The sequence below is a fragment of the Pinus tabuliformis genome, chromosome 9 (assembly GCF_031772625.1).
Source record: "Pinus tabuliformis cultivar Carrire ecotype Pingquan chromosome 9, CPIR1, whole genome shotgun sequence".
Lineage (NCBI taxonomy): Eukaryota > Viridiplantae > Streptophyta > Pinopsida > Pinales > Pinaceae > Pinus > Pinus tabuliformis.
The window spans coordinates 346,942,515-347,014,603 of NC_142307.1; positions in this window are offsets into that span (position 1 = coordinate 346,942,515).

The window sequence follows — 72,089 nt, forward strand, 5'->3', positions numbered from 1 at the left end:
ATTATGATAATTAAGCCACTAGGTCCCCTCCATTAATTCCCTAACATCTTCTGCCACCGACTATCATTTGATCTCCCTTACATCATCTAATGCTCCTCGCTCATATTGCGTGGACCTTTTGGTCGAACATTAACCACGTGACATAAGTGTATTTGACTTTTTGCCAATGCTACGTGTCGTTTGATTTGTGGCATCGTGCAATCCTCTGCCAACACCACCAACCTCACATAAGAGGTGCGATCAATCCCACTTACTGCCTCCACTAGATGACAAAGTATCCCATCATTAGTTGACGCCAACTGTCTCTGTCCCCATTCACCCACCAAAAGTAATTGACTTTGTACATAAGAACAAAAGTGCTCATTCTTTTTTCTTTTTTCTGAGAAAAGAAACTTTTGTTCATGCACACACAAGGTATGTCTAGACCAGCAACTGACTTCCAACCACCAACTGCCATCAGTTTCTAAACTACGAGCCACTACAAACTATTATGCGCATCCAGCAAAGCTTTCACGACAGCCATTTTCCCCTTTAGTCCACCATAACCAGGTATTTACCAGATTCCTTTTTAGAAACCCTAATTTGTACTGAAATCTCACCAAATTACTCCAAAGCTCAAGTAATTTAGTACAATTAAGTTGTTTTCTAGTCCCAAGATTTTCTGAAGTGCCTGTTTTACCTAAAATCCTTGAAAACCCCAAATTTTTTCCTTGAATACATAAGAACCAAGGATGGAAGCTCCTGTCACCCTAAATGTCACACCAATCACTACTCCCCACAACGATTTGGACTAACTTCCCTTGGCTGATAAACATTTTTAAATTAAGGACCTTACTTTTGATGAAACCCCCTTGAAGCTGTACTGCAGGTGTCGGGACAATTATCTGAACAACGCTGATAAAATAGGTCTTTGGGAGTCAAATATCTCTAAGTATCAGTTCCCCATTGTCCATATTTTCCCAAATATTGTCCACCAATGCTATGCAAACTACAACCCCAATCTGAGAGCTGTAATGTCCCCTAACTAGGAAATTCTTTTCACCATTACAGCTAAGTCTATAAATGAAATGTTGCAATTACAGCTTGCCCAGAACGTCACTCCTCTTTCAATTTCTGATTTAATTGATAAATCTTCAAGGCTGTCTAGTTTCAAAATTAACCAAGTCTGTCAGACCTTCATGCAAGAAAAATACAGGCCAAAAGAACCCCCTCCTTATATGTCAAGCTTCTTTACAAATCTCGGCCAGGATATCATCACCATGATTTCTTGAATTTTGGGTTTTACTACTAGTGAGTATGTAGATGAGTTGAACTTAGCCTACATGTCTATTTTCAACCCTGGTCAACCTCCTACAGCAAAAATTTGACTATGCTACATTCATTGCTAATAAGATGCATGACCAATTCATGAGATTAGAGAATGAGAGCGTATTTAAATATTCTTTAGTCCTATATCATCTTTTCCTTTACTACCAAGCTAATAAATTCCCTTTCTCTCTACAAAAGCTTGACACCAGAGGGAACCCCAGGTCAGTCATCTTCTGGACTTCCAATTTTCACAATTTACCTTCTTCTCCCCATCCTTATACACATTTTATTAATCAATTTTTGCATCCAATAACTACTATGTTAATAGGAAGTCCTCCTCCTAGAATTAGTGATGACATTAAGAGAAATCTTCAGTTATCCAAGAAATACGATGTTGGGGACTAGTACTTGTACCAGAACCATACTAAGATCAATATTTATGGGTGTGAGTTGTCTCCCTTTAAACTGCTGAAATACCTCCCCATGATATTATTTTCCCTGGAATACTATAGGCAAATGATCAATTCTGATGAAATCCACTTTATTGAAGCTAAGAAGAAAGATCAGTTAAGGATAAAGGATCACCTAGGCCCATTAATTTGCAACAACATAAGAGCAGGGAAATAAGTAGAGGAAATCCTTGAGAGAATGAGACTGAAAAAGAGTTTCATCTTGCCTTATGATCCTCATAGCTTCATTTGTGACAGAAGGCAGAAGCATAAACTATCCCCCTACATCCATCGTAGTATTCCAGAGATAGAACAATATGAAAATCAAAATGAATGGGTGGAGGAAACACTTATAGAATAGGATAGTACTCAAGTTGAAGTAGAAAATGTTATGAAAGATTTGGAAAAGAGACTTGATCTGGATTCCTTTGAACATGTGCCTGAAGATTCTTCATAGAGGACAACACAATAGCACAATGCGCAAACTTCAAGACAACTAGAAACATCAGAACAACCAGAGACTTCAGCACAGGGAAAAGATTTAGGCTCACAAAGTATTTCTAAACAATTGACCCAAACTGATACAAACATGGGCAATCCTCCAATATTTTAGACTCCTCTTAATGAGGAAACAATTCAAAAAAGAAGTAGAAATGAGGTCAGCCCCTCTACAGTACATTGGATGAAGTATATGTAAAAAGGCAGAGATTGAACCGTCGATCTAAGGAGGAATATGAAGAAACAAGAAGTGACACAGTGCAAACAACATTAGTAGGGGAGACACCATCTACCTCCCAAACACAGGCATCAAGTAGACAACAAAGTGTAGAGGTGTCATCACTGAGAACAGCTTCAGAGAAAAGCCAGAATTTGAAAGAAAAGTACAAAGAAATTAAGGCTAGGAATGAGAAGCTCAAAGCTCAGACCTATTCCCATTATCTATAGATGGCACCTACAAATCAAATAAGATTGATGTCAGCTTTTGACATCAAAGAGGGAAAGATGCAAATTAGTTTTTTGAAACCAATGGTACAACAACCAAAGTCCATGGCTAATTATTTTAAAACAAATTTTGAAGTTCTTGCCAAAGACATCCACCCAATTGATCAGATTGAGCTCCATAAGCAAACGGGTGAGATGGTCTATTCAACTTTGACCAGTAAAGCCATCACTGCACATCAATTGGAGAATTCTCTAACTAATATGACAACACAACTACAATTGAAAAGAGCCTCTTCTCAGGTCGAGGACACAATGATAAAATCACTGGAAGGTCTAGTGATTGAGTTGGAACATGATCCCAAAGATGTTAAGCCAGCAGAACGATTGATAAAGAAAAAGAATGATGGCATTGCTGCACTTAGGAAATAGCTCAAACTCCCTCCCCTCGTACATCCACAAACAACATAAGTAATTTAGAAAAAAAATGAGGAAGAACTTATGGATTTAATCCTTAAGTTGAATGAACACTTAAAGGAAACAGAGTAAGAGCTAGAAAACGCTTTGAAGTCTAAACAGGGTGAGTCAACCACCATGCCTCAGAATATAATACCATGGTTTCTACAACATTTCCATCTACTATAGCAACATCTTTGGCACCCAACATTCCTCCAGCAACAACTTCCAGTAACAACAACATCAAGTACATAAGAAGCATCAGTAACTTCAACAAAGCAAACAGAGGACCTAATAAATTCCATAGAAGAAATGAAAATCTAAGAAACTAAAATAAAGAAATTAAAAGAAATGGTTAGCAGCTTGGAAAGAAACTATGAGTTATCACAGATCAGTTACACTTAAGAAGAAAGGAAAAACAGAAGGATGACAGAAAGAATCAGAACATTAGAAAATGATTTAATAATGGAAAAGGCTCTAAGGGATATTAGAGAAATTTTATGGACCAATATCATTGATTCTATCAATGATATTTGGTCATTTATTCAAATCATTTTTGAACAAACTGAGTTAGTGAAATTAGCTACAGAGGCTATAAAGAATACCAAAGAAGAATTGGGAGAAAAACTTGAAGAGGCAACCCAATTGATCCAATTTTTTAAACAACAAAAGCAAGCAACAGCTAGAACAATGGGATATTGAGGATTGAACTGGTACTATCCTACAAATTAAGAAATTTCTTACCGAAAAGAACTTAATTCTTAACCTGGAAAGAAGATGCCAAAGTATTTAGGAGGACATAGATGATTTTATGTTATAATATGGAATTCTAAGAGAAAAAGGCCTACCAAGTCCGATGGTCATAAACGATAAGCTAATGACTCATGAAGACTATGCTGAGAAACTGCACAAGCAAGCTAAAAGTCAAGAAAGCTTTTCCATAGTGAAAGCACTACCTACAGGAAAAGTGTTGTATGATGGTTTGGAAAACCTTTTTTACATTGAGCATGAAGTTAAACACCTATTTACTGTTCAGGCCAATTTTGAAAAATACACTGAGGCTCACGAAGTATGCAGGAATTTAATCAGGATAAAGATACCAAATGATAAATGGTGGAATAGTATGACCGATATCCTATAATTGCTATGGTAATTCTAGGGTAAACAAAAAATATTTACTGAGGTAAAGGCTGGTAAAGAGGTGACGTCTGGTAAATAGGTAAAGAGTATCAGTAGGGAAAAGTAAACAAAGATCTAGCACATAATCACCACAACAACAATAAGAGGCAAATCTGAGTTTCAACCTTCATCTCACGTATGAATAAAGGGACAACAACAATCAACTTTACATCTGTCTCTATATTTTTGTAAAATATATTTTGTATTTCCTAGAATAAGTCTCATATAGTTATGAGATATTTTTGATGTAATTTTTTTTTAAATACTTCTTCATTTGAAGTAATGTGTGGGGATTCTATAACATCTCTGTAAATATATGTTATCAAGTTCAGAAAGCTTTTGTACTCAAAGTTGGATTTTTGCTGGAAAAGGAATGAAGGTTGAGGACATTTCATCAGATTCTCATGCAGTATACTTGCAATAAGTGTTCTATCCTTGTGATTTTATGTATTTTCTATATGTTTCCATGTTTCATGCATCTAAAATCTAAATGGTAAAATAGTCAAAGTATATCATAATTAGCTTTATTGCTCTCTGCTATCATTAGTCTACCATTTATATTTTTTCTTCTAAACTATTTCGATAAAGGAATTCTTAACTGCTCATCTATCCCTGTAGTTTTTTCTATAATAAGTCCTTAGTATAGGATTCTTAATTTCCCTTTTCTAGTTGACCTTTCTTCCCTTCTTATTTCTTATCCTAACTTGAGGATTCTTGATTGCCCTCTATTTTTAAGAAGAACTATCATCCATTAAAGCCTAAAAGTTTGTTTTTACTCTGTTATCCTACCTATTGAACTCATACCTCAACAATTTGAATTAATCCAGTGAATCATCCCTGATTGACTCAATAGCCAAATGGCCTAAAGCCTAGTTTTCCCATTTGTTTCAGAACTCCACCAATCTCAAACAAAACAACCTCCCTGAACATTAATACTAGCCTAAAATATTTTCAAACATAGCTAAATCATAAAGAGAGAGCCCTCAATGGACTAGGTGGGCTAGCACCTAAGTCTAAAGGTTGGTTTGTAGTTACCTTGGATCCTTTCCTTCTTTTAACTAACTTATAAGGAAAATCTGAGTGATAAAACCCGGGACTATGAAAGAGTCTATAGGGTGACTGCGCGATAAGGGGGTTGTGCGCAAGGTCAGTATGTCACAGGGGTCACGTCACCACATAGGGGTCTATGCTGCCACACGGATAGGCTGGGAAGTGATCATTGATGTCACTATTCATGACGAGATATCCAATTTAAGACAAAAAGGAGCAGGCGACGGGAAATTAAGACATGGTGTCGGAACTAGATTTGTGATGATCTACCACCAAGAATGAATTAATGACTTAGAAATAGGGGGAATGGTTAAATTCAAATTCGAATGATGCTATAAAACTACCAAGGTGGGCCACGAGACAACAATTTTTTGTTTTGGATTAGAGCTATCACAGAGAGCCTATAGTGTTGAGTGCTAAGCAGTGTTTGAGCCTCCAAAGTCGTGAACAACTATATACAGCGCGAATAAGATGAAAACTACCAAGAGAGGTGTGGGATTTTTCAAAAGTATCACCAAAGAAGCCACATAGAGCCCTTCGGTGCAGGTGGAGGAGGCACCGGAAATTCCAAAATCACCCTGGACGCTGAGGCCCAAGACGGATCCACAGGCAACGAGACCAATCCACATGTCCTGGCGAAATCTGCAGTTTGGTAAACTATCTATGGAAGACAAGGGCAAGATGGTTAATCTTGAGATAGATGACGAGGAAGAGGATCTCCAGGCCTTCATAGAAGAGATTGAACCAGATGAAGAAATGGAGGATGAAATTCAGCCAGTGCGCGTTGCATCAAAATTGCTCAAATATGTCCCCCCGTGGAGATGGAAAGCAAAAGTTCCCAAAGATGTTGATGCCATCAAGTGTGCACTTGAAATCCCACTCCTAGATGGAATTCTATTTGATGGTTTAGTCCTGGTCCACGTGCCCACAATGAAATTTGAAAATTGGGACCTCGCAAATAGTGAAAAGTTCCCACATTTGGAGGCTAGCCAACTCATGGAACAAAGCAAGGAGGGGGTAGTTACGGTGCTACAACCATGGAAATGGCTGCACAGGGTGGAGGAGGCCAGGCTACTCCACCTACTATGGATTCCACACTTTCACCGGGCACCAATCACGATATTCGTCATTAGGCAACTACTTTGCCTGGTGCATGATAGGTACTTGTGGCTAGAGGAGATGATTCCCATCATGGCAGAGCTTATTCATAGGATTTCTAGGCTTCCCTGTACAAGAAGGGACCCCGTGAAAATAGTTGGCCAAAGCAGAGACTTGGCGCTGGCAGAAGCCATGAAAAAAAATACAAGTTGGAGAAAAAGTAGAGGGGCTATGTCATTAATAGCATTTAAGACAAAGGTCTTTAGATAGCCACCTAGCTACTAGCAGGAAAAGTGATGAGAAAATGCAGTGGCAATGAGGTACCAACAATGGTCATCGCACTGGCCAAAGAATGCGTAGAGGGGCTATAGCTCAACTGGGCACAGTTCCTCTACGAGGAGTTTCTAACAAATTGCAAGGAGGCCTACGAGTAGGGTCAGACCTTCCACTATGAATGGATTTTCCTATCCATCTTGTTGGTTGCAGGGGATTTTCCGGAGGATAGTTAGTTTCCTCCTCTTGACTAGGACTTGCCAGAGGCAGTGAAATACGAGTCGCTATTGGCAACAAGGGATGCCACACGGATCCGGGAGACCAAGATCTTCTGGATACTCATGGAGGCGAGTGTACGGATGTGGATCAAAAAAAGGCCATGCCTATCCACCATGGTATATGACAGTCTGTGGAGATTTGCAGACTTCAAGGCAGATATGCACAATGTGTATATCATGGTGCGGAAGGATCCAGAGTAGAAATGGATCAAACTCCCCTTCATCGCGATTGATGACGTTTTTCTCGTGGTGCTCCACTCATGGCAACTAGAATGGTGCGCCCCAAGTCTGGAAACACATGATGAGACAATGATTCAAAGACAGAAGGAGGCTACCAAGCTGCTAGCACAACAAAAGAGGAACGAATAGTCGCCAAGGAGGTAAGGGCTTCCCGTGAGGCAGGGAAGGCCGCCACAGAGTAGACCAAGGCTGTTGAAAAAGCAATAGAAATTGAGGCCACCCTGATGTAGGAAGAAAGAGCCTCAAACCTAACCACTGGAGAGGGGACTGATGACACGACGAAAGGAATGGACCTGAGCATGACATCAACAAAACTGAAATGGTCACACAGTACAGGACGAACAAGGACATAGAAGAAGACTAAGGTGTCCAAACTAGATGGGGAGCATATTACATTGACATAGGGTGATATATATGACATTAGTGGCATAGTTCACGAGGTCACCAAGGAAGCGCTCTAGGAAGAAATGACAGAGAAGCAGAATCAAGGAAAATTTTAAGGATGGAAAATTTTCTTGAAGTTTAAAACATTGGCGAATCTCACTAATCCCTAATATGCAAATTATAAATGCTGATTGATATATTTGTAAAATTAATCAAATTTATAATTATTTTATATATAGTCTCTCTATAATGTTGGCGATTTTTAAGGTAAAATAATTTTATATTCTAAAATTTGGGCGAATCGTCTTTTATAAAATTGGAAATTGGCGAATCTTTTTTGTGGAAAAATCATGGAAAATTAGCCCACTGGGCGAACATTAGCCCCTAAAATTTTCCATGAGCAGAATGTGTTGGGGGCCCTTAGGGCACAACTATAGGGACTCCAGGTGCAACCTCCACAAGAAGGAACAGGAGTCACCTATGGTGCACAGGTACATTGGTAACAGAGCAGCTATTATGGGCCAAAATGGCTAACACCATCATGCTGCTAGAAGGAGCACTAATAGCAGATAACACGAAGGACAGAGCTGTAGTGGGATGGATCAAGGGACTTGGCCTAAACTTGGCTGCCCTTCCGCGAGATATACTATACCAGCTACAGGACGAAGCGACAACAAAGCTCCATGTTAGGGAAGGATGCACAATGAAAATGCTAAGTGAACAGAAAATCAGCATCAAGAAACATAGCCTACAACACGATGAAGTGGTGGCATAGAACTAGCAGCTGGAGCAGATTGTAGAGGAAGCATGTCATCGTGCCCCATAGTTAGAAATTATGGTAGATCTACCAATAGGAGTGCAGATCCACAAACTGGGGAGTGGATTTCGTGAGGCAAAGGAGGAAGTAATGAGGATCCAGCTAGACCTCAACCTATAGATTACTAAAATGAAATTAAAGGTGCAGGCATCCATGCCTCTAGAATTTTGAGAACAATGTGCTAATGCTATCCAAAAAGAGCTAGAGGAAATAGGACAGGCAGTGCAGACCCGTACAGGTATGTTGGAAGAATCCTTCACGGTCCTCAGTTACTTACAGCAGGACCCCACCATATAGTGCCTGGAAACAGAGGTGTGGGAGCTTGAAGTATAGTATCATAGTGTGCGTGGAATGACACAGACAATTTTCCTAACCCAGTGGCTGTTGAAGCTACAACAGGCGAAGGCATTGAAGGAACATGTGGATGTCACACAACAGAAAGAGGCAGTACTTAAAGTGCACATCCAGCCTTGGATTGATGAGGCTTTCCACATCACTACTGATATCGAATGAAAGCTTGCACAAATGAAGGTGATGCATGCCTTAAGATATGGATTTTCCCCTGAAAGTGAGCATTCGACAAAAAGAGTAGAGTAGATCCAGCAGATGAAGAACAATGCATTGCAGACCTTCACATAGCACAAGCATAGTTGGAGCGGATTTGTGCAAATATTGCAACACCAGCAGTGACTCAGGATGAGTCACGATGATTGTGTTGGTGGTCTGTTGGGCAATGGATCCCCCCACAACATGTTTTTTGGGCTTAAAGCCCAAGTTTTTGTCAATGTAATGTAAAGGCTCAGCGAAGAACGAGCGCAGAGCATGAAAGTCTAGGATGAGTCATAGGGTTGTCTGCCCTAAGAATTGTAAAATAATTTAAAATTGAGTCGGCCTACCCATGGTCCATGGACCATGGGATTGTATAAATAGAGCGAGGCTCTAAGTGTAAAGATAGCTTAGTGGAGGAGAAAAAGAAGCAATAGATAGATACGAAGGCATTGTTAGAGGATAGAAGTGGATCTGAAGGTATTGGCTCGTAGTAGTAAGTAAAGGCTCTATAGATAAGTGTGAAGAGGCCTAGTAGAGTCCGTAGCTGAGTGTGTGGACCCCTACAGCTGAATGTGCAGGGAAAAGTTGAGTCTATATTGAACTAGACTTGAAAAGGATCACTAATAAAGCTAAGTTAATTCGGCATATTGTGCATCTGTTTTGTAGATCTACACTTGGATGTTTGGCACTATTGGTATCTGTTTATCTATATGCGTGCACTTGTATGTATGTTTATGTATGAAACCTTTCTAAGTGATTAACGAACAGAACCTAACTAAAGAAGATTTGGGTAATTAATATTGGTCGCTCTGTGGCTAGAATTGCATGAAGGTAGTCCCACAGGAAGTAGGGAGCTTGCTGGTGTGTGTAATATAGTAAACACGAAGGTTGAATCACGCACCTATCGCCCATATCAGACATCCCTAGGGTATGGAACCTTGGTTCTAGCACCCTCCCATACTAGTTCGAGTGAGACCTCAGTCCGCGCTCCACAGACCATTTCCGAAAGGGCCAGTAGTACTGGGATTTGCTTGGCTAAACTCACTACTGAACCCAGGTCAGGCCCCATGTAGCCAACAGGAACCTTCGACAGAAACCAAGGGGTAGCCCCAACCCTCAAAAGTAAGGGATGGAAAGAGACCAGTTGACAAGATGATAGGTGATAAGTAGCGAAAGAAGAGTGTAAGGGTTAGTGGGTTCCTAGAGCCTCCATCGACATCTAAGAATAACAAGGAGGAAACAAGGCAGGAAGAAGAAGACCAGGCTCAGTGAGATAGACCTCCCTCACTTGGTAAGAATGAGACACAATCCTTGTTGCTTAAAATTGGAACTTTAGAAAGAGAAAATGAAAAGTTAAGACAATAGTTAGTAGAGGACAAGGTAGAAGAAAGGGTCTTAGGGTTAGATAGCTTGGCTGAGGATGTAAATAGGGTCAGGAAGGAAAATATCTCAGGTTCTATGTGCATGGACCATGCTAAAGAACAAGTAGCAGCAGGGTATAGAGTTTGTGCAGTGAATTCCTTTTCAAGGGAAATATAAACTGAGTCCTGGGAAGCTAACGAAGAAGAATCCATTGAAGGCATTGATGTACGCAAGAACCAGTAGTTGAAACGAAGCATCCCATAGATAGTAACTTGTAAGTTGATACACAAGAACCAGCATTTGAAATGAAGCATCCCACAGAGAGTAACTTGGAAGCTGATACACATCAACCTTTGGATGAAATTGTTGTTACACAAGAACTAACAGTGGAAGCAAAAGCTAACCAAAAGGAAAAAGAAGAAGTTGATATACAATAACCTTTGGATGACACTTTTGTTACACAAGAACCAACAGTGGAAGCAGAATCTAACCAAAGGGAAAAAGAAGAAGCTGATACACAAGAACCTTTGGATGAAATTACTATTACACAAGACCAGCAGTGGAAGCAGAAGCTAACCAAGGGGAAAAGGAAGAAGTTGATACAAAAGAACCTATGGATGACATTGTTGTTACATGAGAATCAATAGTAGAAGCAAAAGCTAACCAAGGAGAAAAATAAAATTTTACACAAGAACCAGTAGCTCCACCCTCGGGAGGCTATTACACCTTTGTTGAGCATTGGAAAACATACGTATTTCCCATTTAGTTCTTTATCTTTTGCTTTGAATCATAACTCCTTTACATTCTAAGACGGTAATATGTTAAGGAATTATGATAGAATTAAGGAGATTTGTGATTGATATAAAATGACTAATTATTGTCTTTTTCTATACAGAAGTGAAGGATATAGAAAATCACTATTCGGGAGGAAATGACAAAGCAGAAGCAATTGTTGTCCCTTTGACAGGAAGCCATATCCAGACAAGGAGATCAAGATCGGAGCGCATGGACTAGGAAAAGGAAGAGAAAATGCGGCATCAGCGCAAGAAGACAAAACGATAAACTGGAGATCAAAGATATAGCGAATCCCTCAGGATCCTTTGATCCTGAGGGATCACTGCTTCAAGACTTATATGTATTCTTGATACTTCTTCCTGGCCATTATAAAAAGGGACAACACTGATAGCCCAGGGGGCGAATATTATTATCAATTTGTAGAACTTACTATTGTAATCTAAACTTTGATCATTGATTCTCGTTGTAGAACTTACTATTGTAATCTAAACTTTGATCTGATCTTAGATTAAATGCAGCAGTGCTTCCCTGGTGGCTAAGGGCCCAGCCCTAGTGGATCCACTTGCTTTTTGTATCATTATTTTAAAATTACAGTTGTGTGTGGTTTGATTTCCTTTGCATTTCCTTAATTTGTTTTATTCAGTAATCTTCTGCTTCTAAACATTTCATTGAATTTTTCTGTTATATCGAATCGTAATGGGATAGCAAGATTATTATTCATAACTTAAAATGTCATGTTGTTCATTATAAAACAATATTGCACTGTCTAATTCAATTTTTTCTGTTCATTTACAGTTCCAATTGTTGTTCATTTAACTATGGTTCACTTACAGTTGCGATTGCTATTGATTTAACTATGGCTCACTTACAATTTTGATTGGTATTCATTTGACTACTGTTCTAGTATAACTGCAATTGCCGTTCCTTTATACCTGTGGTTAATTTCTTGTATGCTAGAATAATATTTTTTATTCAATTACTCTATAGTTGTTGTGTATTTACACTTAACTAGGTTTGCTACTCCTTTATTAGTTGAGGATTACTGTTCAACTCATTGCGGTGAAGATTTTTGTTCAATTCATTTCTATAGATTAAGTTTTCTTGTTCGACCTTTTTAATAGATTTAGTTGTTGTTCCTTTTCTGCTGATCAAATTTTTATTTCCAGTATTTGCTTTGGTGTGGGTGGAAAAACCTACAACTGTAACATACATTGACTACCATTGTCTAAGTTCTCAGATTGGAGGTCTTGTCTGTGCTTGATTTCCATTTACATCAGTTTATAGGGGAAAGAGTTATCATTACTGCATCCTTGACTGATGATTGTTGTAGTTTCTTGAGTGAATGATTTAGTTATAGAGCATTTAAGTTTCTTTCCATTACAATTAGATTTTGTTTCTTTTGTAAGAACTATACTGTAAAAATTACTCTTGAACAAGTGACCACCTCAGACTGAGTACATTTTAAGACAAAAAATCATGCCTGGATTGATAATTAATGTAGGATAAATAGGGGTTAAAAATACACCATTTATCACTAAACATTTTGGCACTATTGCCGAGGAGAGTGTAGCCATTTGTTTCTTTGAAAAGAGAGTAGTGTAAGTATCTTCTAGGAGAGAGTTGGGTTTTAAAAACGGAAGGTAAGAACCTGTGTAAGAAGCATGTAATAACCCTACTCCCCCGCCTACTTTCCTGCAGATTTGTTCATTATTTTGGATAGAAATAAGTATTTTGTTTGTGTTCATGACTAAGCAGAAAAAGCCTGAAAATAATCCAAAACCACTACCCCAACCTGATAAAGCTAAGGGACTGGTGACCATTGGCTAATCAACAGAATCATCATCTGTAGCCTTTGCTGAGGTGCACAGCAAAACAGAGGAGCAATATTTTCAAGAAATTGAGAATTCTAGGCCAAAATTGTTACAGGAAGGGAACCTTAGTAATCTCGCGAAGGAAGAGGAGAAACAAGGGAAGCAGAAGAACCAAGATCTCCTCTTGGAATAGTTCACTAAGCAACCCAGATAAGGGAAGTGCTGTCAAAATCATCCAGAATAAAGCTGAAGAACCTGAAGAGATAAGATCCCCTCAGACATTAGTTCAATAAGGAACTCTCATCATCCCAAACAAAGGAAGTGTTTGTTAAGGCCATTCCTACTCCTTCTAATCAGCCTAGGAATAACTCCCTAGAAATCCCAGAAGGATATTGGCACATATTTGACCAAATGGCCCAGAACCAACAAACACCTCAAACCTCCATACTATAATATCCCATTGTAGATACTGCAGTTAATGCACCTATGAAAGCCATTCCTCTCCAGCATATTCCTACATTCCATGGCCTAACATCGGAAGATCTAGACACATTTTTGTTTGAGTTGAATGTGTTATGTCGGGGGTATGACTATACCAGCGATCCCCAAAAGCTAAAGTTATTTCCCTCCACATCAAAAGGACCAGCTTTACAATGGTTTATGGGGTTAGGTGGAGGTGTTATAAACAAATGGGATCAAATGAAAGGTGCTTTCTAAAGAAATATCAAGATTATTGTAAGTCTAGAGAATTAAAGGATGAAATATTTCAGATGGTAGCAAAACCTAATGAGACACTAAAAGAGTATGTTGAATGTTTTCAGTATAATCTTCAAAGATCTCCTTATGCATCATTACCCTTACCTGACAATGTATTAGAAATGACATTAATTAAAGGGATGAAGGAACAATGGGTTGAAACACTGAATATTATGGGAAAAGGTGACACATGTCAAGAAAATTTTGTTGAAATTATTGATTTGTGTATTAGGAGTTTGAGAGCCAGTACAAGGCTAAAACTAGTGGAATGTGACATGCTCACAAGGGACAATAAGATATTCGGTGGAGGAGTAACCTGCGTAGAAATCAGGAATTTACTGGATAATTTCAAAACTGATATATTGGGGACTCTGACGATGCAACTCAATATTATGCAAGCTAAACAGAAACAAGCAGAATCAGAGCAAAATCTGGCAATATTTTTCCCTAGATGTAGAAAGAAACACAACCATAAAGAGTGCCCACTGGATGTAGTTCAAGTTTGCACTATTCGTACAAAAGATCACTCCATAGAGAACTACCCCTCACACCCAGGTTTGAAAGCTGTGTATAAAGAAGTGGAATAAGAAGCAGAAGCAGTGTATGTACTTAATCAACATCATCAATGGTAGCCACAAAAACTAGGTATGTCCTCTGATCCATCTTCTTCTTTCCAACCTCCACAATATCATGCTCAACAATATAATACAATGTGGAAAAATCAGCCACCCTTCCCAAACTGGTCACAACAACTATTTCCTTCATCACCATGGCCAAATCAAACAAGCCAAACTAATTGGCCAAACTTTCCCTACTCCCCACTATGTTGGCAAAACAATGCATATCCAGCATAGTGGTCCCCTTCCACTTCGCAGAGTCAAGCCTGGTAGTCAAACTGGAAAAGACCAATGAATCAACCAGCTGGAATCATCTCTCTCCTTCAACCCACACTACCAATGCCATATACACTACAACAAAATCCCCAGTCCAACTTAAGACCGTAAGTCCTAGCCCAACCCAACCCAAACCCTAATAATAGATCGGTTCAATAAGTTCAAATAATTGAAACACCAGAACCCGAAACCAATGTAAGGGAGTGCAATGACCTTCAATTAAGGACTAGGCACATAATAGAAACTGAGGGAGATAAAAATGCTCAAGCTGAAAATCAGTTACCCATAGAACAACCGCTACAAGAAGAGGATGTGGTCATACAACAGACTCACGACCAAGCAACCATGTCTTCTCCCCCATTCCTAGAATGACTAATCATAGCATGCCCTATAGAACATCCTAACTTTGATCTTCTAGGACAACTAAGAAATTTGTGTATAAAAATCCCACTCCTCCAAGCTATCCAAGATATACCAATATATGCAAAAACCATCAAAGAGTTATGTATAAGGAAGCGAAAGAGGAGAATAACAACTAAACCAACCGTCCAAGTAGTTGGCACCCTATCTGATCTGTTATCAGGAAGAGAAGCACCTGTCAAATATGAAGACCCAGGGAATCCTATAGTGACGGTGCAAATCAATGGACAAACCTTTTCAAATGTCCTAGTTGATTTAGGGGCTGCAATTAATATTTTAACAACCATCACTTGTCAAAAACTTGGCATTACATCAGTAGAACCAACCTCCACCTTATTGGAACTAGCTGACCGATCAGTTGTTAGGCCAGAAGGTACACTACATGATGTAATGGTATCCGTATATTCCTAGGAATACCCTGCCTACTTTCTAATAATCAACCCTAAAAACCGACTCGATGGACACCCTTTAATCTTAGGTAGACCTTGTCTTACGACTATTGATGCTTACATTGGCCGCCGACAAGGTAGTATCACTATAACTAGAGGGAGTAATATCATGAATCTAGCTCTATACCCTCCAGCCCAGCTAAGTTTGACAATAATGAAAACTAAAAAACAACCTGTATCATACCTCACATAAAACATTAGGTCCATATTAACCATAGAAGATGCCCTTGATTTTAAAGACCAAACAAAAGATGACATTATTAACAACTTCATTAACCAATACGAATCCAGATCTCATGTACAATTTCGCATGATAGAGGCAGCATTTGACAATGAACTAGAAGAAGATCCCCTCAAACAAACTCATGATCAATCAATACCCACTACCTCTATTTCAAACAACAAAACTATAGAGATTGAGCCAGGAAAAACCTTGAACATTAACAGAAACCTGACTCTTGAACAAGAAGAAAAGCTGGTCCAACTATTGAGAAAATATAAGGAAGATTTTTCATGGGATTATCTGGACATGAAGGGAACTGATCCCCAGATGTGTATGTGCCACATTTATATAGAAAAGAATGCTAGGCCCATTCGCCAACCCCAACAGAGACTCAACCCTCACCTGAAAGATATTTTGAAAGCTGAATTACAAAAAGTTTAGGATGTAAACTTTATTTTGTTGGCATTATGATACATATGTTGTACTTGATGGCAACTCATCTCAAATGATAAATTATAGTGCAGCAAAGTTCATGCACTTTCATGAAGATAAAAGTTTCTTTCATGTAGAGAAAAGTCATGCACTTTCATGAAGATAAAAGTTTCTTTCATGTAGAGAAAAGTTCACGCACTTTCATGAAGATAAAAGTTTCTTTCATGTAAAGAAAGGTTCACGCACTTTCATGTAGATAAAAGTTTCTTTCATGTAGAGAAAAGTTTCTTTCATGTAGAGAAAAGTTCATGCACTTTCATGCAGAGAAAAGTTTCTTTCATATGGAGAAAAGTTCACGCACTTTCATGCAGAGAAAAATTCCTTTTATGAAGAGAAAAGTTCACGCACTTTCATGGTTGGCTCATGGTATTAGTCCAACAGTTTTTGATCCTATGGTTTTGGTCCGTGGTATTTCATCCAAAAGTGTTGACCCCAAGTATTGGGTTCATGGTATTGTGTTATTATGGTTTTGGACCGTGGTATTGTGAAAGGCCTAAGACTATAAAAGAGGAAGGAGATCATTTGGCAAGGAAATTAATTTGAATGAATTGAATATCTAATAAGTGCTAGATCTGAAATATTTGTGATTGGGGTTATGGTGCAGATATGGATCTGAATGAAGGAGGAACCTTAGCGCATAAAGAAGGATAAGCTCTATTGATGGGTCATAATATTTAAGCATGAATAATAGTATCTTTTTATGATTTTGATCTGTTATATGAGGCACATGCTTGATATATAAATCTGACAATCTAGGTTAATTAGTGTCTGAATATTTGAAAGAATGAATTATCCTTCATAGATTTGTATGCAGGTTCAGTGAAGTGAAAGAGCATATACACGTTGGTTCAGTGAATGAAAACAACGTATACGCAGGTTGGTCCAAACACAAGAGCGTATGCACATAGGTTTCAGGTTGTTGAAGTAGCATCTATCTTTTAAATTATGATCTAGCTGCCTCTGTTTATTGCTGCAGTATTCTGGGTTCAGAATTTGGTGTGTGGTTACTGTTACTATGTTTTGGGTATAGCTGTCAGAGAAGTGTTTACTTGATTCAGTGCTAATTGGGGAAAAGGAGATTGTTTGATGTAGATATACTTGATGATTGATTGATGTTCATGGATCCAGTCTGAAAATTTATGAAACGTGGTCCCTGGAAGAAGGAGAAGGTTGTAGCCTTCAGTAGGCCAGCACCTACATACTAGTATATTGGCTAGTACAAGAGCTAAGGGGGTTGTAGCTCCCTTCCAGGAAAAGTTGGAAAATGAGAGAGGGTTGTAGCTCTCTGCAGGTTGTAGCCTGCATACTGGTAAAGGACTGAACCAATACATTGTAAAAGGAAGTTTCTAATTAAAGAAAGATAGAGACGAAATGCAACAGGTGGTTTTCACCCACATTAGATTTCCACCTTATATCTTGTGTTCTTGTGTGTGACTGTCGTCTGTTTTGTTTTATTGGTCTGGTTACTATTTATTTCACTCAGATAGACAAATTAATAATCAACATCTGAAAGATAAAGTAAATCATAAGTTTGCATTGTATAAGCAGGTTTCCTTCTACATAGTTGCATATATACGTGGGTTTTACTAACTGAAGTAGCGTACATCCTCTGGTTTTTAAAAGGGAATATTTGGCTTGATAATACTGATTCACCCCCCCTCTCAGTATTATTTCCAACAATTGGTACAAGAGCAGTTCCTTCTGAAGAAGCTTGATTGCTTGGAAGAAGATCCATCATCATGAGCAACTACGAGAGAGATGCATCTTTTAGGCCACCGATTGATGGGACAAACTTTGTATATTGGAAGGTAAGAGTTATTGCGTATCTTCAATCTCTTGGTACAGAAGTCTGGGATATCATCGATACAGGGTACACTTTTCCATCGGCAACTCCTATAGATCTCGCTGAGAAGAATAAATATGAAACAAATGCAAAGGCAATCAATACCCTATTAGGATTTCTATCTCAATCAGAATTCATCAAGGTTATGCACTATAAATCCACAAAGGAAATATGGGACAAGATTGTTCTGAGCTATGAAGGAGATGAACAGGTAAAACGAGCAAAACTTCAAACCCTCAGAATTCAGTATGAAAATATCAGAATGCACAATGATGAAAGTGTGGCTAACTATTTCCTTCGTGTAGATGAGATTGTTAATTGTATGAAAAACTTGGGTGAAGAAATAAAGAGGCTCTTGTGGTTGAAAAAGTTCTAATATCTTTGTCCCCTAGGTTTGAATCTAAAGTTTCTGCAATAGAAGAAAAAGAGAATCTACGAAACCTTACCATGTCACAGTTGCATGGGATTCTAACTGCTTATGGAATGAGGAGAGGAGGACCATCAGACAGGAGAGAAGCTGCTTTCAAGGCTTCAGGCAAAGGAGACTACTATGAGTTAGGACACGTGTCAGAAGAAGAAGAAGAATCAAATTTTGTCAAGAATCTTCAACAGGGTGCTGGAAGATTCCGAGGTAAGTTACCTTTCAAATGCTTTGCTTGTGGAAGAGTCGGTCATTATGCTGCCAAGTGTCATCATAAGGATAAGATTGAAAAAGGGAAGGAACCTGTTAGATGGAACAAGAAACAGAATGCAACTAAGAAAATTTACTACACTCATGAAGACAGTGATGGCCTATCAAATAGTGACGAAGATGAACGAGGTAATGATTATAAACTTTTAATGGATTTTGAAGATGATGATTACATGGATGCTATAGATGTAGATGGTTTTTATGAAGAGATTTCTAGACTCAAAACATGTTTAGAAGAAAAATATATGATCATTGATACTCTGCAATTCCAACTTGATGAAAAAGAAAAATTTCTTGAGAAGTTAGAATGTGAAATTGTTGGCCTTAGAAAAGAAATTGAGAAAACAAAGGCTCTTAATCTTAAATTTGTTAAAGGATCTAAAACTCTGGATGAGATTATCAATGTACAATGTTCTCCACTAATCAAGACAGGTCTAGGGTATAATGGAGAAGCATCTCAAGCATCCACCTCAAAGAGTTATCTTGATGCAGCAAGGAGGAATGAGCAAAAGCCCAATGGAGATCACCAGGTAAAACAGGGACGAATTACATCAAGAATAAAAAAATACTACCAAGTAAATCGGGGGCAATCCATCTTAAGGGTGAACAAAAGCTGCAACCAGCCACAGGTAAAAACTTCTCAATTTGCTTCAAGAATGGATGACAATAGAAACTACAATCATTTGGCTGGTAGATTTGATAATCGCAGAAGTTTCTTCAATGGCCAATTTTTCTCTTGCCATAACTTTGGTTACAAAGTAGCTCAATGTGTTTCCTATAAAACAATCATGACTAGAGAAGATCAAAAACAAATAAGTATGGCTGGGATTAAGAAAAGGACCTATAACAACTTTTTGGCCCTTGAAAATGAAATTGAATTTTCTATCTGTAATAACTTCGGTCATGAAGATTCTGAATGCAGGAGCAGGTTTCGGCAGACAAAGGAACAAGCCTCAAGCACTAGAACATGGAGAATAAAGGAACCACAACCAGAAAGATGTGGGATAGCCTTTTATGCAGAAGGACAGGAAAATCTATGGTACATCGACAATGGATGTTCGAAGCATATGATAGGTGATAAAGAAAAACTTGAATCATATAGTGTTTTAGAAAAGGGAAAGAAAGTTTCTTTTGGAAATGATACCCCTGCAGTCATAAAAGGAAGAGGCATTTCTCAGTTGAAAGAAAAGGTCAAAGCTAGAAATGTTTTGTATGTTGATGGCTTGAAGCATAATCTACTGAGTGTCAGTCAGATGTGCGATCAAGGAACTGAGGTAATATTTCGATCAAATGGATGTAGTGTTCGTGATCTTGATACAGGAAAAACAGTGATCAAAGGTAGAAGAACTCCAAATAATTTATACATATTTGAAGAAGGACAACAATAATGCTATTTGAGCAAGGATGATGAACATTGGTTATGGCACCAGAGGTTGGGGCATCTAAGCTTTTCACAAATAAGGAAAGCATGCAAATACCAAGTAGTTCGTGGTCTTCTAGATATCAAAATTCCAGACAACACAATATGCAAATCATGCTATTTTGGTAAGCAAAACAGAACTAACTTCCCTGAGAAGGAAGGATTAGCTAGCAGGCCTCTTGAGCTAGTCCATACAGATGTATGTGGTTCATTTAGGACAAGGTCACCTCGAGGAGAAGAATACTTCATATTATTCATTAACGACTTCTCCAGGATGGTTTGGTTAGGACTTATGAAGCACAAAGATGAAGCATTCGAAAAATTCAAATCCTTCAAAGCCTTGGCTGAAAACGAATCAGATCAAAAAATTAAGTGCCTCAAGTCTGACAGAGGTGAGGAGTTTACCTCAAATGAATTTTTCGATTTCTATGAAGAACATGGAATAAGAAGGGAATTCTCTACAACTAGGACTCCTCAGCAAAATGGAGTGGTGGAAAGGATGAACATAATGGTCCAACAAATGGCTCGTGCTATGCTTGATGAGTCTAGAACTCCCGCAACCTTCTAGGGTGAAGCTTCATTTGCTATGGTTGTTATTCTCAGCAAAACAAATGTATGAGTGAACAACACTCAAACTCCTCATGAGCTCTGGTATGGTGAGACTCCTTCGGTAAAGCATTTCAAAATTTTTGGAAGAAAATGCTATGTTAAGAATAATGATGAACAGCTTGGCAAACTTGAACCTAGAGCAGATGAAGGCATTCTCCTTGGTTATTCTCCCCACAGCAAAGCATATAAGTGTTACAATAAAATAATTGGAAGAATTGTTGACAACATTGATGTAGTGGTTGATGAAAAAGGATACATTCCTAGGCAAGTAAATTATGAAAATATCGAAGAGGATGAATACTACTCTCCAAATCAGACTGATGATGTTGAAGAACCTCAAGAGGCACCAGAGCAACAGATAAGGATAGAAGAGAAGACTCCATCTAGGTATGTTCAGAAGAATAATCCAGAATCTCAATTTTTGGGGCAGAAAGAGGCGGGTATACAAACAAGAAGAACAATTGCATAAGCCTCAAGCTATTTGGCTTTGCTCTCCTCCACTGAGCCACAAAATGTAAAACATGCATGAAAAGATGAATGCTGGGTCAAGGCAACGGATGAAGAACTTGAGCAGATCGAAAAGAACAACACTTGGGAGTTGGTTCCTAGACCAAAAGAGAAGAATGTCATAGGGACAAAATGGATCTTTAAAAATAAGTTGAATGAAAATGGAGAAGTGATTAGAAACAAGGTGTTATAGACATTTTTGTTCCTTATAGCTATAAGCATGAAATGTCCATAAACCAAGGGATCCTACGTCCCTAAAAGTGTTGTTCCAGCTCCTAAAGAAACAAGGTCAACAAATTACAGCTCCTCCCAGAAGTTCTCCACCAGAAACTGCTCAAAAGTAGTCAAATCAAGATCATTTCAGATGCTCCACAAGCTAGCTACGTTGCAAAGCACCCAAATACACTGGCTAGGTGCGTTGCAACACACTTGAATGCACTACCAGGGTGCATTGAGCGGGAAATGACAAGTGGCAGAGTCATTCCGCGAGGTGGAGAGACAATGGAAGCTTCCAGAATCTTCTCCAATGACACTTGCCTCACTGAATTCGACCAGTGATGAGTTAGAGGCTCTTAGTCTCCAAGTGGAAGCAAGAACTGACAGAGAGAAGCCACTAATCAATTCATGAGCTGACTCATCCTCTTTGCATACATCTATATATGGATCCCTCACCAAGAGATCCAGAGGCTGGAATTTTGTACATTGCAGAGAATTGCTGTTGGTTTTGTGATATATATCAGAGTATTGAGTGATTTATGCTTTGTTGGGGGTGAAGAAGGGATTCTATGCTGGGAGGTTGATGCTGGATCAGGAATTATCGGTTGTAACTCCTCCTGGATCTTCTTGTTTTATCAATAAAACTATTTGAGTTTCTCCTACATGCTTGTATATCATTGATGTGTGTTATATTTGTATGTTTAGCTTAAATCTGATCCTAAGCTTTTTATGAACATAAATCCATGTCTTTGTGTAGTTTCTTTCTTCTGTGAACTTGCAGGAACTTGGTGACGCTGGGCAAGTGAGGGAACAGATAGTTGGAAGCTGTCAAAGAGAAGAGAGATTGGATCAAAGGACTAGCGCAAGACACAGGTTGGTTCATCATATTCATCTTGATTTATAGTTCATAAAGGAGAATACAAGAATAGTTTTCCCTGTTTGTTTCTGAGGTCTCTGTCACAACCCAGTGGGATAGGGTTGTTCTGAATAGACACTTTTCCCGAAAACAAAATGGCGACTCCACTGGGGATCGTGTCTAGTTAGTTTGTTCGTGTTTCTATTGTTGTTCATCTCATAAACTTAGGAGCAGCGAATCGAACTGCATTTGCCATTTACAAATGCAAAGTAGACATCTGCTACTCTAGTCCATTCACTGGATATGTTTATGATCTGAACAATTGATTCACAAATGATCTGATTACCCTGTGTGATAGCTCTTAAACCTCTTGTAAATCAACCCTCTGATTGTGCATTACTGATTGTTTTTACGCGGTCAAAAACCATAGATTAAACTGTAAACCTTGACCCAAAACCCGGAGAGAATTCTCGTTTCTGCTCCAGCGCAAGCTCTGTGAAGAGACTCTGCATTTCAGCGCAATTCCCAAGAGGGCTACCTGCGTTGCAATCCAGTTTCTCTGTGTAGCAGGTGCGTTGATCAGCTTAGCCCTGTCTAGTTGAGGTTCTTTTCTCACTTTTTCTAGTTTTGCCTCTGATTTTTGCAGTCTGTGATCAGTGTGTGTGTCTGTTTAAAAGCCCCTTTTCTTTGCCTTAATTCCACCTCAGTTGTATAAAAGAAACTGTATTTTTTTGTGTGTTTGTTACGTCATTTACAGTTTCCCATTGCAAAAGTAGACTAGTCATACTGTCATCCTTAGATTTAGATCTGTCGTAAGTGTCGATTTTGATCTTAGGAGAAAGTTCATTTGCTGTTGACAGTTGATTACACTTTTACTTTTGCCTTTGGCTTGAATTTTTGAATTTCTAGTGTCGAAACAAGTGTTTACTTCAAAATCATAAAGTGTCGTAATCGTCTCTACCTTTTGATTTCGAAAAGAAGCTTGTTTGTGTTTTTCACTTGACAGCGAATTCAAATTTGTACAACAACTTTCTTTTTAGGCATCAATATTAAGAAAGTGAAAAACAAATACATGCACATGTGCATTTTCATATTGACACTCTGTATGGTTTGATTTAGGAAAAGTGCATTTACAGTGTGCTCTTTTCTCTTTGAGAAAAGATTGTGTCTTTCTTTTCCCCTTGTAGCTAGGATTTTCATTGCTGAAAAGAGATAAAAGCTTGCTTATCATATTTAGATTGCATTTTAGGAATTACATCTACATGTCGTGGTCAACCCAAAAGGCAAACTTCATAAGAAAGATCAACCTAAAATAAATTAAATGAACTTAACAATGCTTTGTAACTTAACGCACAACATTTAGAGGTCTAGGCTAGAGACGTATTCCGGCGTCGTAAAGCCTGGTAACTATTGTCCTCACTGATGGTTGGGTGATTCCTCCACTTTGAGACGATAAGTGCCAGTACGGACTTGTGCTCCCACGTACCATCGAGTATATATTGGGAGACCCCTATAGGCATAAAACCTTTATCCATAGGAAGCCGTGTCGGTCGCCCTACTGATCGCAATGCACCGAACACAGCATTCGAGAAGATTGACTGCCATACCCTAAAAAGTATTCTGTAGTTTTGCGATTGGTTTGGTACTCCCTCTACCTAAACCTCCAGGGCAGTCCCTTTCGTTCCTTTTCAGACTCCTTAACGGAAAAGGTCCATCTGAGCACTTGTCACTTCAGGCTCATTAAAAATCGAAGGAGACTAGAGTCATCTTTTGTTTTTTCTCGACTCTTTAAAACTGAAAAAACAAGTTGTGTCAAAGCGTGTTAAAATTTATTTTAAACAAAATATTCATACCCTTTTCCTGTGTTGATCTTTAGGTTGGGAAAATGGAGCCTACCAACCAAGGAGTTCCCCTTGGTGGAAATCCTAGTCCCTTCTCCTCTTGGGGAGATGTTGGTGCGCCCCATATGGCCACATTGTCGCTTCCAGGACTGACAGTTGGCTTGCCAGTATGGCTCTTCTCAACCAATGTCGTTCAGAACACCACTATTCCTGAACAGTCGAATCAGCAATTAGACGGGTCCAGAGTTACCCACCAGCCTTCTGCTTCCTCTAATTCTTCCTCTCCTCCTTCCTCTTCGCTTGACGGGACTGGTAAAGCCAAAAGCCAAGTTCCTAAGGAGAAGAAGGAAAAGAAGAAGAAAGAGAAAAATAAGAAGGAGCCAAAGGCGAATGGGGGAAAACGAGCGTCGTCTAACAAAAATCCACACATAGCACCGACCAGGCCTAAATCACCATGTGTCATTTGTAGAGGAGACCACTTTCACAGAGATTGTCCTTGCATCCCCCAGATACTAAGGGACTGGTCTCCTCGTTTGCACAATCCGGTGTCATCAACCTCTGGAGATCATGTTGAAAGCACACCGTCAACTAGTGAAAGTGAAGCCCCAGAACAAAAAGGGAAAGCTAGATTGCCCTGTAGACTGTGCGAAGGCGACCATGCCCTCCACCGTTGTCCCTTCTTAGATGAGGCTAAAAGAGTTTTGGATAATCATCTAGTTTCACCGTTACGACTTCCTCCTGGATATAAAAAACTCTTGCCGAGTCCGTCATTAGTTTAGAACCCAGTTGGCCTACTTAGGTGGTCGGCGGAAGCACCTATCATTGAAGATAAACCAACTGAATCCATACCAGACGAAAGTCAAAAGGTCGAGGCGTCAGTTGACCCGGTCTTGCCTTCAGAGGTTTTATCTTCGGATGATACAGTCACTAAAAAGAACAAGGATGAAACCATCCAAATTCTCTTCATCAACACAGACTCCGACGAACACGGGGGCAATCCACCCATTCCTTTACCGCAGGAAGGAAGTTCGTCAGAGCCATACCCGACCGTCTACTCGGTCGCACCTCCAAGCAACCTAGTTGTATCCTTCGACTGGAATCAACTAGGCAGACCCCGTTTGCCAGCAAGCATACCATTCCGAATTATTGTTCAAATATATAGAATGGTCATGGCTGGTACCATCATAGATGAGGGGGCTTCTGTGAGTATCCTTTCCTCTATTGCTTGGAAAGCGCTTGGTTCGCCATCACTGTTGCCTGAAATGAGAAATCTGACAGGTTTTGATAAAGGAACCAGTCGACCTTTAGGGATCCTTCCCGATGTGCCCATAACATTGAGAGGGAAGACAGTTCGCATGAATTTCATGGTCGTTCAAGGACCCTTGGATTATAACCTACTCCTTGGACGAGACTATATTTATTGCATGGGAGCCATTGTCTCCTCATTCTTTAGAGTAATGTGTTTTCCACACGAAGGAAGAGTGGTCAAGCTCGTGGACCAGCTTTCATTTCCTGGATCACGCATAGCAAATAGTCATATACCATCCCTAAATGGTCTCTTCACGCAAGAAATGTTTTGATCCCCAGTCCGTCCTCCCGATGAGCGCGAGTAATTCAGAGGGATATGACTGAAACCCAAGGGTCATGCATCCTGGTCTGCTTCGGCAAGAAAACTTCGGGTATAGAGTAGGTTTCCGTGAGAGAATATGACTAGTCTGTACCCCGTCCGTGATTGGAAGAGGGGTTATTCTAGAATAAGATTCTTTCGTCAAAGTTATGTGAGTTGGTTGATCTCACCACTCACCTTTGTTTATCTCGGTAGACATCGCCGAAGAAGTGTTTTGTTTACGCCGTAAATAGAACAATCTTTGGGTAACCTGTAAGAGGTAGGCCTCTCCCGATAGAACAAATGTTTTGTCTGCAAATTGAGGGGTAACCTTGAAACCATATTTTATACCTCGGGGCATGCAAACCTTTTGGCATGCAAGTGAAAGAGCGATTATTTATCTGTTTTTTAGATTAGTCGTTTCCTAACTTGCATAAAGAAAGGATGTGGGGCAAAAATCTAAAAGTTGTCATTTTTATATGAGACATTCTTATCATATGACTGGATTAATCGAGCAGTTTTAGCGCATAGTTCAAGCTCGTTAAAAAATAAACATAAGATCGAGCAGTTTTAGCGCATAGTTCAAGCTCGTTAAAAAATAAACATAAGATCGAGCAAATGTTTCCACCCGCGTTTAAGCTCGTTAAAAAATCAACTATCCTCCGGTAAATAACCACCGTGAATGAAGCATTTTCAGCCATTAAAGCCTTGCTCGTGTTTGCACCATCACCTCCACTTTTCATTGGCCGATCATTCACCTCCATTTGATTGTTTACCCATTTTGAGGAACAGCTGCGAAGAGTGATTTCACTAGCCATCCTTGTGACACTGCCGTGATTGGAAAATTCCAAACCTTACCTAGAATCAGCTGCTACCCATTTTATCACTCGTTCCTCAAAAGACGAGTCTCCTTTAAGCTCTTCTCATCTGACTCGTAAAATATGAAAAGATTGGTGAGTTTCTTCCAGCTCGTTAAAGCAACAGGAAGTGCTATCCCTCCTCTAGATTTTAATATTTTTGGACCTGAGGGATTATTGCACAAAAAGATCGAGCGCTTGTTTTGTTCGGCTCGTTAAAACTATCGAAAATTCGTCCCTTCTGTATTGTTTTATACTTTTTCAGACTTAAGGGATTAGATGAAGAAAAAGGAATTCCGGAGTTACCTTTACGTACCTTTTCAAACTCTCTAAAAATGAAAAGGACCGAGTTATCTTTGTCGTTAGACTCGTTAAAAAGATTAATAGCGACAAACTTGTCTTTAGGCGAGAACGAGTTTCGCTAGGCTCGTTAAAACATAGCGATAGGTTTGCCCGAAGGGAAAATTATAGTACAAGCATATGTTACCCTCCTCAAGCTTGATAAAAATAAAGAGGTACTGGTCAGAAATGACTGGGGAAAAATTGGGAAGAAAACTCAAAGAAACTTTATTGGTAGCAAGTCGCTCTTGAACATGACACTTCCACTCCGTGCCAGAGTCGGGTTGGGTTGTTTCATTCACCGGTAACATCACCATGGTCACGCCATACCATCCACATTTGGGGTAAATGCTACCGATCCATCACATAAGTGTCGCCGACATGTTCAAGAGAAGTCATCCAGAGAAGTCACTCGTGTCCCATCCACTACCATACATTATACTTCATTCTTTCATGACCGCCACCCTGAACCGTGTATCACCAGATCGTTTTCACCTCCATCAAAATCATTTGCTCCGTTCTGTGTCATTGATGTGGGATTCATTAAGGCCCTCCTTTTGTCAGGCGGAAAGAGTCGATAGTGCGGACACAACCAACCTCCCTAGGAGCCTAAGACTCTCTAGTGACAAACAAGACAAACAAGAGCAATCCTTCTCTAAATATGCATTTACTATATAAGAAATCAAGTGTTTAGATCCTACCTGTAGTCCAACGCTGTTGTATCAGTCCAGCCTCGCTGATCCGGATGAGCTCCTCCTTCACTTCGAAACCTGCATTCACTAACAATCAAACGATTAAATAGCACTTGATAATCTCATAAAATAAAACATATTTAACACATAGACCAAGGAGTACATGAAACAACTCATAAATAACAAGTTATTGAGAAGAATGGACTCATTTGCATTAATAGGAAACAAAAGGAACAATTACAACCTGAGCCTTGGTGTTGTGCAAGTCCCTCCCAGGGTCCATCAAGAGTTCTCCTTTACTTTGACAAAGCTCACCCACTTCCAAATAGAACAAGCAAAGATGGCAATCTCTCCTCACAAGCTTCTAAATGGGAGTCCTAATTCCAGCAACATCTACCCTTAGAAATGTTTATCTTTCAACCTCCTCTCCCTTTGGCCCATGCCTGTATTTATAGTGCTCTATAGGAAGTTATTTAGGTCCACCATCAATGGGATAATCCCCTCTTTGGATGGGATAGCTCCCTTATTGATGGGATAAGTTCCTCTTTGGTAGGGGTACATGAACCATCTGGAGGTGCTCAATACACGTCGAACAACCTTCTAGAATGCTCTGGAAATGACCACAAGTAACTTTTTAAAGACGAAACTTGCGAATTTTGACCTTTACAGGGGTACGCACCTGCCCCTTTACATACAGAGCGTACAAGTACGCAACTTTTGTGAACATTAGGTGCGTATCCGCAGGTAAGGTTGAGAGAACCTGCGTACCCAGAGATAAATACATTTATAAAGACTTTCTCTCTTTTTGGAGTTTGACATGGAGAGCAGAGGCATAAGACTTGCCCAGGAGGATAACATGACTGTTGATAGAGCCATACCAACTGTAAATAGTCATGGTGACATTTTTTTGTGTAACAGATTGCCCCCTAAAGTGCGAAGCCTGTAGTAGATTAGGGTTTTGTATTATCTAGGAAGGGTGAAGCGCTTTATCATTTCAAGGATTATCTCGTGGAGAGCCTAGTCAGAACCTGCAATTTTCAACACAAAATACATGTATAAGATTATATCATCGCTGAGGTAGGCATTCCCATACTCAGATCAAAACTTTAACTAACAGACTAACTACTCTGATTGAGGAATGATCTTGTAGTACATCATAATCATAGACTTTTGTAGAGACAGTATGGGCGCAGCCATCTGTTTATGATTATTCTACTAGATAATGAATACAAAACTCCTCGCAGCCTGGATGGTGGAAACTAGATCCAGGGTCTTCATTTCTACTTCCCGAATTGGTACGATTCTAGCCATGCGAATAAATGAGTTGATGTCGAACATGGTAGAAACCACTTGATTACCAGTCGATGATGTAAACTGTTAACAAGTGTGAGAGAGACCACCAGCAATGTAAATGGTTCTCAAAGTACCCAGTACAATCAATGAGATGTGAATGAATGAGTTGATGTCGAACATTTCACGGAATCCTTCGATCGAAAGTCAATGATGTAAACTGACGTCAAAGGTGAGAAACCTGCCATTGATGCATGCAGACTTCAAGGTACTGACAATTTCTAAGTCATCTCTCTAGATAATGTGCTGATGTCGATAGAAAGCTACCTGTTGCGGGCAAGTCCACAGCCCGAAATCATTGTTCAAGTTGAAGAAATGTTTCTGTAAGGACTGACTCAGGGATGGTCAAATGGATGACAAATATTTTGCAGATGAAAGTTTTGCTTGCAGACCTCTTGAACACATAACGACACAACAGATGGCTTGGTGACGAATGACTCAAAGTTAATCCCTGGAACCCGGCTGAAGACTTTCAAAGTGGTTTGATCAATTGTGAGGTAAAGGATTTCCCAACCCAGGTGAATGAAAAGTGTCGTGTTCAAAAGTGGTAATAAGGTTTCTTCTGAGACAAAGGATAACAAATAGGCTCATTCTTCTCTCTTTTCCCCCACCATTTCTGGCAAGTACCTCTTTATTTTTAACAAGCTTGAGGAGGATAACATATGCTTGATTATAAGCTCATCCTTCGGATGAGTCCAACCTAGTTTTGATTCGAACCCTAGGAAGGAGTGGTTCGTTCCTATTTGTAATTGAACAGGTCCTTTACTGTGAAATTTTAACGAGCCCAGTATAGGAGAAACTCGGTGTTTTTCATTTTTAGAGAGTCTGAAAAACTTAAGAAGACTCCAGGTTGAACTTTTTCATAAATTTGTGTCCCCCAAGCCCGAAAAAGTATAAAATAATACATGGGAGAACCGCTTGATCTTGCGACCAAGGAGTACTTTCATGATTAGTGTCTCTGACCTAAAAAGTAAAAAGCGATCAAGGACATGTCGTTTTATTTCCGTATCGAGTTTGAAATGACAAAAACCCAACAATCTTTTCCTGATTTTACGGTCAGAAAAGGGCTATAAGGGGACCGTCTTTTAATTCCGTTTTAACGAGTGTAAAAGAAATGCTCGGCAATCTTTTCATGTTTTAGGAGTCAGAAAAGAGCTTAAAAGATGACTCTGACGTGAAAAATGATAATTTACCCTAAAGTCCCTTTGTCCTGCACAGAAACAACACATTACTCATACCTGTTTAAGATGGGCAAAAATACATCGAAAATGTCCTTCCATGGTGAAAAATAAACAAACTTAGCATTCATTCATCCAAAAAACCTATAAAAAGACTTTTTACCATGTCATTTTACCATTTTACTGTTGAGGTTGAGAAAAGGGATTTTGACAAGAAACTTCCCGTGGAGATTGCGGAGAATCCGACCGTCAGAATCGAACGCCGTTTCACCAGGTATTCTACAACACCCCTCTCTTGTTTTCCATCCGTTTAGAATTCATTTTTAAGCTTTTATTTGATTTTTTGGGGGTCTTGGGGTTTCAAGATGCGCACTTCGGGGTACACAGGTCATGCACTGCTGACCTGCGTACCCCGATATTTTCCCAATGGGAAAATGACGGGGTGTATGCACCCGGCCTTAAGGGAAGCTACGTCCGGGCGCTCTGTCCCTAAAGGTCGGGGTGCATACCCCGCAAAACACAAATTGAAACCCTCATACCTCCAAAATAAACCAAAATTTTTAAATTTTATGGATCTTAACTGATGTTTTATGATGTGCAGGGAGCACACCATGCTTGATTGGCGTGAAAGAGAGCACGAGGATGTTGATTTGGCCATGATAGGTCATCAACCTTCCATTGATGCATGAAAAGCATGCGGACTGTACAAATACTGGGCCATTCCTGGCATGAGGGGCCAAGTGCCGTTCCTTGAGTGGCTGGTCGAAAGGTGGAACATTCAGGAGCAATGTTTCTACATCGGAGAGCACCAGCTCGAGATAGAGCCCTCCGACATATATTTTCTCACTGGCTTGCCTAACAGGGGCGAGCAACTTTCTCTATTCGGGACTAGGCCGGGTGGCCAATCCCTTGCTAGTCTCCGACTAGAGTGGTGCAACAACCAAAACCATGAGAAGGGGATAGAAATCAAGTACATATCCCGACCTGAACTTATGGTGATAGCCTTTACTGTTACCAGACTTTGCGGCGCGACCACTTTGCACCAAGCCACCGGGTCCCAAATGCGAATGGCTATAGACTGCTTCCGAGGCACCATTTTCAACTGGTGTGATGCTGTGTTGGCTAATTTGAAGGGCCAACTAACCAGGGCAAAGAGAGGACAACTGAAGACCTTTGGATATGGGCCTTTAGTTGTGAGCTTTGCCCTAGAGAGAGTTCCAATGCTGGTCCCCCAACATCTTACAGTTCCAGTTGGGGCTCCTCGGGAGCCTAAGTTGACGAGATGGGTTGCGGTAATGGACCGGCATCCTGATGAGGGCGCAGTAGTTGTTCGATTTCCTGATGGTTACTTTCACTGGCTAGAGAGCCAGGTCTTTGCTATTCAGGACTTTACTTATGCCGGAATGGATTTTCGGAATGATCCGGACATGGTTCTTCCACAGGGAGAACAGTGGGACGACAGAGGTATTTCATTTTCCACGAGTTTTCAAATTATGTATTTTTTTTTGTTTTTATATATCGCCTCAAGACTGACAGCACAAATTTTCAAAATGCAGATGTAGGTCCACGGCGTCCAGCCAACCTCCGGGCTTTTGAGAGGAGAGTACCAGCTGTACCAGCACCAACCCCACAGGATGCGGCCGCAGAGACCTTAGCCGAGCTGGAACAGGATCTAGAGCGTCTGACGGCGGATATACCAGAGACCACAATAGATTATATTCCCATTCAACTTCAGCGCTATGTGGTTGCAGTCCCAGGACCTTTTAGGAGGTTCTTGTGTAGGGTAGCGCAGGCAGTGGTCTCGTATAGAGAGCACCACCAGTGATTGACTAGTCACTTTTGTAGACACATATGACATTTTGGCTTTTTGTACTTATCATTTTTGCCGATCATAAGGTGTTTTTCAACCTATGATCGAAGACGATGTATATTTTTGACACACTCCTATCTATATATATCATTATTACCGGCTTATCTTGTTTAACATATGTGATGAAATGTTTTTAAATTTACTTGTATGATTATCGTAAATGTCTGTCTAACATTCGAGAAGCAATTGCATCTGCTAATGTATTTAAAGACCTTGGAATATGCTGATATTTAATGTAATCAAATTCACGTTCCAAGAGACGCACTCTCAAAAACAACCTTAATAACACAGGATTTCTAATGGCATATACTCTATTAAGCTGTAATACAACGAGTTCAGAATCTAACCTCACTATCAAACGTCGAATTCCAAATGAAATAGATTCAGACAATAATTCAACCACTGCACTGTATTCTGCAATGTTGTTCGTCGTTTGACCGAGGCTCACCCCATGCATAGAAACTAACTCGTCAGAGGGTGAATAGATAACCCAAGCTGCGGAAGAGATATTCCGTGTACTACGACAAGCACCATCGGCAAATCCAATGTATGTTTGGAGAGGTGTCGACATCTGCAATATCAAGAGTAAAACCAGGATAAGCCAGAATAACGACGAAAAACACACTTTCTAAGCTAAGCACACTATCTAAACTAACAAACATACTAGCTAGAAAGAAAACCTAACCTAACTAAAAATCTCCACCCCCACCATTTAAGCATAATACCTCTTTAGGTAAAGTCCATTTCTGGGTTTGCCCAAAGAGTCCCCATCAAAATCTACCAGCTCATAAGCCCCTTTTGCTAGCTTTCGCTTTACAATGTAGGGTCCATGCCACATAGGAACGAATTTTCCAGCACCTAGCTTATTGTTAGCTTGATCATATAATAGCACTAGGTCTCCCTCCGCAAAACTCCGAGGGGTCACATTTCTATCATACTGAGCTTTCATTCGCTTCGCGTGAGTCTTGATTGCCAATGCAGCGTCACGTCGAGTCTCATCTAATTGAGCTAAGTATAATAAATGTTTCTCCTCTTTGGAAATGGCTGGGAGTAATTCGACAGCCATTTGAAGTGATGGGATTTCGCATTCAATGGGTAACATAGCTTCCAAGCCAGAAACTAGCTGGAAAGGAGTGAACCTTGTTGAAGTTTTCACTGAAGTTCGGTATGCCCATAGCGCTGAAAATAACATGTTGTGCCAATTCGACTGATGAATACCAATGATTCGTCGGATCATGATAACCAGAACTTTGTTGATAGACTCAACCAAACCGTTGGCTTGCGGATAATAAGGAGTAGAGCTATCATGGAGCAGACCAAGCTGGCTTGTAAGCTCAGTCATCATGATGTTTCGAAAATGGCTCCCATGGGCAGTGATGATTGCTTGTGGGACACCAAACTTCGTTATAATATGATTGAATACGAAAACTGCAGCTGTTTTGCCACTCGCGTCGAATGTAGGCATCGCCTCGGCCCATTTAGTAAAATAATCAACCGCGAGGATTATATACGCATGCCCCCCGGCCGAGTGAGGGTTACAAGTAATAAAATCGATACCCCATTTGACGAAAGGACCAACAGCAATTATAGGATGGAGAGGAGCAGGTGGTGCGCGCATCTTGCGATCAAACACTTGACAGTTGTGGCACTTCCGAACCGCAATGATACAATCTTTAAACATGGACGGCCAGAAATAGCCAGCGTGCAACACCTTCTGAGCTGTGGCATACCCAGACATATGACCGCCACATGCTCCAGAGTGACAATCATTCAAAACCCTCTCAGCCTCTTCGTGAGTTAAACAACGTCGAAAAACTAAGTCTGCCCCCCGGCGATAAAGTGTATCTCCAATAATTTTGTATTGCTGGGATTGAAACCGAATTTTTCGACGTTCCGACTTTGAAGCTTCAGGCCGAAAGGTTTGGGTTTGGAGATAGATGATTATATCTCCGTACCACGGATCTAAAGTACTGATAAGAAACAAAGATTCGTCCGCAATGGGCTCCTCTGCCACAGTTTCTGTGTCAGCACGTGGGAAATCACACATCAATTCCGCAAAAACTAAGGATTTCTTAGACTTGGACTTCTCAAACTCCAAGTCGAACTCTTGCAGGACAATGATCCATTTAGAGTACTTGCCCCCTAGCAGTTTTTTTGTCAAAATATAAATCATAGGGTTGCAATCCGAAATGACTGTAGTTTTACGGAGAAGAATGTAGTGACGAAAACGCTGGACAGCTTGAACGGCTGCTAGGGCCAATTTCTCCACATGCGAATATTTTAGCTCAGTGGGGTTCAATGTCCTACTAAGATAATATATCACATGTTCCACTCCGAATTCATATTCTTGAAATAACACCATTCCAATAGTGGAATGCGAAGCTGCGAGGTATAAGAAGTAGTCCTGGTTATAGTTGGGAGGATGCAACAACGGTGCATGGGTCAACGCATGTTTAAGTGCATCAAAAGATTGTTGGGCAATCTCGTCCCACAAGAATTGAGCGTTCTGTTTCAACAACCGTGTAAAACCTTTAGTGACCTCGGCGTAGTTTGGAATGAATCGGCGTAAAAAGTTCGCTTTCCCTTGCAAACTTTGGAGTTGGCGCAAACTCGAAGGAGGAGGCAATTTGATGATAGCTTCGACCTTCGAGGGATCGATGCGAATGTCGGCTTTTGAAACAACAAATCCCAGCAATCGACCCGTCTCTATACAGAATACACACTTGTGGGGATTCAACCGAATTCGATAATGCCTACACCTCATATAGATTGATCGTAAGTGGACAAGGTGATCAGCTCGATGTAAAGAATGAGCAGGCAAATCATCGAGGTACGGTTGCACAATGTGCTTGATGTCATGAAATGCGTAAGACATCGCCCGTTGAAAAGTGGCTCCGGCATTCTTAAGCCCAAAAGGTAAATTGCAATAAGCAAATGTCCCCCATGGACAAATGAATGCCGTTTTTGGTTGATCGGCAGGTAGAATATTGATTTGATTATAGCCCGAAAAACCATCCATAAAGGAAAACATTTCACTTCTGGCACAATCATCAATAATTTGATCGATATAAGGCGTAGGATAGTTGTCTTTTGGACATGCTCGATTTATATCCCTATAGTCGATACAAATTCTTATTGTTCCTTGTTTCTTGTTAACCGGAACAATATTCGATACCCAATCTGTTAACGGGATTGGATAAATGAAACCTGCTTTCAACAGCTTCTCGACTTCTACTTTAATCGCAACCGCTTTCCGAGGGTGAATATGACGCAACCGTTGCCGGATGGGTTTAGCGTCCGGGTAGGTCTTTATTTCATGAATAACAATGGCAGGATCGATTCCCGGCATTTCCTCGTAAGACCAGGCAAACACATCGCGGAATTCTTGGAATAGGGCCTTGTAAGTTTGGATTTCATCTTCTGTACATAAGGCACCTATATGAATGTTTTCCTCAATTCCGGGCTTTACTGAAATGTCAATGGGAATAGTGCGAGAAATATTCCCTAAGTTCAACTCCGAATCAGAATGTTTCGTTGGATTTTGAGCGTCTTTGACATATTCAGCGGTAAAGATAGATGAAAAGTCATTTTCAAAAGCATCATCCTCAGGTAAAAATGAATATCTATGATGAAGATCTTCCCATGGTAGATCGTCTACACTTAGGATTTCGCGAAGTTTCTCGTCAGATGACACGACTTCGGGAAACACTATCCGTTCTGAGGTTGATGTGAAAAGTGATTCTTCACTGACCACATTCATTTGGTCGATTTGGGTTGAATGCGAGTCGGTAAAAGACATGACGGCTTCATAAGCAATTTCATATGGACTCAAAGGCATAGCATCACCGAATGAGTCTATCTCAGATTCAGATGGGACAATCCAAGGATCATCGTAAATAAGTGTGTCTGATGTAATCATATGAATTGATGCAAATGAAGGGTCTGCGTTGATTGGAGGGAAAGGAAAAGTTCCCAGTAAACTGGAATCTTTAACTAAACCTACGCCAACGTCCCTATAAGGGATTGTCATCTTACCTACATGCTGGATACTCTCTGAAGAGGCTGGGTCGGATGAAAAGTATGTCAGCTGATCAATTTTCATGATCTTACCGTTATGTGGAAACTTTATTACTCTGAAGACCGATGAAACGACAACTTTCATAGCATATGACCAACTTCGACCCAAAAGAAGGTTGTAGTCTAGAGGGGCATCAACCACCTCCACATCCAGACTAACGGTTTTCCCTTCTACCCCTATAGGAAATTCCTGTAGAATACCAAACGGACGGAACCCACGGCCATCAAAGGCCTTAAGGATGGTCGGGGATTGGTTCAGCGAAGGAGAACCAAGCTATCTCCAACACTGAATTGACATAATACACGTAGAAGCTCCCTCATCAATCACAGTCCGATGAATAGGCCTGTTTTTGACTATCACTGGAATTTGGAAAGCCATTTGATGGGGTAGACGCGGTGTACTATTTTCTAGATCGAAGATTATCAGATTCGGGTCCTGAACATCAACAGCTCCGATAGCCGACAAAAGTAATTTTTGTTGTGCTGGGCATGATTGCAGCACTTCTAAAGCCGACATTGTTGAGGGTGAAATAGCTAAGTCCTCAACAATGTTGTAATTTTGGGCCGCTCTCGCATGTGGATTGAAAGCAGACCTTCGAAGTACACCCTTGGCGGGCGGTTTGATTACTAAGTCCGGGTTAGGTTTTTCGATCTGTAGTGGATCGGAACCAGGAGCTGAGGTTGATGGATTAGAATGAGAAGATTCTGCTTCCTTACCATCAACAGAATTCTTACTACCATAATCTTGCGACCGAGTCGCATTCCTCACATGAGACATCATCAAAATGGGTTCTTCACTGGCAGTCGAGGAAGAACCTATCATCTTACTCTCCTGCTTTGGAAATGGATCTTTTAACACAGCAGGAGTGGGAGAACCTTTGACTATTTTCACAACCTCGGCCCGATGAGGGCAATCTCTTGTAAAATGATCCTCTTCACAAATAAGACAAGGATATCAAGGTTTGTGCTTTTCGTCATTGGTTTCCAACTTTTCCGTTTTCTCCTTCGGAGCCTTGTCTGCTTTAGCCTTCTTCTTTCCTTTCTTCTTTCCACCGTTTTTTGTTTTGGCCGTAGATGACTCTACAGCGTGAATATCGGCGGAAAGTTCAGGAGAAGACTCTCCCATTGGGGAATCAGGCAAAGTGATTATAGGAGTAGTAGAAGTCTTGGAAGATTTCTTCTTGCTCTTTGTATTCACGATGCCAATCATACCATCAGCGGCATGAGATCCCGAAGGAGCAGCAGCGATTTGATTCGATTTTGGAAGATCTGGGATCTTCTCGTGTAACGTACCTGACTGAGTATAAACTAAGTCAAGGTACTGCACCTGAGCAATGACTTGCTCCTCAGTAACTACTCCGGCCTTAGCTACATCTTCAGTAATCTTCGGTAAAAATGATTTAACAAACCATTCAGCTAAGATTTGGTCCGGAATAAAAACTTTCACTAACCATCTTCGACGTCTCCACTCATGAATGTGATCAGAAATATACGTGGACGTCGATTGTTTTAGTGAAGTTAATAACTCTGTGCCATTATCGTATCTGACCGGCAACTGAAAGTGAGTTAAGAACGAGGTAGCTAACTGGCTAAGATTGTAAAAAGAGGCCCGTGGTAACTCAATGTACCACTTGGCCGCGAGACCAATGAGTGTACGCTGGAAAAGACGTAAGCGGATCGAATCATCCGAGATAGAATTTGAAGCACACCAGAGGTGGTAAGTCATCACATGATTGGACGGATCCTCTCCAGACTTACCTTCGAACTTGGGTATATCACTGGCCAACTTATTTGGCATTGGCGGCCAGAACGGAAGATATTGAATTGGATCGTTCGTTAGGCGCATCAAGTCTGGTAAATCCAAAGTTGCGATAAACGGTAATTGCCGGTTAGGATCTCTAAAACTCTGGGTCACAAGACCAGTCCCAGGATGATCCGAATGGAAAATGGCATCAACCCATGGTACTCATCAACCCATATTATTCATCGACCCATGGAATTGACTCGTGGTATTGTAACTGAAAAATACTATAAGTAACAAGTCACATTTTGTAAAAGGACAGATTGTCCGCCACAATGTAGCCTTTACAGTTATTATCGGTTTTAATAAAAAAGTTTCTTTGTGGTTTTGTTTATTGGGCATTCTCCTCTTTTTCTTCTAGCATTTCAAGTTTTCAGATCTTGGGGGTCTCTTCCCCAAGATCCATTTCAATCTTTCAGATCTTGGGGGTCTCTTCCCCAAGATCCATTTCAATCTTTCAGATCTTGGGGTTCTCTCCCCCCAAGATCCATTTCAATCTTTTAGATCTTGGGGGCCTCCTCCCAAGATCCGGATCAGTGGTATCAGAGCAGGTTATGATTCCATGGGAACGAGGGTTTGATGCATGTTTCAGTTTCAAATTTTGCAGCAATATTCAACAAACGTCAGGCATGTGCTACAACCTCCACAGAGCACTTTCTTGGGTCACGCAGGAAGAATTTTTCTTTTCTCATTTTTTTTTGGGCGACGACTTTGCAGATCAGATCTGTACATTTTGGTGCAAGATCTGTAAAATATAATTGCAGATCTGTATTCCTGGTGAAAAAATAGCTGATTTCAAAAAAACAATCGGTTGAATCGGAGTCCGGATGAAGAAGATATCGCTGATTTAAAAATCAGTGGGGTTGCAGACAATTTTCAGGGCAGCGATTTTGCGGCGCAGATCTAGATGTCCTGGTACAAGATCTGCAAAATCTAATTGCAGATCTGGATTCTTTGGGAAAAACTACCCAACTTCAAAAAAAAAATCAGTCGAATCGGAGTCCGGATGAGGGAGATATCGTTGATTTAAAATCAGCTCTTTTTTGCAGAAATTTTGGTGACGGCGGGAGAGTTGCAGCGCAGATCTGGAATTCTAGTGCCTGGATCAGGATTTCTATCATATGGGCAGATGCAAAATGGTCTTTCTGCTTCCAAAAACAGGTTATAATAAATATTCTGAGTTATATTGGCCGAGTTATGTCCATTTTAATTCTGGAGCAGCATTCGGAGTGGGTTTCCATTGGAGACGTGCCCTCCCACCCCACTTTAGTAGGCACCTGCTTCACATTCATTAGTTTCAACATAGCAGCAATCGGCTTGGGTTATTTGGAGATGTGCCCTCCCACCCCAGGCTATGTAGGCACCTGCTACTTCATCATCAACCAACATGATGGTTGTGGGTCATCCACAAACCCACACTTCATCGAAGTCCATTTGCTAGGCCGTACACTGTTAGTATCACAGTTGGTCACAAGCATTACAGGGTATCTCTATCCTCGGATCTTCGTTCTTCATGGTTATGGGTCATCCACAAACCCACAGTTCATCGAAGTCCATTTGCTATGCCACACATTGTCAGAATCACAGTTGGTCACAAGCATTATAGGGTATCTCTATCCTCGGATCTTCATTTATCAGGGTTTTGGGTTAACCACGTAAAACCCTTATCTTCAGTGGATCTTCATATTCAACAAAGGCTTTGCAGGAGGGAACTTTACGCAATGGGGACCATTGCTTCTTAAGGAGGGAGGAATGATCCGAATGGAAAATGGCATCAACCCATGGTACTCATCGACCCATATTATTCATCGACCCATGGAATTTACCCATGGTATTGTAAATGGCATCCGCCCGTGGTATTGTAAAATCCACCCATGGTATTCATTCACCCATGGAATTTACCCATGGTATTGTAAATGGCATCTGCATGTGGTATTGTAAAATCCACCCATGGTATTCATTCACCCATGGAATTGACTCGTGGTATTGTAACTGAAAAATACTATACGTAACAAGTCACATTTTGTAAAAGGACAGATTGTCCGCCACAGTGTAGCCTTTACAGTTATTATCGGTTTTAATAAAAAAGTTTCTTTGTGGTTTTGTTTATTGGGCATTCTCCTCTTTTTCAACACCGGGTGCCACACAAGTTTCAGGTGGGCGACAAAGTCTGGTTGCATTTGCAAAAGGAACGCCTTACTGGAGCCTATCGGAAATTGAGACCACTTCGATATGGTCCTTACACCATTACTAAGGCTATGGGAGACAATGCATTTGAGCTCAGCATTCCCCCATTCCTTGGCCTGCACCCAGTGTTCAATGTGGACCGCCTTCGGCCATACTTTCCACCATTGCTAGACACATTCGACATTGCAGAACAGCTCAAACCCACAGAATTAAATCCAGATTGCATGGAACAAGCTGCAACTGATCGGATCATGGACACACAGATCAAGAACACTCGCCAACAGCATATCCAACTGTATCGAGTTGTCAAAGCAGGCCAACTCCTTCAGCAGGGCAAGTGGCTCACCAGGGAACAAGTTCAGCAGAGGTTTCCTCATCTCATGGAGGAGCTCAACGCAATGGGGACCATTGCTTCCTAAGGGGGGAGGAATGATCCAGGTGGATATTGGTGGCCACCTGCTAGGTCCACCTGGACCCCCACCATTGTCTTTCTCAGCATTTTCAGTTTCCTTAATTGTAGCACAGTTTACTATTTTTAGCAGTTTTTCGGGTCCTGAACTTCCGGAGCCGTTTTGAGGCCCTAAATGACGTTTTTTTGGAATTCTAGGGCAATCGAGCCCTATGTTGCCTCCCAAAGTGGTAGTACTCGGATAGATCTTTCTAACGAGCTATCGTACGCGTCAAACGGAGATCGTATGCCAAAGTTACGACCCCGGGAAATTGATGTACCAATTTACCCAAACGGGGCCCACAATTTGGCGTTTCATCTTCTAGGGTTAGGTTTCGGTATGTGAAGGGTTTTCCATTGTTTCTCAACAATAAATAGGCCTTTGAGCCTCATTGTAATACAGTTCAGAACAGTTCAGAGGCATGTAGCCATCACATCTCTTCTCAGAGATAAGCTACCATCGCCCTAGCTAGTTTATTCCCATTTCTGTTTGTAAGCATATGTCAGTATTTTCCATTAATGAAATGAAGTATTATTTCCGCTGCATCTTTGTGTATATGGTTATCTCTGTAATTTGTTGTGTTCCTGCTTAAATCTGGATCACAGGAGGAGGATGTCCAGGATAACTAGGAACAAGAATCGCATTAGGGATATTATATCCTCCTGGAAAACCAGGATTAACCGGACCGTACTGGGGTTGTTGAGGCTGTTGATAAGTGTACCCAGGATACAGTTGATACTGGTAAACCAACTGTTGGATAGCTTGCCCATGTTGGTACTGTCCCTGGTATGGTTGTTGAACAAATTGAGGTTGAGTAGTGACAACCGTACTTATACCAGGCTGATCTATAGGCATCTGGACCGTGGTTTGAATCGTAGATCCAGACAACGGTAAAGATGTCTGAGGAGTGGTTGCAGAGACAGTAGAAACCGGAGCTGTCGATACTCCAGAAGTAAGTGCGGCAGATGTTGCGGCAGTTGCAACAGCCGTTTGAGATGGAGTACTAGGTGCAATTGGCGGCTGAGTAACTACCGAAGTTACAGAGGTTTGAACATTTGACTGGACAGGTTGTGGTTGCTGGGGTGGACTAGAAACTACGGGTTGTCCAGCTTGAGGTACCAACTGTATACTTGGTCACAACACCTGTTGACCCTGTGATGGATCCCACACTATCATTCCGGGGTATTGACCCATAACAGGTTGAGAATACTGAGATCCATAACCGGATTGAGGATAGGATTGATAACTGAAAGGCACAGTTCCCATACCCGGAACATATGACTGACCTTGAGGTGGTTGATAACCTTAACTCGAGTATTGACCTTGAGGTTGATAACCTTGGGGTAAATACTGATACTGGGGTTGACCTTAACCTTGAGGTAGATACCCTTGAGGTTGATACCCTTGGGGTTGATACCCTTGAGGTAAATATTGATACTGAGGTTGACCCTGGGGTACATATTGAGGCTGGGGTTGACCTTGAGGCATATATTGCACCATAGGTACATACTGACTTTGAGGCTGCCCCCCAGACACAATTTGTGTACCTTGAGGTTGCCCCCCAGGCGTTAACTGAGGCTGCCCCCCAGGCGGTAATTGGCCACCTTGAGGTTGAGAAACGGGAACTGAACCTGACATCATGTAAATGTCTCCTACACCCAACGGTACATTACCATTGTTTCCAGCTAATAACCCATGATCAATGGGTTGAGGAGATGCCCCCGCAAAGGTACCAGAAAGTGATTGATACCCGGTGGGAATAGAAGGACCGCCGTGTAAGAAAGATTCAGGAGTTTGAGTAAACACGGACGACTGACCAGACATATTTACAGGAGTATAAATACCTCCAAGTGGAAAAGGAGTACGAGGTGTAGAAAAACCTAACCCTGAGTTGTCTAAATAATTGGTTAACGAAAGGTACCAAGTAGTACTTCTAGGAGGACTGTAAAAGATAGATTCACGCTCCTTGAGCTCAATAGTAAGTTGATCTTCAAGGTTAGAGACACCTATTTCTTCCTCTGGAGCAAGTTCTTCAATAGAAATCAAACCAGTAGGAAGATTTTCGGTGATAACTCGTTCTACTCTTGGTGAATCTGGAACACTAGAAGTCGGAGTACCAGGTTCAGATATTTCAGGTTCTTCGCCTATATCACTAGTGGACGAAAAACTACCAGCAAGCTCAGAAACTGTAACAGCTTCGGGATTATAACCTGTCTCTAGACCTTGGTAATCTGGATGGACTACCAAGGAAGATTCTCCTTCTTCAGGTGAACCTACTCTACTGCCACTAGGAGGAGTTACAAGGACCTTCAAACCTTCTAGATTACTCGGGTCGTCTCGAGGAGGCTCACCCCGAAGTCTACGAGATCTCCTCAACAATTCGGCCACAGAAACAACTTCAGGAGACTGGCCCCGAAGTCTACGGGACTGTCTCGGTAATTCCGCCACAGCTAAAAACTTTTAACTACTACACACGAAAACAATGTAAAATCTCAAATCAAACCACCTAAAGTCGCTAAAGAACCAAAAAAATTTGAATCACACGCCTAAAGAATCTAGGGCGCCAAACCAAGCACAAACAGTAGCCTTCCAGACCGAAAACACTAGTTGGAGATGAAACCCAACATCGCCGGATTCAGTACAGAAGTGGCGGGTGGAATAGTTACCCCGGCAACCTGCTTAATGAATAGACCGGCACAAGTTCCTCCACTTTAACCGTCTCGAGTGAAGTGAACCCCCCGGAAAATCCAAGTGAGTCTAGCCGACGTCTGCTCCTGGTACAGTGGGATCTTCCCTCCACCGTCACCTCGATAGAATCCTAAAGATAATGGTCACTAAGGTTACCAACCGCAACAAATGCACCTGGGGGAACAGTCTACACTCCGACAGCATGCAAGGGCAGAGTATCAAGCTCAATCCCCTTGCCAGTTCCTGGACAATAATCCAAGGTTTACCGACAAGTGACCCCTGGCTCCTCGACAATGGTCAATCCGAGGTTTACCGTTTGTAATACGTGTGTGTGTGGCGTCGTTCCCAACGAGGGAGGATTGATCCCCTCACTGGTTCGGACACGAGCTCGTGCTTCTCCTTTAAGAGGAGCTTTCCCAGAGTACAAATGAGACAATTGGATTTATTCTATCACAAGATAAGCTACTTGTTTGGTTTTGTTGTCTTGGAGAGTTAATTACTCTCCTACTCCAAGACACTAGCCTGATCTAAATTGGTGTTTCAGAGCCCTAGTAAATAAAAGTTACTGTTACACAGTAATTTGTCACCATCCCTGTTACTCCTCTTGTCGTACCTTGGAGGACTCATTCCAGGAGTTATAAGAAGTGACAAGGGCTAAAAACACTTGTATTATGTTCCCCTGAGTATGTACTCCATGTTCCCTGAAAACACCTTCTGCAGATCATCCCCAAAAAGTGCTCTTTTTCCATTGGCGCAAGTCCACAGTATTCTACTCGCGCCAATGATGGAGATCCTCAAAAGAGGGCGCGACCATTGGCGCTTTGTCTTAGAGCAACAGTCGCGCCAACCAAATTTAGTCGTGCTTTTTGCCTTAATGCACGCCCGACTGTTGTTTCCTTCATTACATGGAGCTTTTCTGAGGATAAAAAATCAGTATTTTGTCGAGCTTTATCCATCTTTATGACTTTTGCTAATCCACAAAAGGTGTGCCGGTTCATCACATCCTCCTCCCTTCTTCATCTATATAATCTTGTCATTATGCATTGGACAAGTTAGTGTTGGTGTTAGTGTTATGCTAGTGATTTGGTGATTGAGTGATAGTAGTGATGATTATTAGTCATGGAGTGTTAGATGTTGAGTTCTTGGAGGAATGCTAGTGAGTGCTAGAGAGGTTATGCTGCCGGAGAGGAGATGCATTTCAAGACACATATAGTTATTCGCCCAGCCAGGAGAAGGGTCAACGTCAGAACAATGGTTGTAACTTTTCCTGTTTATTAATTGATGAGCGACTGCTATTATAGTTCCAATCTCATTATTTATCATGGTGATATGTTGATTTATTTCCTTTCTGACTGAAATATAGTTGTGCCTTGGTAGTTTTTATGTTGGTATCTGTCTCTTCCTTTGCATGTGCAGGTGTTCGTTTATGATCTGTTGGAGCAAGGGAGCGAGGATATCAAATCTGCTTCAATCATAGCGTTGGACTCCAGGTTAGTCTTCTTGATTCACCTTTGATGCATAATTAGGAACTTCCGTAGCAGCGTGGTTTGTTTGTGGCTAGTTCTGTGATAGGCTAGTGGGATCACCTCTGTCCGCAGAGGGGATTTACCTTACCAACAAATTGGCGACTCCGTTGGGCAATAACTCTTTGATTTCTGTCTTGCATGTTAATTTTCTTCTGCTTGCTTGAGTGCATGAGCTTCCTGAGTCAGTTTTGAGTTGATTCTTTATTGTTTGACCCATCTGAGCACTGTCAACCCGACCTGAGGTCGTATCATTTATCTTTTTGGTTGTAAAGCTTAATTGGCACGGTTATTTCTCTGACAGTCGCGCCAGTTGGCGCACGTTGCTCAAAAGAAACTCGCGCCAATTCTGCGGTAGCGCAAGTTGCAGGCTGACAGTCGCGCCAGCTCTGTAAATTTTGCCTGTGTGTGGGTGGAAAGCTCATTCAGTCTCTTTATATATCTCTTTCAGCCTCTGGAACTGTGTTGAACCTCTGCTTGACTGGTCTTAGCCTGTATCCCTCAGCTGTTTGCTTATTTCTAGTGACTTTGCATGTCTAGCCTTCTGTGGGAAGTTTCGGTCTCTTGATTATCCAGTCAGCTGGTTGATTGTGTTCTGCACTTATTCAATGATTTGTTAAAGCTTGATCTTCTATACTCTCAATACTTCACTTCTAGCTTCTTTGGATTTCACTAGTCTTTGTGTTTTTCTGTGCTTGCATGGTTCATTTTGTGTTTTAGAATTAGTTCTATTTCATTGACTGAACTTGGATTGTGCATATCTCTTAGAATTTGTTTACATGCATCATGCCATCTTAAAGGAAAGAAAAACAAAAAATCTCTTGCATCATAGTAGTTAGCATTTATTGTTATTTGTTGCTATTAAAAAGGAAAAGACAAAATTTCGTTTCTTGTTATTAGCTGCATTAGGATCTTTGTTGTTTGTTGAAGTGATCATTTCGTTTGTGAAAAAGATCTCAACCCTCCTGTAGATAGAATTCATCGAATCAAATGATTTAATTTCGGCATATAGTTTGCATGTAAGAAGTTTTCGAGATATCACATACGGTAGGACCAAAAAACTGAAACATAATCAAAGATAAACTTTAAAATGAACCCAATGAACATAAAAACGCATTGGAACATAACGCAAACACTCTAGAGGTCTAGGTTAGAGACATATTCCGGCGTCTTTAAACCTGGTAGTTTATCGTCGAGTGGTTGGGTGATTCCTCCACGGTGAAACGATAGATGCCAATACGGACTGTGCTCCCACGTACCGTCGAGTATATATTGGGAGACCCCTATAGGAATAAAGCCTTTATCCATAGGAAGCCGTGTCAGCCGCCCTACGATTCGCAATGCAGTGAACACAACATTCACGAAGATCGACCACCCATACCCTAAAAAGTATTATGTGGTTTTGTGAAAAGTTTGGCACACCCTCTACCTAGAATTCCAGAGCAGTCACTTTGGATCCTTTTCGGACTCCCTAAACGAAAAGGTTCCTGTGAGCGTCTTGTCACTTCGTGCTCATTAAATATTCGAAGGAGACTAGAGTCATCTTTTACCCTTTTCTCGACTCTTAAAAAATGAAAAGGTTAAGTTCAGTGTCTTAAAAATTATTGGCCACGATAATATTACCGAATTAGATTTTGTTTGCGTTAGCTTGAGTAGGGTTATTTCTCGTTCAATGGCAGCCTTTCCGGTGCCCACCGGCCAAGGTGTTCCTCCTGATGGGAACCCTCGCCCATTTCCTTCTCTCGGAAATGTTGGCGTCCAGTATATCACAACATTGTCTTTACCTGGGTTGACCATTGGTTTACCCGTATGGTTGTTTTCAAACTCGGTGGTCTCAAGTGTGATGACTCCTGTCCCACCACCACCTCCTCCACCCGGACAACACCATGTTGATTCTAAGGTGGACCCCTTCCCTTCTTTGCCTATTGTTGCGTCCTCATCTTCTACTTCGCCTGGTGAAACCTTGGATTTCACTAACCAGGTGACTAAGAAGAAGAAGAAGAAGACCAACAAGAAGAAGTCTTCTAAGGGAAAGGTCGTATCTACCACGAAACTATCAGAAATGGAATTACCTTCTGCTCCTCCGCGGAAGCTTCGGTCTCCTTGTCGATTATGCAAAGGGCACCATTTTCTTTCTGATTGTCCTGGCATTCCCAGGATCCTAGATATATGGTGCTGTGACCCGACTCGTCCCTTGCTGTCACAAATCGACGATACCTTACTAGCTGGTAACAGAAAAGGGAAGGTTCGTTTCCCTTGTCGACTTTGTGAAGGTAATCATCTCCTTCGCCTTTGTCCACTTATGGATGAAGCTTCCCGTCTTTTGGCAAGTCTGTCGGATCCCTTACCCCAACTACCCGCTGGATATCAGCGTCTTTTTACACCTGCAGAATGTCTCTCCATTAACCAAGTGATCAAACATGATTCCTCTTTGGTCCAGCTTTCTCTTCCTGAACCTACCTATGCTCCGCCTGCTCCAGACCAGTCCCTGGTCGGAACAAGTGATTTATGTTCATCATCTACGCACCACTTGATCATCAAAGATGAACTCCCTGAGTCCAAACTAACCGAAAGTCCACAGTTCCAGCTTACAAGTGACCCGGTCTTTCAAAAGGTCCAGCTTACAAGTGACCCGGTTTTGCCTACAGAAGTTCCATCTTTAACTGCTCTTACATCTGAATCCAAACCAGACAAAAGTCAAAAGGTCCGGCTTACAAGTGACCTGGTTTTGCTTTCATAACTTCCACCCCTAGATGATCCTACATCTGAATCCAAACTAGACAACAATCAAACGGTCTGGATTACAAGTGACCTGGTTTCGCCTTCAGAAGTTACCTCCTCAGATGATGTTATCACTGCCAAGAATGACGAACCCACCGTCCAAATTCTATTCATTGACATAGACGTTAATGAACAAGTGAGCATCCCTCTCATTTCTTCACACCAGGAAGAAAGTCCATTAGAGGCATATCCGGCTGTCTATCCAGTCCCACCTCCGAGTAACCTAGTTATTTCCTTTAATTGGGATCAACTAGTCAATCCTCGGTTACCAGCCTCCATACCATTTCGAATTATAGTTCAAGTCTATCGCATGGTTATGGCTGGTGCAATTATTGATGAAGGATCTCCTGTGAGTATCCTCTCTTCAACAGCTTGGGAAGCACTTGGTTCCCCACTGCTTCTGCCTGAGATGAGAAACCTTATAGGTTTCCATCGAGAAATCACTCGACCTTTAGGAATTCTTCCCAATGTCCCTATCACGTTAGAAGGGAAGACTATCCAAATGGGTCTCATGGTAGTCCAAGGTTTGTTAGATTACAATATACTCCTTGGACGAGACTATATTTATCGCATACGTGCTATTGTGTCCTCACTCTTCAGAGTGATGTGTTTTCCGCATGAAGGAAGAACGATCAAAGTCGTAGACCAACTTTCATTTCCCAGTTCACACTTCACATATAGCCATCTGCCATTCCTAAATGGTCTTATCTCCACAGGAAATGCCCCAGCACCCACCCCGTCATTCTGATGACGGCAGCTCACCCGGGCGCGTGACTGAAGCCCGGGGGGCTTGCATCCTCCAATCGAGTCTTTCCAAGTAAACCTTCATTCCATCCACTCCGTGAATGCCATGAAGCTTGGGGGGCATGTACCTCGATTGGTATAATCATGCTGGGGGCATGCAACAAAATTTTTTTTTAACAAGAAAAGTTCTCCATGGTTCAAGCTTGTGTAAAAATGAACCCATTTACATCCCGTGATTGCCTTTTATCTGCTAAAATTCTGTTAGATGAGCCTTGGTTGTTTCATTCCATCGCCACCATCTTTTTGGTTGATCATATGCTTTCACTTGGTTGTTTCTCCTTTCCTGAGGAACCGCAGCGATGAGTGGTCTTATTAGCCAGCCTCTTAACCTTTACGTGTTTTAAGATAGTTCCACCATTACCGGAACCAGTTGCTATCCCTTATACCACTCGTTCCTTCAGGACGAGTCGCCTTTACGCTCTTTTCTGACTCGTAAAATATGAAAAGATTGCCGAGTATTTTTCCCTTTTTGACTCGTTAAAGAAAATAAAAATGGAGGTCTGCTTTCAGCTCTTTTCTGACCATTTAAAGAGGAAAAGATTTCCGAGTCCCTCCTCTTGACTTGTTAAATGGTGATAAGGGGCGGTCATTTTAAGTTCTTTTTTTCGACCGTTAAAACATAAAAAGATTACCGAGTTTTTGTCATTTCAAACTCGTTAGTGGTTACGAAACGACGTGGTTTTGACCACTTTTTTACTTTTTCAGGTCAAAGTCACTAATCATGAAAAGAACTCCTTGATCGTAATGATCGGGCGGTTCTCTCGGGTATTATTTTATACTTTTTCGGGCCCGAGAGACACAACTTTACGAAAAAGGACATCCCTGGAGTTTCCTTTTCTGCTGTCTTTCCAAACTCTCTAAACATGAAAAGACGCCGAGTTCTTCCTTTGTCAGACTCGTTAAAACTTAATGACATCGGATTTTGTCACAACACAAGCATATGATATCCCCATCAAGCTTGTTAAAAATAACTGGGGTACTCGCCAGAAATGGCGGGGGGGGAAGAGAAAATTTTTGAACCATAATTATTACCGTAACGACAGTATGTCGCTCTTGAACATGGCACTTTTTGCTTTCGTGTCCGGGGTAGGGATATTTCATCTCATATCTTTCACTTGATTCCATGGACTTGGGTACCCTATTTGACCTCTCATTCACTCATTGCCTCGTCATCATGACCTTTGATACATTGATGTCAAATACTGCCAATTCCGTTAATGTGCCGTCGATATGTTCAAGAGAAGTTGACCTCTGCAAAACAACCTCCCTCTGATAGTTCGCACAATCTTGATTCACGACATTATCTCTCTGTCTCGTGTCAATGATGTGGGAAACATTATGGCCCACCTTCGATCAAGGTCACTCCCTGTCGACTTCAGCTCATTATCCAGGAAGTTGACCTAGAGACTCCCTTCCGGTGCCTTGGAGCTTGCATGCCTCAATGGCAGGTTCTTCGTGTTCGACGTGAGGTTTTCATCATTGGCCTCCGATCGAATGATTCTACGGGTGTTCGAATTCAGACCATTGATTCACACGCCGTAGATTGTACCTATAGTACCTTGAGGTCCATTGTCATTATTGGTGGTACCTCTCGCGTCTGTTAACAGTTTCCACTATTGACTGGTAATCAGACGATGTTCATGCATGTTCGACTTCAGCTCATATATTTACATGCTTGAACTTGTACTCTTGTTCGGGTCGAGATGGAGCGCAAGACCCTGGATTGTGTCTGTTGTAATCCAGGCGTGATTCTTGATACTTGACTCATTTACTGGATGGCTGCGACCATACCTGAGTCAATTCATTGATCCTAACCAGATGGTTGCGTCCATACTATGGATCCAGATTATTTATGTACTCTCTTATGGATGGCTGCGACCATACCAAGTACATCATGTCATTGAACTATCAGTCATGTTTATTAATACAACTCCTCGGCGGCAGTAACTATATGTGCTCTTATATGTGCTCTTATGTGTGTTCTTGTAAAGCATTTCACCCCTCTCCACCTCTCGGACTTCATGCTTTAGGGGGCATCTGTTACACAGTAATTTGTCACCATCCTTGTTACTCCTCTTGTCGTACCTTGGAGGACTCATTCCGGGAGTTATAAGAAGTGACAAGGGCTAAAAACACTTGCATTATGTTCCCTGAAGACACCTTCTACAGATCATCCCTAAAAAGTGCTCTTTCTCCATTGGCGCAAGTCCACAGTATTCTACCCGTGCCAATGATGGAGATCCTCAAAAGAGGGCGCGACCATTGGCGCTTTGTCTTAGAGCAACAGTCGCGCCAACCAAATTTAGTCGTGCTTTTTGCCTTAATGCATGCCCGACTGTTGTTTCCTTCATTACATGGAGCTTTTCTGAGGATAAAAAATCAGTCTTTTGTCGAGCTTTATCCATCTTTATGGCTTTTGCTAATCCACAAAAGGTGTCCCGGTTCATCGCATCCTCCTCCCTTCTTCATCTATATAAGCTTGTCATTATGCATTGGACAAGTTAGTGTTGGTGTTAGTGTTATGCTAGTGATTTGGTGATTGAGTGATAGTAGTGATGATTATTAGTCATGGAGTGTTAGATGTTGAGTTCTTGGAGGAATGCTAGTGAGTGCTAGAGAGGTTATGCTGCCGGAGAGGAGATGCATGTCAAGACACATATAGTTATTCTCCCAGCCAGGAGAAGGGTCGACGTCAGAACAATGGTTGTAACGTTTCCTGTTTATTAATTGATGAGCGACTGCTATTATAGTTCCAATCTCATTATCTATCATGGTGATATGTTGATTTATTTCCTTTCTGACTGAAATATAGTTGTGCCTTGGTAGTTTTTATGTTGGTATCTGTCTCTTCCTTTGCATGTGCAGGTGTTCGTTTATGATTTGTTGGAGCAAGGGAGCGAGGATATCAACTCTGCTTCAATCATAGCGTTGGACTCCAGGTTAGTCTTCTTGATTCACCTTTGATGCATAACTAGGAACTTGCGTAGCAGCGTGGTTTGTTTATGGCTAGTTCTGTGATAGGCTAGTGGGATCGCCTCTATCCGCAGAGGGGATTTACCTTACCAACAGTTACTACGTTGATTTTACTTTAAGCATTAATTTTATGGTTTTTCTTAAAGACAAAAGGTAGTGGAAATGAAACCAATGGTGTGTAGACTCGACTCAAACCACTACAAAGATGCACCTAAGATGATTTACGCTACTTTCCTCTTTCAATGAAACTCCTAACTAAGAGAGTTGGAAAATGCAAATTTTATAGAAAACAACTTTCTTAGTAAAGACAATCAAAGAAACAATTCTCTTTATCTTTCCAAGCATACAAACATGACCACTCCTTACGTGCACGAAAAAATTCTTTTTCTTTCAAAATACCTCAAAGCTACTTGAAACAAAACTTTTCAAAGGAGATGTTTTTGTATTTTCTCTTATTTAATAAAGCATATAAATCTATTTTAACGAAAATCAATCTCAAAATTTATAAAATCTATGAAAAGTTGACTCACAAGCAAATCAAAAAGAAATTTACTCTAAAGCAAACCTAACGAGGCAAAAGCCTACAAAGATGATTCTAGGTTGTTTTACTTGACCACAATCAAGCCAAGGACCAGCTAATGCAGAATCAAAAGACCAGTCAAAACAAAACTCAAATCTTTTTGTTCTTTTTGTAAAATGGAATTCAATACTCAATCAACAAGCACTTCGAAATTTGCCGAAGAGACAACTCAAAGGTAAGTTGCTCTCACAGGTAGACTTTATGACAGGTCCGACTCCTAAGAAGGCTGACAAAACCAGAGAGATCTAAGGCTTGACAACTTCTACCGTCAAAGTCACTACAGGACCTACTCAAAAATCAAACCCTAGGGCTCAAACTTCTATGAAATCCACTAAAACACTCAATGCTATCGAAACAAGTTCAGGTGAAGATCTTTGACAAGAGACTAATGGATCTGGGCAGTAAAAACTAAGAAAAACCAAATCTAAGAGGAAAAAATGTAAAAAATGGAAATTTCTTAATTTTTAGCAGGGTACGCAGGCAACCTGTTAAGACAGGTGCGGGCCCGCTCTGTGCGCACAGCAACAGTGCGTACCTGTACGCACTGTGCAACACTCAGAGGGTGCGTACTACTGGAAAAACCAAGAAAAACTAAATTCAATCTAATCCTAAGCTAACCCACACAAATACAAAGTACAGAGCCAAAAACCAGAAAATAAATGACTTTTCTCAGATCAAAGTTGCATACAAAGGAAAAAACTTTCACATCAATGGATTCCCCAGTGGAGTCGCCATTTTGTCAGGCGGAAAGAGTCGATAGTGCGGACACAACCAACCTCCCTAGGAGCCTAAGACTCTCTAGTGACAAACAAGACAAACAAGGGCAATCCTTCTCTAAACATGCATTTACTATATAAGAAATCAAGTGTTTAGATCCTACCTGTAGTCCAACGTTGTTGTAGCAGTCCAGCCTCGCTGATCCGGATGAGCTCCTCCTTCACTTTGAAACCTGCATTCACTAACAATCAAACGATTAAATAGCACTTGATAATCTCATAAAATAAAACATATTTAACACATAGACCAAGGAGTACATGAAACAACTCATAAATAACAAGTTATTGAGAAGAATGGACTCATTTGCATTAATAGGAAACAAAAGGAACAATTACAACCTGAGCCTTGGTGTTGTGCAAGTCCCTCCCAGGGTCCATCAAGAGTTCTCCTTTACTTTGACAAAGCTCACCCACTTCCAAATAGAACAAGCAAAGATGGCAATCTCTCCTCACAAGCTTCTAAATGGGAGTCCTAATTCCAGCAGCATCTATCCTTAGAAATGCTTAGCTTTCAACCTCCTCTCCCTTTGGCCCATGCCTGTATTTATAGTGCTCTAAAGGAAGTTATTCAGGTCCACCATCAATGGAATAATCCCCTCTTTGGATGGGATATCTCCCTTATTGATGGGATAAGTTCCTCTTTGGTAGGGGTACATGAACCATCTGGAGGTGCTCAATACACGTCGAACAACCTTCTAGAATGCTCTAGAAATGACCACAAGTAACTTTTTAAAGTTGAAACTTGCGCATTTTGACCTTTACAGGGGTACGCACCTACCCCTTTACATAAAGAGCGTAAAAGTACGCAACTTTTGTGAACATTAGGTGCGTATCCGCAGGTAAGGTTGAGAGAACCTGCGTACCCAGAGATAAATACATTTATAAAGACTTTCTCTCTTTTTGGAGTTTGACATGGAGAGCAGAGGCATAAGACTTGCCCAGGAGGATAGCATGACTGTTGATAGAGCCATACCAACTGTAAATAGTCATGGTGACATTTTTTAGTGTAACACCTTTGACGGATCGCTTCTTGTCGACATCAGCCCATTATCCAAGAAGTTGATCTAGGAACACCCCTTCGGTACTTTGAAGCTTGCATGCCTCAATGGCAAGTTTCTCACTTCCGGCGACAGGTATACATCAATGACCTTCGACCGAAAGATTTTGCGTGGTGTTCGACGCCAAGTCCTTTATTCACACCACGTGAATTGTACTGCAGTACCTTGAGGGTCATTATCATTATCGATGATTCCTCTCGCGCTTGTTAACAGTTTACATCATTGACTGGTAATCAAGCGATGGCTTTCCATGTTCGACATCAAAACATTTCTCACATGGATCGACTTGTACTTAGAGTGAAGATCGGACGAGATTGAAGACCCCGGATCTAGTTTCATCCATCCAGGATGTGATATATATTCAGGAAAAATAAAGACATTGAAATGTACAGCATTGCAGCACAGATAATCATCCTACCAAAAGGATGATGACTTCATCAGAATCATCAGTCTACCATCAGACGATTGTCTGTCCTATGTACATGAAAATGAATTTATAAAGTTGAGCATGGGAATGCCCACCTCATCTAGATCATGAAAACAGTATGAAGATAATGTATTGTATTGTATCTTATTACAGGTCTCCCCCCCAGCATTAGAAGAACTTCGAATCCTCCTAATAAAGCATTTCACCCGATAAACGACCTCATACTTTAGGGGGCAACTGTTATAGACATTTTTGTGCCTTACAGCTATAAGCATGAAATGTCCATAAACCAAGGGATCCTAAGTCCCTAAAAGTGTTGTTCCATCTCCTAAAGAAACAAGGTCAACAAATTACAGCTCCTCCCAGAAGTTCTCCACCAGAAACTGCTCAAAAGTAGTCAAATCAAGATCATTTCAGATGCTCCACTAGCTAGCTGCGTCGCAAAGCACCCAAATACACTGGCTAGGTGCGTTGCAACACACTTGAATGCACTACCAGGGTGCGTTGAGTGGGAAATGACAAGTGGTAGAGTCATTCCGTGAGGTGGAGAGACAATGGAAGCTTCCAGAATCTTCTCCAATGACACTTGCCTCACTGAATTCGACTAGTGATGAGTTAGAGGCTCTCAGTCTCCAAGTGGAAGCAAGAACTGACAGAGAGAAGCCACTAATTAATTCATGAGCTGACTCATCCTCTTTGCATACATCTATATATGGATCCCTCACCAAGAGATCCAGAGGCTAGAATTTTGTACATTGCAGAGAATTGTTGTTGGTTTTGTGATAGATATCAGAGTATTGGGTGATTTATGATTTGTTGGAGGTGAAGAAGGGATTCTATGCTGGGAGGTTGATGCTGGATCAGGAATTATCGGTTGTAACTCCTCCTGGATCTTCTTGTTTTATCAATAAAACTATTTGAGTTTCTCCTACATGCTTGTATATCATTGATGTGTGTTATATTTGTATGTTTAGCTTAAATCTGATCCTAAGCTTTTTATGAACATAAATCCATGTCTTTGTGTAGTTTCTTTCTTCTGTGAACTTGCAGGAACTTGGTGACGTTGGGCAAGTGAGGGAACAAATAGTTGGAAGCTGTCAAAGAGAAGAGAGATTGGATCAAAGGACTAGCGCAAGACACAGGTTGGTTCATCCTATTCATCTTCATTTATAGTTCATAAAGGAGAATACAAGAATAGTTTTCCCTGTTTGTTTCTGAGGTCTATGTCACAACCCAGTGGGATAGGGTCATTCTGAATAGAAACTTTTCCCGAAAACACAAGGCCAGACTCGTTTGTAAAGGTTATGCTCAATAATAAGGAATAGACTTTGAAGAAACTTTTGCTCCCGTTCCTTGCTCTCTCAAGCTTTCAAAGTTCAAAGTATTTCAAATGGACTTGAAATCAACCTTTCTGAATGGAGACTTAGAAGAAGAAGTGTACATTGAGCAACTAGATGGTTTCATTCTTGGGAATGATCCAAATCTTGTATGCAGACTGAAAAAGGCTCTCTATGGTCTTAAATAGGCTCCAAGGGCTTGGTACTACCGTTTGGACAAATATCTTCATCAACAAGGATTCTCAAAAGGATCAGCAGATAGCAATCTTTATATAAAAATTGAAAATGAAAAATTGCTAATACTTGTTGTGTATGTAGATGATATTATCTTCGGCAGCAATGAATAAGCTATGAGTCAAAGCTTTGCCTTGATGATGCAGAAAGAGTTCGAAATGTCTTTGCTTGGAGAACTGGCATACTTTCTTGGATTGCAAATTCAACAAAATTAAGGCGGTATCTTTTTGTCTCAAACCAAGTATCTCAAGCAGATCTTGAAGAAATATGGCATGGAAGATTCAAAACCAGTGTGTACCCCTATGGTTACAGGATGCAGCCTCAGTGCAAATGATGAATCTGCAGCAGTGCATCAACCAACCTATAGATCCATGATTGGAAGTCTTCTTTATTTGACAGGTACTCGACCAGATATCATGCATGCAGTGGGAATAGTTGGAAGATTTTAGGCAAATCCTAAAGAAACCCATCTTCAGGCAGTAAAGAGAATTTTCAAGTATCTTCAAGGAACTCAAAACTATGGCTTATGGTATTGCAGAGATACATATCTCACTCTACATGCTTATACAGATGTAGATTGGGCTGGAAGCGTGGATGACAGAAAGAGCACAAGTGGTGGAGCATTCTTTATGGGTTCCAGATTAGTATCTTGGTTCAGCAAGAAACAGAGTTCGATTGCTTTATCTACAACTGAAGTGGAATATGTGGCTGCTGCATTTTGTTGCACTCAACTTCTTTGGATGATGCAAACCTTGCAGGACTTTCAAATCACTTGTACACCACCTATCTCCATCTTATGTGATAATACAAGTGCAATCAGCATTTCAAAGAAACCAGTCATTCATTCAAAAACAAGCACATACCAATCAAGTATCACTTTCTCTGGGAACAAGTGTTGGAACAAAAGGTCAAGTTGGAGTATGTTCCTTCTAAGGAACAAGTTGCTGATATTCTCACCAAACCACTGCCTAGGGAGACATTTGAATACCTCAGACAGAAGCTGGGTGTAGTTGATGCATCATCTTTCTGTTAAATCTTGTTTGTTTCAGAGAAAATGGGGGTACGCGAGTTGCCTAAGGAGGATCCGTGTACATAAGCAGGTTTGTGCAGAGATAGTCGCGTATATGGAGGTTTGATGGATATTAGTAGGGACAAGCTCTGGTTGAAGATAATCTAGTATGGGTCTGACAGAGACCTTCTAGCACAGATTCAGGGGGAGCAGATAAACTTCTAATAATGCATTGTTGGCATTATCTAAGAAGCTTTTGGTTCTAGTTCACAACTGTTGTTGGATTCAGGTGGACCAAATGCAGAGGGAAAACAGAAGGAAATCATGGTTGCTGATCTAAATGGTGATTGACAGATGCTACTACTATCAGTTATTGTGACTTTCATAAGCCTTGCTCTAGATATTTCGTCTCTATGTCATGTATCTCTTTTATGGTGTCAAGGTCACGTAACAGCCTATTTTTGGTTCACCACTATGCTTGGGATGAAGATGTAATGTATTTGGTTGTCACGTAATTTTCTGATGTATACCCACTTGGTTGGTTGTATGATCCCCACTTGGTTGGGTGATGGATGTATGTATTGAGTCCTTTGGTGATAGGAAGGTCTTTTATGATGTATAAGTCATCGTTCTTCTTATAAAACATCTTTTTGCAGACCTTGCTTATAGTCAAGAGGAACATGAACAACACACTTCAGCAGAGCAGCGACTTCATCATGTACTCAGAGGAAGCATGGACAAAGTGGTACACCTTGGCATATACAAAGGGGGAGTTCATTCAGAGATTTCAGCAGGTACTCGGGGGGAGTATGGGCAGCGGAAAGTATATGTTGTACTTGATGGCAACTCATCTCAGATGATAAATTATAGTGCAGCAAAGTTCACGCACTTTCATGAAGATAAAAGTTTCTTTCATGTAGAGAAACGTTCATGCGCTTTCATGAAGATAAAAGGTTCTTTCATGTAAGGAAAAGTTCACGCACTTTCATGAAGATAAAAGGTTCTTTCATGTAAGGAAAATTTCACGCACTTTCATGCAGAGAAAATTTTGTTTCATGTAGAGAAACGTTCATGCACTTTCATGCAGAGAAACGTTTCTTTCATATAGAGAAAAGTTCACACACTTTCATGCAGAGAAAAGTTCCTTTCATGAAGAGAAAAGTTCATTCACTTTCATGGTTGGCTCATGGTATTAGTCTGACAGTTTTTGATCCTATGGTTTTGGTTCGTGGTATTGCATCCAAAAGTGTTGACCCCAAGCATTGGGTTCATGGTATTGTGTTATTATGGTTTTGGACTGTGGTATTGTGAAAGGCCTAAGATTATAAAAGAGGAAGGAGATCATTTGGCAAGGCAATTAATCTGAATGAATTGAATATCTAATAAGTGCTAGATTTGAAATATTTGTGATTAGGGTCATGGTGCAGATCTGGATCTGAATGAAGGAGGAACCTTAGTGCATAAAGAAGGATAAGTTCTATTGATTGGTCATAATCTTTAAGCTTGAATAATAGTATCTTTGTATGATTTTGATCTGTTATATGAGACGCGTGCTTGATCTATAAATCTGACAATCTGGGTTAATTAGTGTCTAAATATTTGAAAGAATGAATTATCCTTTATAGATCTGTATGCAAGTTCAGTGAAGTGAAAGAGTATATACACGTTGGTTCAGTGAATGAAAACGGCGTATACCCAGGTTGTTCCAAACAGAGGAGCGTATGCATGCAGGTTTTAGGTTGTTGAAGTAGCTTATATCTTTTAATTTATGATCTAGCTGCCTCTGTTTATTGATGTAGTATTCTGGGTTCAAAATTTGGTGTGTGGTTACTGTTACTGTGTTCTGGGTATAGCTGTCAGAGAAGTGTTTACTTGATTCAGTGCTAATTGGGGAAAAGGAGATTGTTTGATGCAGATATACTTGAAGATTGATTGATGTTGATGGATCCATTCTGAAAATTTATGAAACATGGTCCCTGGAAGAAAGTGAAGGTTGTAGCCTTTAGTAGGCTAGCACCTACATACTAGTATCTTGGCTAGTACAAGAGCTAAGGGGGTTGTAGCTCCTTTCCAGGAAAAGCTGGAAAACGAGAGAGGGTTGTAGCTCTCTGGAGGTTGTAGCCAGCGTACTGGTAAAGGACTGCACCAGTACATTGTAAAAGGAAGTTTCTAATTAAAGAAAGATAGAGACGAATTGCAGCAGGTGGTTTTCACCCACATTGGGTTTCCACCATATATCTTGTGTTCTTGTGTGTGACTGTCTTCTGTTCTGTTTTACTGGTCTGGTTTTTATTTCACTCAGATACACAGATTAATAATCAACATCTGAAAGATAAAGTAAATCATAAGTTTGCATTGTATACGCGGGTTTCCTTCTACATAGTTGCGTATATACGCCGGTTTTACTAACTGAAGTAGCGTATATCCTCTGATTTTTAAAAGGGAATATTTGGCTTGATAATACTGATTCACCCCCCCTCTCAGTATTATTTCCAACATATTTATCCAATCTCCGATAGTAAGTGGGTCTCTCCACTAGTAGCGGTGCCAAAGAAGAATGGAAAATGGAGTATTTGTGTAGACTATAGAGAATTAAACAAAGAAATCTAGAAAGACCACTTTCCCCTTCCATTCGTTGATCAGGTATTAGACACATTAGCAGGAAAGAAATTATTTTCTTTCTTGGATGGCTTCAGTGGATACAATCAGATTTAGATTGCCCCTAAAGACCAGGACAAAACTACTTTTACCTATCCTCCGGGAACATTTGCTTACAAAGTCCTACCTTTTGGCCTATGCAATGTCCCTGCCACATTTCAGAGGGTCATCCTCAGCATCTTTTTAGATTTAATAAATGAAGGGCTCGAAGTATACATGGATGATTTCACACCATATGGAGATGATTTTGAGATAGCATTAGACACATTGGAAAAGGTGTTGCAACGATGTATTGTCATTAAGCTCTGCTTGAGCCATGACAAGTGCTATATGATGATGACCAAAGGGCTCATCCTAGGTCATTATATCTCAGCAACTGGAATACAAGTAGATCTAGCCAAAATTCAAATAATTTTGTTAATACCTACTCCTACCACACAGATAGAGGTACATAGTTTTCTAGGATTTTCTAATTATTATAGGAGATTCATAGAACATTTTTCTCAAATAAATGTACCTCTATATGCATTGACAGGGAATGTTGATTTTATTTGGACAGATAAATGTGACCATGCTTTTGAGGATCTGAAAAATCTTGTGTCAACAACCCCAGTGCTCAGAGGCCCAGATTGGTATCTGTCGTTTCAAATTTCATCAGATGCTTTAGACACAACTATTGGAGCAGTCCTTGGGTAGGAAGAAGACAAAAAACCATATGCAATCTATTATATTAGCAAGAATTTTTCTCCTACTGAGCTAAACTATACCGTAATTGAAAAAGAGTTTTAGCTGTAATACATGCTGTAAATAAATTTAGGCATCATATCACTGGATATTATGTTGTTTTATATATAGATCACTCTGCCATAAAATACTTAGCAAATACCCTTGTTACAAATGGTAGAGTAGCAAGATGGTTGATTTTATTGCAGGAATTTGAGATCACAATAAAAGATCGACCTGGGAAAGAGAATCCTATAGCTGATTTTCTGTCACGAAAGTCGAAGCCAGTGGACGCAGTAGCAGTCGAAGACCAATTCCCAGACGAACATTTATTTGCTGTTACTATGAAGACACCCTGGTATGTCGATGTTGCAAATTATTTAGCAGTAGGCAAATTACCAAAGCATCTAATCCCTAATGAACGAAAATAGATTGTGCAATGTAGTACCTGATTTTCTTGGATTGGGAGCTACCTATTTCATACAGGGGTAGATATGCACATCATAAGATGCGTCCGTGAAGATGAAATATTTGACACTCTGAAAGCTTGTCATGACAGACCGTGTGGCAGAGACTTTGCAAATCGCAGGACTGGTCATAAGATTTTTCAAATAGGTTATTATTGGCCCACTATATTTAAATATGCTAAGAAAATTGTTCAAGCCTGTGACAGTTTCCAAAGAGCAAGATGCACTGGATAATCTGACGAAATGCCTTTAAACCCACAATTAGTAATAGAACCATTTGAGCATTGGGTGCTCGATTTTGTTGATCCTATCAACCCATGATCAAATCAGAAAACATATATTCTAGTAGCAGCAGAGTATGTTAACAAATGGGTTGAAATAGAGGCACTTCCAAAAGCTACAGAGGACTCTATGATTCATTTCCTGTTCCAAATATTTGTGCGATATGGCCTCTCGAGGGACATAATCACAGAAGGAGGACCACAGTTTGTACGTAATAAAATCACTACAACATTAAAAAATTATCACATTCAGCACAAAATTACCACTCTGTATCACCCACAGGTAAATGGCCAAGTAGAGAGCACGAATAAGGTGATAGAGGCAATATTGACAAAAACCATCGCATCACATAGGCATGATTGGGCTTCAATATTGCCCGAAGCCTTGTGGGCATATCGAACAGTGTGGAGAAACACCACCAGTTATTCACCATATCAGTTAATATTTGGAAAATAACCCATCTTTCCAATAGAGTTCGAAATACAAACATTAAGAACAACACAGGAGATCAATTTGAATTTAAATGAGGCTCAGACTAACAGATTATAGCAAATTAACTAGCTAGATGAAATTAGGCTCTCAGCTCTTCAACACACTGCATTAATTCAACACCAGAGAGCAAAATGGCACGACGCCCCGATAAAAAGGAAAATCCTCCATGAAGGAGATTGGGCACTCCTATATGACTCCAAGTTTTAGGATTTTCCAGGAAAACTTCAAACTCAATGGCTTGGACCGTATGAAATACAAAAAGTGAATGACAATGGCACTATTACTTTGACTACTATTGACGGATTTGGACATACCTTTAAAGCAAATGATCACCGAGTGCGACTGTACCATAAACCGCTTACTCGGGAATCCTTTTACCAGCAGCTCTGGGAAGATTATGATATGTAGATTCTTGTTGAGGAAAATAATCCTTCCTCGGCATTGGTTCACTAAATAATTCCTTTGTTCTTAAATTTTGTACATAAATTTTTCTTTTCTGCTTGTATAAACTACTTTCTGTACAATTTTTTTGCATTTCTGCATTTTTTTTTTATGTTGTTCCTTTCCGAAGGAACAATAATTTTTCATTTTGGTATTCCTTTCTGCAGGAACAACATTTCCACATTTTTATTGTTTGTTTATGAAGGAACAACACTTTCACATTTTGTTGTTCCTTTCCAAAGGAACAACACTTTCACATTTTCTTATTCCTTTCCGAAGGAACAACATTTCCGCATTTTTTTTTTTCCTTTCACAAGGAACAACACTTTCACATTTTGTTGTTCCTTTATGAAGGAATGACATTTCTGAATTTTTTTTGTTCATTTCCAAAAGAACAACACTTTCGCATTCTGATATTCCTTTTCAAAGGAACAACATTTCCGCATTTTTGCTGTTCCTTTCCAAAGGAACAACACTTTCACATTTTGTTGTTCCTTTCCAAAGGAACAACATTCTCACATTTTTTTCGTTCCTATCTAAAGGAACAAAATTCTCACATTTTTTTTCGTTCCTATCTAAAGAAACAACACTTCTGCCAGATTTTTTTTCCATTCCTTTTAAAGGAACAACCCTCCTTCACATTTTTTTCTTTTTGTCGTTCTTTCTGAAGGAACAACAGTTTCGATTTCGAATGATCTTAGGTTGTTCCACAAAAGGATCGGTATTTTATTTCCTGCTTGCTTTATTTGTTGTTCCGTTTGATGTTCCTCTTAAAGGAACCATGATTTTGTATGCAAATGTTATTTTTGATGTCCCTCTTAAGGAATAACAATTGTTCCATTTAAGGAACAACACTTTTTGAGCGAATTTTTTTCGTGTGTGTGTGTGTTACATCATTTAGAGGATTTTTTGTGAATGATGGTTCACTGTTTATGATCTCCTTAAGGCACAGGTATACATTTATGCAAGAACACAAAAACTAGAGGATATTGAAACCGCAAACCAAATAAAAATTGTTATTTTTATAGAAACTCCTTTGTATCGATAAGAAAAAAGAGGAAAGGACACAACTATTTATATCACTTTGTCGTCTTTATTTTCACTAAAACCAATTTGATTGATTATTTTTATCATGTTGGTTATTTTTTAATCTTAATAATTCTTTTGATCATTATTATTGAATAGGAATAAGGGCATATTTTCCTCTATTGAGATGTTCAGACTTCATCCAACGTCCCTACTCTTAAGGAGTGTTGAGCCATCCTTTGTATATAAATAGGAAAGTGCTATATAAAAGAAAAGAAAAAAGAAAGAGAAAAATATATATTTATATGATTACTAACATGATTTTTCAAATGAAAGATAGGGGGTCTCATCAAGAGCCAACCTGCCATGATCATAAGGAAGCAATGAAGTGGCATTCCCACTATGGCCACCACACTAGAAATATGATTCAAGAGGCATATCAGAAAAATAAACAAGTCCTTGGAATAGGAGGTCTCATCACGAGATGGCCTGCCCAAATTTCACTCCTTCCCGGTGAATGGCATTGTGATTCATGTGTTTACCAAGCCAGCACAATGGCCTCCATTCTAACATCACGCAACACTTTCCTAGGCATAGATAAAGGATTATGGTTCCAAGGGTGAAACAAGCAACTCTGTCAAGGTTATGGACACCTGTGGGCAGCAAAGCTCTGCTGATGGTATTGAAGTCATAATTTTCATACACCAATAGTCATTATAAACCCTTTTCTTATATCTTTATCTTTATTTCAAATGAGATGATGTTATATAACCATTTCGAACCTCTTACACATGAAAAATCATTTATAAATCAATCATAATGGTTAAAGTGGATAATGACTACATAAGCATTTTTATTCACCTCAACTGTTCTCTCCTCTATTTTTCACATCATTTTATAGAATTTCCATATCTATTCTTGATTTCCATCATAAGCCTTGATTTCAGTAATCCGCTGCTTTTTGTAATCATGTCATGGATATATATGTTGTTCCTTTATTTTACTATATGACTGTAGTCTGGCATGTTGCTCCTTTATTTGCCGGTCGAGGATGACCTATCACATTTTAGGGGGGCACGGGTGACCTCCATAATGCACTGGCATACGTGTCAAATCCTTATTTGGAGGTAATATGACTCCATCAGAACTCGGGAATAGTAAGTTTAATGGTATTGATATTTCCCAATATGCACACTGTGTTGTTCCATCATCATTTCTATGTTTTTTCTCTGTAAAAATTAATAGTGTGCTAAGCTTGAACAACTTGTTGTTCCATTGTCATTTCTGTGTTTTTTCTCTATAAAAATTAAGAGTGTGCTGAGCTTGAACAAAATGGGAGGTAGATCAATACGCAGTGAACTGCAGGTGCTAATAATCTCCAACACTGCACGTGAAATTTTAGTGAGAGCAGGATGGATTGCCTACCTTAACCGACTATAATAGTCTCATGAAACGATGGCCATTGAATTTCTGTAGAATTTGCAGGAAGATCGTTCCATGGTGAGGGGGAGGCAAATAACAGTAACATATGCAGTAATTGCTAAAGTATCAGGACTACAACCTGTTGGACCAGTATGGACCCAGAAAAAAGTGAGACTTCAAGATGCCATAACCATCTTCTGGGAGAAAGGACAGAGTCTTACTATCAAAGGAAAAGGGGTCCTGCCTACAACCCTAGGAGAACCATGCGAAGAATTAGCCAAAATTGTACAAAGATACATCACATGCGATGGGAGAAAGGATGTGGTAAGACCACGCCATCCCAAATTGTTAGCAGTATTAAAACAAAATTGTGTTGTAAATTTTCCCACATATTTAAATTTTTTATTACATGATGCTGCTCGGAGTATAAGGAAATCTCGTCATACGGAGACAGTAGTAAGTCATCGCGGTTTAATTAAGGTAATAGTTAGTTATATCCTTGCTCAACAGTAGATTGGTTGCGAAGAATTGGTATTCTCAATAGATGGGGGATTGGCCTTACCATCCCTGAAACGAAAAAGAACTGCTAGCACATCAATTAGACCATAGAAACGCAGACAGTCTGCCAAGTTGGGGAGAAGTAGGGCAATGTTGGGAAGTCCCCAAGAAAATAGTAGCCAACCCTTAAGGATATATGACTCAGAGGAGGAGCAACCCCCACAACTTGAAGGAGGGGAAATGAAGAGGATGAATTAGAAGAAAATGTAGAAGAAGAACCGAAAGAGGAAATTGAGCACTCTGGCGAGGAGGAAGGGGGGGAAGCAGAACCATCCAGCGGAAGCTCATTACAAAACCCTCTGCAAGAAGATGAATTGGCCCACATTTTTTCCAACATGGGTGAGTATATCCAGCCCCACAACCCACTTAACCTTGATATTGAGGTAGGACAATCACAGGAACACTCTGCTCATAGCAAGAGTGCATCTGAGGAGATGAATGATGAAGAAGAAGTAGAATAAGAAGCCACCCAAGAAATAGCAGACCAAACCAGGGTTACCTCCTCTGAGAAACCTAATCAGGAGGACAAGAACACTGAAGTAGTGTTCCAAACAGAAAATATGGAAATAAGCCAGGGCAAGGGCACAATCCCTAAAGAACAAAGCCCAAGCCCAAGAAAAGAAACAGTTGTTCCTTCAAACAAAATGAATGAAACCAAAAGGCTACGAAAGGAACAGCAAAGGCTACTAAATGTACTAAAAAAACTCAAACAACAAATAAGGGTCCTAAAAATGGGGAGAATCTAAAAAATAACCCCTGGAACATAGGATGCAACCACCGAGACGAAACCCCATAAAATGAAGACCAAAAGAACTCAAACTAAACCCATTATCATTCCGGACCACAAGGAAAAGCATGTGGCTGTTACAAACGCAGAGGCCCAAATAGAAAACACACCAGTCTGTAATAAGGACGTCTAGACAGAGGCATTATCCTCTAGCACCATGACTGACTGGACAGTCCATGACAAAGAAACACAGACTGAGGAAACCAGATGTTGCAATAAGGAGATCCAGGTAGATCTCTAGCCCAAAATTTGTTTTGATGGACAATGATCCTAGGATAGTTAGACTACAAGAGGATCTGGCATAGGCTCAGCAGATGATAGAAAAGCTCACAAAAGAAACTATTCACAAGTAAAGAACATCAATGCATCAAAACTAGGCCTTTGATAGATGTCAGAGGGTAGAGGAAAACGTTAAAAAGGTAACCAATAGACTAGACACAGTTATGAGTCAAATGGATACTCTCTGTTCTCTATATACTGATGTTCTAGCATGTAGGGCACCTGCCAAAAATTATTCTTTGTTTTTTATGGAAATGTATTTACAGTTAAAAGTTAAGGCTGTCAATGAACATACAATCAACATACAATGGCATACACAAATAATAACATTCACAATTGCACAGTTGTACGGAAGAAAACTCAAAGAAATTTATTAAATAGAAGGGAGAATTACAACCCAGCTTTCTAATCCAGCATCATCCTCCCAACATCAAATCCCTCTTCACCTCATGAAAAGCAAGATCACACCAACGATACAATGCTCTTTCTCAACCGCAAACTATCAGCACTTCCTTGCAATTTACAAAATTCTAGCCTCAAGATCTCTCAGATGAGGGATCCATTTATAGATGTGTGCAAGGGTGTGAGTCATCTCCGGGGTTTTGATTAGTGCCATTCCACTTGTTGTTTTTGGTTCCACGTGGAGATTTCTTGGATCTCTTACTCATCCCTGGGCAAATTTAGAGAGGCAAGTGTCATAGGAGAAGTTTCTAGAAGATTCCATGAGCGTCCACTTAGCCAACTGTCTCGGACATTTATCCATCCTCGCTCATCACACCCTACAAAAGGCCTCATCAGTATGCATTGCACCTCGCTAGTGTAGGAGTTTTGACACCTAATCCTCAGCGGTTGGGTAAACTGGAATGTAAACAGTCATCAAGAAGATGAACTGATCAGTCAAAAATATGTATATAAACAATAGTTACCTAATGAAATAATGAATCAGTCTTTTCTTCCAAGTCTGGAGTTACCCTGGCCTGACATGGTATCAAAGCGCAGGTCCCAGATTCCTTGTAACTCCTCTGTCCATAACGCATCTGCCTGAGCGTTTGTCTGGCCATAACGCATATGCCTGAAAGTCTGTCTGCCCTGAATGTTTGTCTGGCCTGAACGTTAGACTCCATCCTCGCTGCCCAGAAATGATGGTGCACTGCACTACCTCTGTCGCTGCCCAGAAATGCATTGGACCCAACGCTCATTGAGGCACAATGTAACGTCCTCCCACCGTCGATGCACCAAGCTGAATCTATCCTTGAACAATGCCGCTCACTGCCGTGTTGCTTGAACTTGTTTTCTAAAGAAGTGTCCCTTGCATTGCATGGTGCAGTTCCCTCTCTTTAATGAAAAGCGTGCCCTCTTGAGTGAATAGGCGTGAAGATCAACCTTCCATTACTGCGTTGTCCTCTCAATTCAGGTATGGGTTCTCATCATTTTCAAGTCTTTGACAATATCGAAGTATGGTGGACTCCTCCCTTCGGCTCGGTGCTTGCTACGCTGAGCGTTGGCTTGTGAGAAGGTTGTGTGGTGTACCTGCCCGCGGCTGCCCTAGCAGGGACTGCCATGAATACTGACAAATTTTGTGAGCTGAAATCTTTAAGGGCCTTGGTGTTAAAAGAGTGCTCAAGGTTGAAGTCACTACCAGCTTCTTTTGGTAAGTTAACAAGGCTCGAACATATTGATCTTTCCTTCTGCCGCAATTTGGAGAGGCTACCAGATTCTTTTGGTAGTTTAATGAACGTCCAACAGATCGATCTCTCAAATTGCTATGATCTGATTCCTTTGGTAAACTAAAGAAACTCAAATGCATCAATCTATCAGATTGCCACGGTTTGAGGGGCCTGCCAGAATCCTTCGGTGATTTAAGCAAGGGAGGTAACGTGTTGCGCAGTTGATTTTAACTCCTGTGTGTATTTATGATGGCGGTTCTGGTAATGTGTTGCGCAGTTGATTTTAACTCCTGTGTATATTTATGATGGAGGTTTTGGTATAGTGTTGAGCAGTTGAGTCAAAGTATAAATGTTTGTTGAATTCATGGTATTCCGCAGTTTATATGATTCAAAGCGTTTATATATCATTCAAAGTATTGCGGTGTTTTTCAGAGTGTTTTATATACCAAAGCATTTGTAGTATTACATGATATTGATATATTGAAGTGATCCCTTGCGCATTTTTTGCAAAACATAGTAGTATTACAGTGATATGTACAATGAAATATTGATGTTTTTTAGCAAATATTAGAGGGATTTGAAGGCTGTAACGTAAGGACTTTTTTTATCAGCAGAAGTAATTTTTTTACAAAATGCATTCAATCGTCTCTATGGTAGGAATAGTTCTCACTGGCAAGGAGAGCTATCCTGAATGGTCTCGGATGGTAAAACACACCCTCATCTATAATGAGTTTTGGAAAGGAGTGTGCGTCGGAGAAGAAGACAAAGACCCTGTGCAGCCTACATCAGATAAAGAACTTGTCATTTGGGAAAACAAGAATAGCAAAGCCTATGCATTGATAGTAGCATCTGTAAATGAAGAATTAAGTCATCATATTTCATCCTATTCCACTGCCTTTGAAGCTTTACAAAAGCTGAAAGAACTCTATGACTCACATTCTGCACTTGAAGTTGTTCAGCTCATGATTAAACTCTTCACTCTTGAACTGAAAAATAATGATCCTCTTGCTCTTGCATCTGAAGTAAAGTCTATAATGCATGATATTAAATCCACTAAGGTTGAGCTGGATATCCCTCTTATTGCTTTTCTCAAGGCACTCTATCCTACCTCCTCCAATTATCTTGAGTCATTACAAGCAAATGGAAATCTTAAAGATATAACCTTTGACTCTCTTGTGAAAAAGTTTGCTGAAAGAGAGAAAGCCTTTGGAAAGAAGACAGTCCCTGAATCTTCTGAAGAGACTGTTTGCCTTGCTCATAAAGAAAAGCATCCTACTCAATATTCTACAAGAGGAAGAGGTGGACGAAGAGGAAGAGGAAGATACTTCAGAGGCAGGGGGGCAGACATTCTTAAGGAGAAAAGGTAGATTTGCATTGCATTCGCTGCAAACGAAATGGATCACATGATGCTTCTACATGCAAGCTACCATGGGACAAAATTGAGCAGAGAAGAAACTAGCAGAAAGGTAAAACTGATGATACAGACAAAGGTAAAGCACCTGAATCCGCTCACTATATTGAGGCACAATGTAACATTGGAATAAATGAAGATTTGTTTAATGCTTCAGTTGCTTCTTCAAAAAATGATTGGTTGCTTGATTCAGGAGAAACCTGTCATATGACTCATAGGAAAGATTTTTTTGAAGATTTCACTGACAATGTTGATGGAGCAGTATACTTTGCAGATCAGTAAAAAATCAAGCCATCAGGGCTTGGTACAATCAGGCTTAAACTTCCTGGTCTTCCAGACTTTCTTCTGGATCATGTTCTATATCTCCCACAGCTCAAAAGAAACTTGCTGTCCTTGGTCCACATCTGCCAGCATGGTCACTCCATTCATATGTTTGATGGCAAGCTTGAGGTAAGAAAAGCATCTGACCACTCACTTGTCATGAGGGGAATAGAAGAAGAAAAACTTCTTAAACTGCAAGGAACCTCTGCTCATGCAAAACATTTCTCATATATTTCTCATCATGAAGAAGGTACACTTCCATCAACTTTATTATGGCATGCTAGATTTGGACATTTAAACTATGACAGTCTTCGCTTATTGAAGAAAAATGGTGTTGCTGGTTTGCCTACAATTCCTAGGAAACATAAGCAATGTGATGCTTGCAGTCTAGGAAAGCATAGAAAACAGTCTTTTCATGATTCACATTCAAGAGCACATAGGAAGCTTGAACTCATTCATTCAGATTTATGTGGTCCAATGCATGTTCCTTCTGCAAATGGAAATAAATATATCATGACATTTATTGATGATTACGCCAGAATGTGTTGGGTTTATTTATTGAAGAACAAATCTGATGCTTTTCAAACATTCAAGAATTTTCATAAATGGATTGAAAATGATGCACAATCTCATATTGGGTCTATTCGCACTAATAATGGAAAAGAATATACATCAAATGAATTTTAACACTATCTTCGCCAACATGGGATTAAACATCAAACAACTGTGCCTTATAATCCTCAACAGAATGGTGTAGCTGAAAGAATGAACAGAACAATCTTGAATATGGTACGATCCATGCTTTTCTTCAAAAATGTAAAGATAATGTTTTGGGCTGATGCTGTTCTATGTGCTGCATATATAAAGAATAGATGTCCATCTAATGTTATAAGAAACAAGACTCCTTATGAATTGTGGTATGGACATGTTCCTTCGGTAAAAGATCTCAGGATCTTTGGTTCCACCTGTTATGCTTTAATACCAAAGGTACATAGAAACAAACTTGGTGCTAGAAGTCGTAAGTGTATCTTCCCGGGGTATTCAAACACCTCTAAAGCATACTGTCTCTATGATGAAGTAAATAAAAAGTTTGTTGTATCTAGAGATGTCATTTTTCTTGAATCATCCAAATCTGATAGTGTTGTTGAGTGTCAACTTGATCGCTTGGATAGATTCACAAAAACGAAATCATTTCAAGAGTTTGATAATCAGATTCCACATCTTGAAGGGGGGATTCCTATACTAGATCAACATGTGGAATCTTCTTCTGAAGAACAATCTCCCCTGCATGACACTCCAACAACGGATGATGCTTTAAGTGATGTAATTGATAGAATTGGGAGACTCAATCTTGATTCAGTCCCAACTCAATCAACAGATCAGCCTGGACCATCTCAGAAAGGTGCCCAAAGTGGCTGACAAAGACACTTGAAAGTTTTCATCCTGATGAAATTGGAAAAACAAGAACCAGAAATTCAAACCGACAAAATGGAGGTGATGTAGATGACTCTAATTCACCTGTTGATATGGATGTTACTTATGATTGTGAATTGAACTTGTCTACAGATTTTGAACCAACTTCCTTCAAAGAAGCTGCTTCTCATGATGAATGGAAAGAAGCGATGCAAAAGGAGTATGATGCTCTCATAAAGAATGGCACTTGGAAGCTGATTGATCCTCCATTTGGAACCAAACCAATTGGCTGAAAGTGGGTCTACAAGAACAAGTACAAAGATGATGGCTCACTTGACAAGCACAAAGCTAGGCTTGTGGAAAAAGGTTTTGCATAGAAGGAAGGGGTCGATTATGAGGAAACTTTTGCCCCCACATCAAAATGGGCCACCATCCAGACACTCTTTGCACTAGCTGCTCAGAACGGCTGGAAAGTCCATCAAATGGATGTAAAAACTGCATTCTTCAATGGAGATCTAAAAGAGAATGTTTTTATGTCCCAGCCTGAAGGATTTGCTGTGAAAGGACATGAACATAAAGTATGCAAACTTGTGAAGTCCTTGTATGGCCTCAAACAAGCACCATGAGCCTAGTGTGAAAAACTAACTGAGCATCTTCTGAAACTCAACTTTAATCATTTTGATCTTGATGATGCAACTTTAGTTGTCAAGAGAATTGGAAAAATAGTTGTATATATTGTGGTATATGTAGATGATCTTTTAATGACAGGGAACAATGAAAGATATATTGCATCCATAAAGAAAGAATTAGGAAAAAGTTTTGAAATGACTGATTTGGGCTATGTTCATTACTATCTTGGCATTGAAGTAACCCAACATCCAAAATCCATATTTCTTTCTCAAAAGAAATACATTGGAGATTTGTTAAACAGATTTGGCATGACAGAGTGCAATCCTCTTTCTACTCCAATGGAACAAAACTTGAAACTCACATCTACTGAAGGAAAGGAATTTGAGGATGCAACAAAGTATAGACAGCTTGTAGGAAGTCTCATCTACCTCACTACTAGTAGACGAGACATTTCATTTGCTGTTGGAATCCTCTCCAAGTTTATGCAAAAGCCTTGTGAGGGACATTGGTCTGCTGCAAAAAGAGTTCTAAGGTACTTGAAGGGAACTCAAGACCTTGGAATCAAGTATACACAGGTGGACGACTTTAGCTTGATTGGATACTCTGATTCAGACTTCGATGGAGACAAAGAAACTGGGGTATCTACCTCAGGATATGCTATGAGTCTTGGATCAGGAGCTGTCTCCTGGAGATCACGCAAACAATCAGTTCC